The sequence below is a fragment of the Tachypleus tridentatus genome, chromosome 1, assembly GCF_004210375.1.
Source record: "Tachypleus tridentatus isolate NWPU-2018 chromosome 1, ASM421037v1, whole genome shotgun sequence".
Lineage (NCBI taxonomy): Eukaryota > Metazoa > Arthropoda > Merostomata > Xiphosura > Limulidae > Tachypleus > Tachypleus tridentatus.
Window position 1 is genome coordinate 125,647,655 of NC_134825.1, and position 72,089 is coordinate 125,719,743.

General features: G+C 33.0%; 1 protein-coding gene across 5 annotated transcripts; it reads right to left on the bottom strand.

The window, feature by feature from the left end:
* Positions 1-15,473: 15,473 nt before the first annotated feature.
* On the bottom strand, positions 15,474-51,549 carry LOC143222782 (protein yippee-like 2). Of its 5 annotated transcripts, none has more exons than XR_013012489.1 (6): positions 51,403-51,549; positions 35,927-36,193; positions 32,416-32,459; positions 28,621-28,729; positions 28,332-28,455; positions 15,474-24,889 (listed from the first exon to the last, which is right to left on the bottom strand). XR_013012489.1 is itself a non-coding variant. In XM_076449758.1 (6 exons), the coding sequence occupies exons 3-6, from the start codon at positions 36,026-36,028 to the stop codon at positions 24,800-24,802; spliced, it is 345 nt and encodes a 114-aa protein (XP_076305873.1). In that variant the 5' UTR covers positions 36,029-36,193; positions 50,041-50,169; positions 51,403-51,549; the 3' UTR covers positions 15,474-24,799. The 5 variants fall into 5 exon arrangements, 4 of the variants coding, with proteins under 4 accessions (XP_076305873.1, XP_076305881.1, XP_076305863.1 ...); XM_076449758.1 differs by lacking the exon at positions 28,332-28,455 and adding an exon at positions 50,041-50,169; XM_076449766.1 differs by lacking the exon at positions 28,332-28,455 and adding an exon at positions 50,041-50,169 and having other exon boundaries at positions 51,422-51,532.
* Between the last annotated feature and the right edge of the window lie 20,540 nt (positions 51,550-72,089).

The following is a 72,089-nucleotide window of genomic DNA, read 5'->3' on the forward strand; positions in this document are numbered from 1 at the left end:
TTTTAGTGTTTTCTAAGGATGGTATAAATCAGGATTCTAAATTATTGTGTTACGGATTTTGGGAAGTTTTTTAGCAATTTGTTGTTAAATGTAATCGTGGAAGTTTATTGGGTAATAGCTTTTTCTGTCTCAATTAACAACCTGGGACTAATAGTTGCTTGCCACACTGGAATTATGCTGACTTATTGTATTTGTTTTTCTTTCTTTAATGTCCTGGAATAGTTTTTTTTTATAGTATTTGTCATGTAGTGTGAAAATGTCGAAAGGTTGTTCGTCTATAGTAAACAATTTTTATAATTTAGCAATTTGAGATGTAATTATTGCTTTTGCGCCTGTTTTATTCTCTGTTAGTCGAAGAAGATTCTTCTGGTTTCTTCAAGTATTTTTAATCATTTTAATTTCAGGAAACTAAGATACAGTTTAAATCTCTGCAGTTGAGTAAAAAAAAAATGTTAGGCTGTTTTAACACTGTATAAGCTTAATTAAGCTCTTATTGTAGTTATGGTTTTGTTTGTTTTTAATTTCGCGCAAAGCTACTCGAGGACTATCTGTACTAGCCGTCCCTAATTTAGCAGTGCATGACTAGAGGGAAGACAACTAGTCATCCACACCCACTGCCAAATCTTGGGCTACTCTAATACCAAAGATGTGATTGACCGTCACATTATGACGCCCCAACGGCTGAAAGAGTGAGTATGTTTGGTGTAATGGGGATTCGAACCCGTAACCCTCAGATTACGAGTCGAGTGCCTTAACCACCTGGCTATGCCGGGCCTTTGTAGTTATGGTCTCAGGGATAACACTTGGTCCATAACATATTTTGATTTCTTAAGATATTGTTTTGAGAAATAGTAAACGTTTCCTGTTTTGAACACCGCTAGTTTTACATACCTTGTTCAACCTATTATTATTATATATAGCTAATATTAGCTATGTAACAGTTCTGTACATATTTTGATATTATTTTGATTTCTTAAGATATTGTTTTGAGAAATAGTAAACGTTTCCTGTTTTGAACACCGCTAGTTTTACATACCTTGTTCAAATTATTATTATTATATATAGCTAATATTAGCTATGTAACAGTTCTGTACATATTTTGATATTATTACGTTATTATTCTAGTTTTATAATAACATTCTTTGTCCTCTTAATTCCTTGTGTATCTTCAAATACTATGTATTATTATTAACATAGAACTTTCATCCTCTTTGTAGGATTATAGCGTTTTGTTTTTCGGGAAAATCGAATGTTATTTATCACTTCATGTTACCAGTTCTAAGTACGTGTTTGTTGTAGGAGACATTCAATAAGATTGATGTTTTGTTATTGTTGGGATTTAATATTATTATGTAATAATGGTTATGTCATGTATCGTTTTGTAACTATTATTTTTTATTTTCTTAGGCAGTGGCGGGATTAAAAAATTTTAACAACCGGTTCTATCTCGCTTTACAGACACCCATTTTTTGCATCGAAAAATAATAACAAAAATATTTAATGAAGTAATTTATTTAGCATGCTTTAAATATTTCCAATTCGTCACTTGATTATCATCAAAATATTTATTCTTTCCACGTTTGACCCTGTTGTCATCAGCTGTGTGTGTGTGTGTGTTTTTTTCTTAGCCACGTTTGAATTGAAGTGGGATCCCATGAATCCAACTGGAAGCCAGTCAAATTAATTGTTACAGGTTTGCCACATTTTCAACTGTAAGGCAGCTTCTTTTATCTGAATATATGATATTCATTATTGAAAACCCTTTTTCTGCCTCTGTGGAACTAAGGGCAACAGTATTGATGATATTTTTAGCCTTTTGTACAGTTCTTGGAGTTTCATGACAAGTACATTTTTCCACATAATCACGGAGATCGTTAACGCTGATTTCGTGATGAAAGAGCTTACTGAATTCATATAATATTTCATCAACGGCTTTCCAAGGGACAACAACTTCATCAATATTCCAAAAATCTAGTTCAAGTATGTTTACCAGTTCATGAATTTTATTGTCATTTTTTTTGTTGTTTCATTATTGTTTTTTATTTTAAATGATCACAATCCATCATTCTGGCTTTCTTTCGTTTTCTTTACTTCTTCTAATAATTTTTTGACGAGAAAAGCCTACATATCTTTGGTTTTCAACAAGTCCAATATTTCTAAAGGCGCCAGAAACAATGGTTTCATCAGCTGTCTTTTTAAAGGTTCCCCTACATTCTCTGATCATTTCAAATGCCTTAATTGCCCTTTTTATTAGTTTTTCAGCTTTTGCTAAATTTAAATTTCTGGCTTGAAGGGCATTAGAAAGTAAAGAAATTTCTTGTAGTATATCTATCATTACTGCTAAATCGTCCAGGAAGAATTTGTTGCAAGGACGGCTAGTCATTCCTGAATATTTTTTCTCAGTAGAAAAATATTTGTATAATGCCGCGTCCAACCCATTTTTTTTATTTTGTAGCTCAATCTCATCTTCAACATCAGAAAATGGCCTGCTTCGTGTTGCTACACTGTAGATTGCATAAAAACTTTACATGTAGAGTTGATATATTATTTATTTATTTTTTCTAGACATTTGGTAATTACATCATCTGCACGATCTTTCAATTGCATTGCACACATATTGTGTGCCTTCGATAAAAATGTTCATTCATTTTTTTTCTGAGAAATGCTTGCTGGACGGTTTTATTTCTTCCTGATGCTTCAACACTGTATCTTCTCCATTTCATCGATACGTGAATTCCCTTCATGTTTAGGGCATCAAACCTGGTGCAGTAATCACAACCAAGTTTCTTGCTGTGAAAAACCAAACCATCATATTTTTTCTTGAACTCCTCGGCCTGCTTCATACTCCAGCAATCCGGATCTTCCAGCAGTTGCTGGATCTTCATCATCTCTAGTTTGTGCAGTATTAGAATATGAAGTTTCATCGCATTTTGAAGTTGCTGGTGTTAGATGTTCAATTTAATCTTGCTTTGAAGTTTCAGTTCTTGGGGTGTTTCTTACAAATTCCAATATATCATGTTGCTGCTTCATTTTAGGGGTTGAAGCCTGAAATGCCAAAATTCCTTTATTCAAAAATAAATGTATTAACATAACTTCTTATTAAACTTTCACCACAAGGGCTAAAAATATACAATTATTTTTAATTGTTTTTTATAAATTTTATATGAAAACCAGCATATAAACAGAGAAAATTAATTTAACCTTTAACTGTTTGCAAATATTGTTTTCAGACGACTCTGTTCCGCTTACATAAGGATTTTTTTATATAAGTATATATCAACAAGCATAAATACAGTGAAATATATATGTAAAAATGGCTGGTATGGATAGAGAAAGTTCTATGTAGAGGAGCGAACAACGTTTCGACCTTCTTCGGTCATTGTCAGGTTCACAAAGAAAGAGGTAACTGAACGATAGCTGACCACATGTTTGAAGGCGGTTGTGTAATTGAATGTAGAAATGTAGAGGGCGTGCTTAGATGTTGAATTATATTTATTAACATAGGTATAAAGGTGTTCCTTTATATTGGTTTATTTTGGGCTTGAGTTGTTGTATAAGTGAAGCTTCTTTAATATTGTGTTTGTTTATGTTTGTTTCTTTATTTAGTAATTGGATGTTTTTGTGTTTATTTGATTTGCAGTGATCGAAAACTTGTGAAGGTGACTTTTTGTGTTCTGTGAATCTGGTTTCCATTTTTCTATTTGTTTCTCCAATATAGAAGTCATGGCAGTTATAACATTGTATTTTATAAATAATGTTGGTGTGGTGTTTGTGAGTGTAGTTTTTACATAGTATAGACCTCAGTTTTGTGCCTGGTTTTTGAATAAATTTGGTATTAACTGGAATGTCATATTTTGTTACCAGATTTTGCCAAATGTTGGTTATTTTTCTGCTGATGTCGGGAATATATGGTATGCAGCAGTATATGGTTTCGTGATTTTTTTATTCGTGGGATATATTTACTTTTGTTAGTTGATTTTGCTTTTTGTCTAAGTGTGTGCATATAATGTTTTCTACGGTTTGTGGAGGAAACTTATTGATGTTAATGAAGTATTGTTTGATTTTATCCAATTTGTCGTTAATATTATCTGGTGAGCATAGTTTTATGGTTGTGTTTATTTGGTTTCTTAGTATGTTGAGTTTTTGTTTTGTTTCATGTGATGAGTCCCAAGGAATGTATAATGTTTTAAATTGTGTATCTGTTATTGTAATTTTGAGGTTAAGAAATGATATTTGATTGCTTTCTTCCTGTTCACATGTGAAGTTGATGTTGGGATGTATATGGTATGTGATTGAAAAAATTAAGTATGTGTTCTGTAGATTTGTATCCCGCAATCGTGTCATCTACATATCTGTAACAGTATAGTGATGGATATAATGCTGTGTTAATTGCTTGCATTTCAACTTGGGACATAAAAATATTGGGTAGAACTGGTAATACTGGGTTGCCCATGCTTAGACCATTTGTTTGTATATAGTTGTGGTTGTTGAACATGAAGTCTGTATTCATCTTAGTTAATTCTATGAGGGTGGCTAATTGGTTGCTGGGAATGTCTATAGATGGGTTAGGGTCTCGGATATAGAGTTCTAAGGCTATCTTGCAGGCTTCAGGTTGGAACTTCTGTAAGGAGAGATATAACATCAAAACTGGCCATTAAGACTTTATGATTAAGTTGACTAAGATTAGACTTGAAATTAAAATAGTCTTTGAATGAGCTGGCTGATGTTACATATTTGGAGAATGCCCATGCTATGTATTTACCAAGATTGTAATTAAACGATTCATATGTGGGCATTATTGGTCGTAATGGGCAATCTAGTTTATGAGGTTTGGGGATTCCGAATATTTGTGGTGTGCGTAAGTCGGTTTTGCGCAGGTAGGAATAAAGTGTTTGTGAAATTGTGCTGGCTTTTTTCATTTTTAGTAGTATTTTGTTTAGTTGCGTTTCGTGTGTCTTTGTTAGATTTGTGTGTATTGGTTTACATTTGTTAGTGTCTGATAGGATGTTCTACATTTTTTGGATGTATTCATTCGTGTTCATTATGACTATAGTGTTTCCTTTATGTGCTTTTAGAATTTTAATATTTTTGTCTTGTTTTAGGTTTTTAATGGAATTAATGTCTCTTTTTCTAAGGTTGCTTTTAGTTTTCTGTTTTGTGAAATTATGTTGATGGTTTTGTGAGAAAATTCTTTGAAAAAATCGTTTAAGATGTTGTTTTCAGGTGTTTCTGGAAATATATAATTTTTTAACTTCTTCTGGGAAGTTTGGCTGTTGGATGTCAATGGAATTGTCCAAGTTGTCTTCTTTCTATTGGTTGTTTTCTTGTTATTTTTGTTTTCTGTGGAAAGTATCACAAGTCTCCCGGTTAGGTCTTTTAAACTTGTTTTAATTTCTAAGGTTGGAATGTACCTAGGTGCTATTGCGAAGTTGAGTCCTTTGTTAAGTAGATGTATCTTGTCTGTGTTTAATTGTCGATCGGATCTGTTGATTATGAGGTTAGTCAATGGTCTTTTCTATTGTTTGCATCTTAGTTTTTCTAGTTTTTTGTTATGGCAGATCTTTTTGTCCCTGTCCTTCCTAGTGTTGATTTGCTTTATGTTTTGTTGTATACGTCCGTAAATCTCTGGTTTGATGCAACGTGCCAGTTGATGGTCTAGGTTCATTTTTTTTTGTTTCTGTAAGTCATGTAGTTCTTGGTATTTCGTTTTAAATATGGTTTTAAGTAGTTTTTTTCTGTAAATTTTGGATAATCTTGAGCATTGATTAAAATTTTTTGATAGTTTTACTGTTACAAAATTATGGGGTTAGTTGCTCCTTTCTACATTGTTAAATAAAATAGATGTCATTTCTTCTGTTGATAATTTTTTGGTTTAAGTTTCTTTACAATCGTGTGAGCGTGTACTGTATGTTAGTTCAGACACAATGGTTACATTGATAAGTACAAACACATAAAGAAAACACAAAAACTTCTCGTACAATCGCCGTGATTAAATAATAATCATACAGCTTTCTCTACCCATACCAGCCCTTTTTACATATATATTTTTCTCTGCAAGTAGGTTTTTTCGTCATCATGGATTAAAAATACAGTAAAATATAGTTTTACCAAGGCATACAGTTATAACACAAATATAATACTATCGCATTATACTTCATGTTTATATCTATTACTGGAATAGTTTTTCTACTTAAGTGCTTGCCTACTAAGCTTAGTATCCAAATTTCTTATCCTGTCAGTATGAAAATACAAACAAAGAGAGGTTCAGTATCCAGAGCAAAAACATAAGATGTATTTTATTCCCTTGAACGGGATATTAAAATAACTTGTCCTGTGTCTGAATAAATTAAATGTTTAGCCGGCACAACTTGGCTTTAAAAAGTCGATGGGCAGCAATATTAACCAACCAGTACTGAAAAGATCGACAATGAAAACGTTAATTTTTCACTGCAATAGTAAAACCTACAAAATAACATTAAGTCTCGTAGTTTAACGTTAATAGTGTAGAAGTCTACATAAACTACATCATTTTTTTTCAAACTCACCTCCTTTTCTCTGTCTGCTCCAAGTATGATAGATGACCGATACCAAATGTTCACACAGGAAAATGTAGGCCTGCAATGCTTTTCTTCCTTCGCCTGAGATGGCTGATCTGTCACTTGTGGAGGCCCGTGCAAATCCGGCCTCAAACGTTATTGTACAAATTTACAGTGACTTTACTTAGCAATAATCCCCATAGTGACACTCGATACATTGTACATCGAGCATCAGAGGGCAAAGAGCTGGAAAGAACCGGTTCGGAGAACTCGTGAAATTATAAAAAAAACAGGTTCTAAGGAACCGGTGCGAACTGGCTGAATCCCACCACTGATATTAAGGAAGTTTAAATTACTGGCTCTACAAAGGTTAAACTGAAACAAATTGGAATAGTCGCTGACATTACTTTATAGGGGTGACTTATAGTGTTCTAAAGTGACGTTCTAGAGAAAGTAAAAATATAGTTTCCAAAAAAGTACAATTCTGTCACAATATGTTCAAGACTCCAAGTTATGTTTTGTGTGTTCCCGAAGTACGATATACTTCTTTTTTATCGGTAATTTCATCTATTGTAATGATAACTTAGTTTTTATTTGTCCTGAATATGTACGTACACCTTACTAACTAAATACGAATGCGCGCACATTACTTCAGCGAACGTAAAGAAGAGTGTATATGTGCTTTAGCAGACATTTTGTACAACGATACATTAAAGGCTTATCCACGTTTTAAAAAAGGCCTAATGTTAGGTTGTAGAATAACGTTATAGGTTTATTTACTTACAGTATTACTTACTGTAAACTTTAGCCTTAACTGAACTAAAGCAAGTAAAATACACAACTTGCAGTGCTAATTTATCACTTTATCGAATGTAAGCCTTACTTAATAAAGGCTTAACTAATGTTAGGCCTAAAACAAGTTAATTTGATTGTTTTGGAGCAAAGCCACATTTGGCTATCTGCTTTGTCCACCGTGTAGAATGGAATTCAGGATTTCTGCGTTGTAAGTTAATAAACGTACAGGTGCCCCACAAGTTAACTTGTATATTTCGGTGGCTACGAGTGGAATTGTTTTGTAACATCCCAGAAATTCTGTGTTCAGAGAGTTACTGTTGCAATAGAGATACCAATTTCACTGCAAATATTTTGCGGGTCAATGTGAGTTAACAATACTGGCTATATTATTTAGTTTATATTTTATTTTCATTCATTGTTTATTATTGTATTTGTATTAAAAATATTGTTATGCATTGTTAGTTCAGAAGTTGTACTTAGGATTAGCTTAAATCGAAGTTGACCGAACCTCGTGAGATGTTATTACGATTACAACCGAACATATCGTTAATAGCGAGGGTACGTAACTGATAAAACTATGTATTCTGATCTCTTCGAAGCGGAAGCGCAATAAAAATATATTTTATTGGCTATATGGATAACCAGGCCTGGCATGGCCAAGCGCATAAGGCGTGCGACTCGTAATCCGAGGGTCACGGGTTCGCGCCCGCCAAACATGCTCGCCCTCCCAGCCGTGGGGGCGTTCTAATGTGCGGTCAATCCTACTATTCGTTGGTAAAAGAGTAGCCCAAGAGTTGGCGGTGGGTTGTGATGACTAGCTGCCTTCCCTCTAGTCTTACACTGCTAAACTAGGGAGGGCTCGGTGCAGTGGGCTAACAACCTACTCACTTAAAATACCTGTTGAAGAATCCACAAGCGATTGCGGCCCTATGTTCCTTGATGGAATCTAATGGTGATAACAAACTACTGATAACCAGTATGATTTTGTCGAAAGTATTCAGCTTATCCTGATTGAAAGTTCTTTTTTGATTTCAAATATTCTTTCAAGTTTCAAGCAATATCAAATTAAGGTGAAAATGAATGTTATTAATGTAAGACAGTTATCGCCTTTTTCTTTCTTTCGTTATGAACACGGTGCCTAATTCATCGACTAAAGAGCGCTCAAAGATATTTCAAAGTTAAAACCTGTAATGTTGTTTGAGGACCAATAGAAGCAGAGACGTATATAGGCTGATATAAATATGTTATAAAATGCTGTATTTTTTCTGTTCTACAAACAAGAACAATGCCTTTTAACCTGTTCACGCTTGTATTCCTTCTGTTGGAAACCCCAAAGTAGTCTACGTAGGGCGTGGTGATTGATACACTTGTACTTTGCAATATGTGTTTGGAAAACGGAAACAGTCATTGTTCATATTTGTCATGCGAGACAACAAAATACACCTTTGATAATTAAATGCGTCTATTACACCAGTGTTTTGGTTTTCACTTGATAATCATACTAACAGCAACCAAATAGACTAATAATAATTAAATACACGAGGCTTTTATTTCTTAAAAAATACATTTCTTATCCTTAGGCTATCGATATTATAATTATACAGAGAGAGAGGGATGTTTGATTATAGTGCACAGGTGTGAATTGTTTATGTCAGTGCAAAGCTATCCATCCTGAATGAACAAGATCTACTCTGTCAACCACGGATAATTGGAACTAGATTTAGCTTGCAATTCCACGAACTTACCGCTAACTCTTGTGGTATCATAATGTTGGAAACTGGTAACTTTTTTGTTTTCGTTAATTATAATATTTCACGAGGTTTTTAATTATATACAAAATAACTGTAAGGCAAATGCTTATTTAATCCCGACTAAGATCCCGAAGAATTATGGTAGCTTTCTCTTGACAGGTTTTATTACAACAATAAGTTTCCTGCCCGTTTAGCCTGTAAAGGGAAGTTTAGCTTAAGCCATGTATATATATATTTTTTAAATTGACATTATCATTTAATATAACTTGGTTGTGTTGTAATTCGTACACAATGGTTATTTCCACTAGCCATTGATCTCGTAAAGTAGAGCAATGGTTCTCAAACATTTTCGTCAGCATCTCTTTTCACATAATGGCCCGGCATAGCTAGATGATTAAGGCATTCGACTCGCACTCTGAAGGTCGCGGGTCGAATCACCGTAACACCAATTATGCAAGACTTTCTGCCATGTTATCGTACTGTTAGTTGGTAAAAGAGAAACCCAAGAGTTGGTCATGGGTGATGATGACTAACTGCCTAACCTCTAGTCTTACACTGTTAAATTAGAGAGGGCTAGCGTAGACAATCCTCGTGTAGCTTTGCACAAAACTAAAAAAAAACAAAATAAACTATTCACGTACATATACTAGTAAGTAAAAAGTGCTATGATCTCTAAATACTTACCACAGGCTCAAACAAAGTTCATGTAACTAAATATGGTATTGTAAACTGTGTGAGAAATGTTCGTGAAATTTATCACACACACCCCAACCCCAGTTTGAGAACCAATAGACTAAAGAAAAGACAGTTATTTGGCCGCTTAAATTGAACAGTGGGATATGAACGTCATTCTTATAATGCACCCACGGCTCCAACGTGCAAATCGTGATTTTTCGGCAACAGGGCACGAACCATGGACCGTCAGATCCGCATTCTAACAAGCTCAGCATGACCCCCGTATTTGTACTTAATAAAACACTTCAAATCTTTCTGATTTGCTTTAAGATACTTGTCGGCAAACGCTAAATGGAAAGTATTTGTCGTTTGTCTGTGGTGCCTTATGAAGTACGTGTTATCTAAACCTAATTACTCCTAGATTCATATTGATCGAGGTCTGGCATGGCCAGGTGTTTAAGGTATTAAATTAGGGACGGCTAGTGCAGATAGCCCTCGAGTAGCTTTGCGCGAAATTCAAACCAAACCAATCATATTGATCGTCCAGAATTATATATGAATGGCACACTACTTCAGACTGCCCCATCGACAAAATTTTTAGGTCTAACCTATGATTCAAAATTAACTTGGATTAATCATGTCAACGAAATTAAAAATAAAGTCTGGCGAAGAACTAACTATGCTTGGAGTCTAACTGGCAAAAACAGTAGAACATCTACAGATAACATATTAAAAATCTATAAAACATATATTAGATCAGTAATAGATTATGCAGCTCCAGCATGGATAACTGTAAGCAATAAAATAATTAAAACCAAACTACAAACAATTCAAAACACACTCCTTACAACAGCATACAGAGTTCCAAGAACTATATCATCTCAATTCATACACAAATATTCGGACATACCAACCGTACCAGATAGACTCCTACATAGTACAATAATGTACTTTGATAAAAATTGGATGAAAAACGAATTACTATGCGAACTGGATAGGTACCTCATACATGATGAAGTTAGTCCGAAATATCTCTCCCCAGTCAATTTATATTTTAAACATAAAAATAAATAAATACATAAATAAAAATAATAAATATTAATTAATTTAAAAAGTGCTACCAACAAACTTGACATTCTGCTGATAGAGCAAAATAACGATTATATATGTGCCACAATATATGGACATTGCCCTGAAAAGGATCAGAATAATATTCAGTTCAATAATTACAAATTCCAATACAGCAAGACCATAAGTACGGGGAGGAGGAAGAGGTCATAGAGAACCTGATCCTCCAGGGTATGAACATTTCTTACCCAAACACCGAGAGAGCGTGTTCACAATGCATGAATGTATACGTAATTTGGTCGACCTGTAATGTCTGACGAAGCACCTGCAATTTGAGTCTAATTACATATAGAATCATGTTCTCAATGCCTGCATACAGTATTTAAATTACATTAAAAAAGTTAGTTTGTTACTCAAAATGTACAGTGATTATAGCTGAAATCAAACAGTTGTTGGTTGCAGAGGTTTTGAGTTCTATCTTCTATCTTGTTCTAAGGGGCGTTATTTTTCCACAATATCGTTAAACTTTTTAAATGAAATTCGCTTTCAATATTAGGTTTAAAGTTGCCTTTGTTTGATAGTTCATCGGAGAGGGTTAACACCCCCCTCTGGATCCGTCGCCAAGCACTTTATAAAAATAAACTAATATTTAAACTAATTTGTATTTCTTATGAACGTAGTGTTACATTGCTACTTCCTTCCATTTTCCTTCGTAGCTGATCTATAAATTCAAAATGGCCCGGCATGGCCAATTGTGTTAAGGCGTGCGACTCGTAATCTGAGGGTCGCGGGTTCGCATCCCCGTCGCGCCAAACATGCTCGCCCTTTCAGCTATGGGGGCGTTATAATGTGACGATCAATCCCACTATTCATTGGTAAAAGAGTAGCCTAAGAGTTGGCGGTGGGTGATGATGACTAGCTGCCTTCCCTCTAGTCTTACACTACTAAATTAGGGACGGCTGGTACAGATAGCCCTCGAGTAGCTTTGTGCGAAATTCCAAAAACAACAACATAAATTCAAAATTTGATATATTTTTATATTGTAAGCAAGGTTTATATTATATAGATATATATACACCATACGTATATAATTTTCTTTTTATTTCTTGAAATGTTGATATTTCAAAGTTTAACATAAAATACACCACATAAAGGATTATTCACTACTTAGCCGTATACTAAGTTTCGGAACATAAAGAGACAAAATGTCGGTAGAAAATGTATTAGCATTTGATAACTTTGTAATTATCTACTAAACGTGATTACAACCAACATGAAGATGACCTAGGAAGGTCGAAACGTTGTTCTATGTTTTATTAGTAAAAGTGGTAATGATGCTGTTATCTTGTTAAATATTGCTACAAATTATCAGTAATATGTGAATTTCTCGTTTTAGCAATGGTTAAGGCCAATTTGTCATAATATCCACCATAGTTGACTTCGTAGAAACTCCATCTCTTCCAACAATGTGACCAAAAAACTCTGCTACTTTGGGCACGAACGATCAGTTTCCAGATTTTAATTTCAAACTGGCTTTATGTATTCAGTGAAATACCACTTGCAGGTTCTCGGCCACGAACTCGGATATAACGCAACACCAAAACATCGTTAATGTAAAACGAGCATCTTTCCCACTGCAGTCTCATCTATATAAGTTCAATTACACGAGGGCTACCTGCGCTAGCCGTCCCTAATTTAGCAGTGTAAGACTTGAGGGAAGGTAGTCATCAACACCCACCGCCAATTCTTGGGCTACTCTTTTACCCACGAATAGTAGGATCGATTATCACATTATAACGCCCCACGGCTGAAAGGACGAACATGTTTGGTGCGACGGAGATTCGAACTCGCGACCCTCACATTGCGAATCGAACGCCTTAAACCACCTGACCATGCCGGGCTATTCGCGATAAAGGGAAGACATCAACGCAAGTTACAATGTTCAACCATCTATAATCAATACATAACATTGATGTATATTTCTGGAAGAGAGAACTCGAAATGAAGCATACGATCTTTTGGATTCATAATATTGCAAGTTTAAACTTCAGAAGTCTAACAAAGAATAGATATTACACATCAAGTCATTTTTACAGTCTGTTATTGTATAAGTTTAACACTAGCAGCTCTAGGGATTGACATTTAAATTATTATGATTTGTTTGGATAAGCATAAACCTTTAAAATATTTTTGGCTTAATCAGTTCCTAGCTTTTTATTTATGTTATATAACAATTACTTCCATCAGACCTTTTATTTCGTCTCAGATTTTGCAGCCTAAGATCAAATTTAGCAGATGTAAAGCTGAAACTGTATGTGTGTATTTTTCTTTGGCTATTTGCTTATAAACAGTTTATTTTTCGTTCAATTTACATAAAAATTAGGTAGATGTGTGTCAGTATAATATTTATAATATACTATACTTCTATTAGCCTACTCGTGATACTTTTTAAGTTATGAGCAAAAAAACACTCGGGACGCAGGGGTACGAACACTTTCTGTCGTAACTGTGCCGCTGTACTAGCGGGGTGCGAAAGCTGAAGCTAGTTATAGTTTTCATAAGTTATAAACATAATAATTTGATATTTTTCTAACATAATGCCCTTTGATAGTGCCTAGTTATTTGCAGATACTATTAAATGTGAACAGGAAATGAGTATATCTAGGAGTACCACACTAAAAAGAAAAACAACTATCATAAAATAACTTGCTTTATAAAGGGTACCCATAGGGTTGGCAAGTCTTCAACACTTGACAAAAATATACAAAACTAGCTTGATAATTCAGATAATTGATATGCGATTGTTCTCATGTATATAGAGGTAATTATAAAACAGTATTACTACACATTAAAGAAAGATATGTGAAATGTTACACAAATGCCAAGTTACATGCTACAATAGCCTATATATTATATTTCAGTATAAAACTTTTCTGTATTTTTCTCAAATCAAGTTAGTTTTTGTTTTGATTAGAAAAATATATTGGATACGGTTTATCTTTGGTTTAAACCTACCTTTCTCAATTTGGCAGTAATTAACGTTTTAAATCAAACAACTAAGGGCACTCAGAAACAGTTGTTCCTTTTCAGGCCCACACCCGAGACTAATGTTTAGTCCTAATTGGGTTTGCTTGTTTCGAGTTTCGAGCAAAGCTAATGCAGAGCTATCTGCATTAGCCTCCCTAACTTAGCAGTGCAGTACTAGAGGAAAAGCAACTACACATCACCATCCACTTTTAGGCTATCCTTTCACCAACTAATAGCGGGATTGATTTCACATTATAATACCCCACGGCTGAAAGGAGTGAGCATGTTTGTATAACGTGGATTCGAACCCGCAATTCTCAAAATGCGAGTCGAGAGCCCTAGCCACCTTGGCCACTTCTTCTGGGTTATGAAAGATACAAAGAAGTATATGGGGGTGGAAGCTTTTATAGCAACGTAGCAGTTGTTATCGTCTCCAACCCGTCCATTCTCTCAGTCAGTCAGGCCCGTCATAGCCAGCTGGTTGAGGCGTTCGACTCGTAATCCGAGGGTCGCAGGTTCGAAATACCGTCACATCAAACATGTTCACACTTTCAGCCGTGGGGGCTTTGTAATGTGACGGTTAAACCCACTATTCGTTGGTAAAAGAGTAACTTGAGAGTTGAAAGTGGGTGGTGATGACCAACTGCTTTCCTTCCCGTCTTACACTGCTAAATTAGGGACGGCTAGCGCAGATAGCCCTCGAGTAGCTTTGCGCGAAATTCAAACCAAACCAATCAGTCATTGAACTTGGACCCTCACTCCAAAAGCGTCCCCCTCCCGCCACCAGTAAGCACCATACAGTTTGGAAAATACTGTCTTAAACCATAATTTCAAAATAGCGTATGTTCACTCTTATCCACAGTATTTTGTTTGTTAATGATTTTAAAACAAATGTGCGTGTTTACATATAGCAAAGCCACATCGGGCTATCTGTTGTGTCCACCGAGGGGAATCGAACCTCTAATTTTAGCGTTGTAAATCCGTAGACTTACCGCTGTACCAGCGGATGACACAGAAAAATGTCGAAGTAATGAAGAAAAACTGCACTACCTGAGTTGTATAGCTACAAAACGTAAACCTATAGGCGGTCTTGTATGTTGGGCAATTGCCCAGAGCACCCAATATTTAGTTTTTTTTAAACCACTTCCAAGTTTTCCTATCATGTTCCCAGATTTACTGAATTTTGCTGGCACTCCAGAACGACTAAGATCACCCTTGCTCAATCCCTACCTATGAAATGAAGTTAAGCGTATATAATTCTCCTTGCATTACAAAATTAATAAACCTCCCAATTATCACATACAATGTTTTACACTAACTTGAAACATACGCTCAATGCACCTCATAAGCATGAAGACTTAGGGTAGAAGGGGGCAAGTTTTATACTATACGCATATCAACATTCAAGAATAAAACATAAAATTTGTATAAAGTAATTATTTATAAGGCATTAGAAACCTATTTCAGTTTTTGAGTTACTTTTAACGTTATTTCTATACAAGTTCTTTAAGTCACATAAAATGATAAATTAGGACAAAGTTTTGAACTGCTATAATATTTTTTTTTCAATTTTTAAAATGTAAACTGCTTTTGTAAAAGTGAAAATTCAAATATCCAAAAGTTATCAAAACACAGTTTATTGGCAATACATACTGATACAATTAAAGTTAATAAATAATCACTACCACGTTTTTCTACACATTGAATCAATTTTTGGTTTTATCCACGTTTCTTTCCATAACAATTCACTTGACTATTTCAAGGGTTTTAATAACAATTAAAAGGTACAATATAAAAACATTTACTTTGCAATGATTTGTCCAGTAACAATTTTACTGTAGCATTAATACCATTTGATTGTTTTGGCATAATGAGGAAAAATTACGATTCTTATAATTTTTAGCTTTGTAAGGTTTATAATGACAAAGGGTTTAAAAAACTGGGATTTCTTAATTACAACAAACTAGTAATTTTAAAATATTTAAAACTTCAACTTGACAGTTTTTGTTTTATTTTTCTTGATGTACATGAATATTTTTTGTGAAATATCTATTAGCATGAAAACTGACACTACATATTTAAAGTATGTATATGAAAATAATGATGTATTCGTACTTCCCCTACTATATTTTTACCTGATGAAATTTTGAGTAAAGAAATTATGTTCATATGCTACACACTCACAAGATAAAAAATATAATTGCAAAACTGATGTTTCATCACATGCCTTTTGCATGCAAGATAAGAGTTTGTGTGTTTATCCATTAAAAATATTGCTTTTCTAAAACTTATCCCATATTGCACCTACATCAGTTGCAACTAATAAGTTCAGATGTGTACAAAGTTCCAGTATTTACATACAGCAACTACTGTCAAAGTTCAGAGTATTTCAACAGAATATTAGCTGTTAATTCTGCAATTTCTAATATATTTAACTTCCACATACAGAACAAAGTTAACAAGGTAGGGGTATTGCCTAGAAAGTAGTGAATAACAGCTTGGAAGATTAGTTACTGGCAGCTATCTTCCAAGTGAGTTAAGTATGCAAACAACAAAAGAACAAATAATCATGCCATTTCATTTAATTATGGAAAAAAATTATTCTGGAAAGAAATGATCATTAAATGGCAATTTAGTAAATTTGATTAAACAATTTAGTGCTATTCTGACAGCAGTAAGTTGACTTGTCAAGAGAAACACCACTGTTGTTATAATATACAAGCTAAAAAAATGCTTTACAGTTCTGAGAAAGTTAAACCTGTTCAACACAGAGCTACACAATGAGCTATCTGCACTCTTATCACCAAGAAAAATCAAATCTCAGATTTTAGTACTACAAGTCCATACACTTAGTGCTGACCCTTCAGGGGGACAAGTTATTTAATAAATGCATCTGACAAATTAAGAACCACTTCTTGATAGTAATGTAGAGGCAGTAAACAATGTATCATGAACAGTTCATGTTCATTTTAACTACGAGAAGATATAAACTTAGTATTGTTTTTAAATTCAAAACTCTTATTATAACACAAGCTACTACCACAGTACAACTATATAAATTTGCTAAATCTTAGAAAATACAGAAAAGCTGGCAAAAGAAGTAAGCCCAATAAACACCAGCTCTACAAAATCAAATGTTAATTTTGATTTCAAGTTTTTACATTATCAAACTTTATTGTAGTGCAAGTTTTTTAGATATCAATGAAGTGTCACTTTATAATTTGTCATATTGTTTGTCAAATGCTCTACATGTATACACAACCCAACATAGACATAAAAAATAATTTACTTTCAACACATTTACAGGAAAACTTAAGGTATGCGATTATCTCTCTCTCTCTCTCTTATACAAAGTCCTATAGTTTAAGATACGTTTTGACTAATTTACTTAAATTCTTGTTCAAATAAAACAGTAAGTGCCAAGGACTCATCCACATATTTATTACCAAACCATTTTATCTTCTAATTAACAACACACAAGAGTAATAATGTGCATATGCACTTGTTAAATGTGAAAGCGTGTATTCAGTAGGTTTTAAAACTTGTTATAATGGAGGTGCTAATGAAAAAACTACTCAGTTTTAAAACTGTGTAGGAAATTACATGTATTGGATGTTGAAAGTGATTAATGAAAAAAGATTGAAAGTCAAACCATCAAGAAGTTAACTACAGAAATATATAGATTTCAGCCAACATCAATAAACATTTTTACCAAGTCCCCCAAAATTTCTTACCATCATGATACCAACATTGGAAACCATACAGTATACAGTTGCCTTCAAATACCCTCCTCTACAGACACAAATTTTATTGTAATAGAAAGCACTATAACCTGTGTGCTTAAGTTGACTCAAGAATGCCTGTGCAGGATCCTAAATAGAAATTTTACATTTATTATCAGTATAACTGCACAAAGTGCATCATATATTTTATTGTTTACTCATGTTTTGTGAAATTATACATAGGAGAAACCAATAGATTATTAGTAGAACATACTCAAAATATAATGAAGTTTAATGCTGATATACCAGTAGCCTAACATCATTTTACACAACCATACCCTTGATTATTTCAAACTGTGTGCATGCATGTGTGTGTGTACAACTTCCTATTGTTTAAAGTGTTAAGCATAACTGTACATGTTTATTTGTTAAATTGTCATGTGACCTTTGATTCAGAATACTTTTATTTACAGGTTTACTGTTCAGTTAGTAATACCTGAAGAAGGGCATTGCCCGAAATGTTGTATCAGTAGTAGTAGTATACGAATATATATCTGTAGTTAACTTGTTGGTAGTTTAACCCTCAACGTTTTACTTGTATTCTATTTTAGAATAAGTGAAATACTAACATTATGTCACAATGTTAGTGACTAATACATTTACACTCATTTTATATAGAAGTTCCTTCTCCTTTGTAATGAAAATTAATTCAACACGGTTGGGATTGTGACATTAAGTGCAATACATTTGTTTGGAATTGAGCACAAAGCTATATAATAGGCTGTGTGTGTTCTGCCCACTATGGGCACAGAAATCCAGTTTCTAGCAGTGAGAGTCTGCAAATATACCTCTGTGCCACGGGGGTGAGGGCTTAAGTGCAATGTGATCATCAAAGGTTATTCATTAGTTTACAATATACATAATAAAAAACTAAATTTCCTTAACCTCAAGTTTAATCATTACTTACCAGATTGCTGTTGAAATTTAGGCTTAATGCCAATTTTACTCAAATACTCATCATTAAATCAATATTTTAAAAAGTATAATCTATAGAACACAATTTTATCACAACCTGCAGTAAATTTAATTCTAAACGTTTTGATGAAAGGTGACAGAATTATGCAAAGTTCATAGGATTAAAAAAATTGAAAAATATTGTATTTGATCAATGGAAATGACAAATTTTTAAACTAACTTTAAGTCACAGTTCAAAACCCAGAAAAAAATATTCATTATTGTAAAACTACAGAGTATTTATGACTAACTTGAACTTGCTGTAACAAACATTTGTAAATAAAATCCATTTGATAAAAGGGTTAACCAACTTACACATCTTGTTATTCTGGTTGTGGCATAACATAAAAAATAGTAAAAAGAAAATTACATGTAGTGAAAGCTGAACTTCTTATTTTACAAAATTTTATGTACTTTATTGATAAAACAGCTGCCCTCCAGGTCAAACCATGTAGCTTTAAAGGATCACTAATAAAAATGAGCTTTGATAAAACTTGAAGTTATTGTTTTTGTTTTGCATTAAAAGAATTAAAGTACATTGATATGCAAATGAATAAAGCTCTGTAAAAATCAATTGCTACCAGGTTTTATGCACTTGTATATTAATATAGTTTAGAAGCAACAATAAAACTGGTATTACAACAAACTTACTCTATATCACCAAAAGCAATTTAAAACCTTTCACACAGTTCTTTGGATATAAGAATCAAAATCGTATTCTTATGACATTGGATAATATGAAGAAACCTTAAAAATTTGATCCAAGCATAGATTTAAATCATATTTTTAAATAATTCAATGCTAATAGGTTAAGTTTCCTTGAAGGATTTCACAGATAAACTAAATGTTTCACAGAAACCTACAAATCAGTTATGAATCCCCAAATATACTGCTGGTAACAAGCTTTAATTTCAAAGATATAAATTGTTTTAGTGACCTTCAACGAAATGTATAAAGTTACCCATGTTGCCCATATGAGTTAAATGCTTAACATAAAATATTAGATGCTAGACATCCAACACTTGTCATTTAAGCTCCAATTTGTAACTGTTCAATCAACTTAAAATTCTCGTGAATAAATTGCACAGCTTTGTCTGTGAAGAGTCCTGGAAAATAGTTGAATCCCTTCTAGAAACATTTATCCTTGAAATGCATGTTCATTCTGGGGTGAATAAAGCTGATGATAGTAACAAAAACAGCTTGAGCCACAGGAATGACTACTGAAGCTGCCTTGAGCAGCATAGTACCAACAATGCAGGTCCTGAGCTAGGAGAGTTCATTCCTTAATGTTTTTGTAGATGAGGATGAAGTTATTTTTATCTGAAGATAAACAGCTTCTACAAATTAACTTCTGCTTGATAAAGAGATAACTTTATACTTTTAACCACCTTTAAGATGGATTTGTCAGGGGTGGGTAGAGAGTAGGAAATTTAACTAGTGCATTAACTGTCAATTAACTGACAAAAGTCCAGGTTCAATTTCACATATGAACTGAACATGACAAAAAACTTTAATATTCAGTTATATGCTTAAGCTTTCTGAGTAACACTGAAAAGAACTGATTTCTAATAGTTCTGGGGTGTTTAAACATTTGATAATAATGTTCCACCTTCATATCTAGAAAATACCTGTCATGCTTAAATGTCACATATCATGGAGCATGTTAGACAGATCAGAGACTTTATCAAGCTTCCTACAATGTAGATAAGAATATTACAAAACAAATTTTTTGTTACAAAGAGTTGAGATCACAAACACTAAGACTTGCTGGAAAAGTACACTTGACAAATATTTTAGCAAACTCCCTCACTCAAATACAGTGTTTTACATAAAAATATGAATATCAGAAAGTAGCACTAGAGATTTTGTCATCTCTAAACACCATGAAGCTACACAAAAACCTATCCAAAAAAACTTGTATAGAAAATATTTAACATCTAAGTTCATTAACTTTCTAGTAATCACATAAGAAACTATGTATTGCACATTAACATATTACAGCACAATAGTTAGTGAAAACACAGACACACAAGATAATACTGTTAAATAAAAACAGTACCTTATCTTATCCATAAAACTTTTGTTGACTGCTTACTAATGGACATTTGTTTCATGATACAGTCCTTAAAAATGTTCATATCAAGCACATGAATTGTACAATTTGTTTTTAACACACGTATTATTGCTTATGTGTGGCAGCTATTTAAAGAACAAAACAATAACAAAAAACACATTTTGAGATCACTCATAAATATGAACCTACGTGTATCAATTCATTTATGAAATTTAACAAGCAATTTTTTGACTCAACAGTAGGAATATTATTAGGGCACTTTGTAGGAATAGGATCTAGCAATTAGTTGTTTGTTTTTTTTAAATCCACAGGAATACACATCATTAAGAAAAACCCAAGTGTATTCCAACTTGATTGGATAGCATACAAAGGATTTACAATTGGTTTATGCCAGTAGAGTTGGATGATTTTTGCCCTGATTCAGACAATAATCATGGCATTGTTATGATGTATTACCTATAAAATACTCAATTCCCAATATCTGAAAACTTTAAGGAACTGCCAAGATAGTGAGCCAGAAGCTCAGAGTGTTTGTTCTTCTCAAGGTGAAAACATGATTGGGTCCATAGCTTACATGAGAAAGTAAAAGTTGCAAAACATCCAAGGTATATTACAAGTGTAGCATATGTGAATGAGATTGTAATGGCACACCAGTTGTTAAAAATAGTTAGCTGTCAGAGAAGCTTTGATGGTGAAGACATTTTCAAACATGTAAAAAAGGAAGTACATCTGCATACAGGAGCAATAAACGTAAGATCTGTATTTGACGAGAAAGAGAGTGAAGACGATTCAGCATGGCAGGAAGCTCAGCAACGTAAAGGGTGAGAACAATTGAAAGTCAGACAAGGAATAGAGAATATGAAGACTTTTCTGAGTGAAGTGCAGAAAAATAAGAATAAGTAGAGATTAATATTAAAATAGTAGTGAAATGTCAATCATCGCATGCAAGTGGTCTAATATGTTTTGAGAGGAACACTAACAACTACATCAATCAAAGAAAACAGCAAGCAAAATGATACACCTTACACAGCCATGTACCTCATTCTTAAACTTCTTGATTTGAAGGGATAACCCACCAAAATAGACAAATTTTCTGCTGTAGGATCAGAGACTGCTTGTTAAAACATTTTATTTATTATTAAACATATTTGATTTTTAAAACTTGAAAAAGTCACCACTATAGGTAGACCTTTCTCTATTTGTGAAAGTAAACTGAAAGCATGACTAATTATTGGAAAATTGACAAAAAGTGTAGCAAAAACTCCAAACTTAAATTTATTGTTTCTCCATAAAATGTGATATATATCTGATTAAAATTAGTAAATACATCTTTTGTTTGTACATCAAGGTTCATTGAAATTGACAAACGTTAAATACTTTTACTAGCATTCTTTTTACACTTCTCATATAAATTTAGTTATTTAGGTATTCACCTCAACCTTGTAGGACTAGATATTCCTTTTCAAAATTTCTAAAAACAAACATGATTAACTATTAACTTTATGTTGACACAGAGTCACTTCCCCTCTTAGATTTCTAATTCTTACTTTTTAAAGGAATAAAATTGAACTGATAGCTAAAAGTATCAAGAAAAACGTTTTTTCATTTTCATTTTCTAATCCTTCAGACAATTTTTATTACCTGTTGCTTTCATTATTACTTTTAAATACCTTTATACAAGTACACCTTTGTTCTCATTATCTTTCATAAAAATGAAAGAGTTCAGCGATTAAAAAAGAATGGTTGTTATAATAGTTTAATGATATGCCACTTAAGCCACCTGATTTAGGCTATTCTTGCTAATAGAGTACAACTCTTCACAATGTTTTTTTAAAGAATGGATATACATCTTTAAACTGTGCAGACCTAATATAAACAACATGCAACAGCCACAGAATGGAAAGTATTCGAAGAAAATCATCTGATGATCTTCAAAAGTTCACCTGATATCATGGGATTAATTATCAGGAGAAAATTAGCTTTTATAAATCTGATACATTTAACCTGATCAGTTGATGTACAATACTTCAAGACTTAGAACTGATAATAAGAAAAAGAAAGGAGATCATATGAAAACTCATGTATGAATACTAAAACCATAAGTTTAAGTCTATTAAGAGTAATGCAGAAAATGACCTATCTGAAACACCATACGGGTTTTGACAGCTACAAAGAAAAACAGTAAACAAGTTATAAATACCATGCTTCACTTTCTGGTCTCATTAAGTCTTCAATCTGTAGATGTACAAATATTTTGCCACATGTTTTAAGCTTGAACGATAAATACCATGTCAGACCAGATCTAGCTAAAACTTACCTTTTCAGATTACAACATATATCAGTTATTTCATATCATCACAAGTTGTTCTGTGCCAAGATTTGTCAATATAAAGAAAATACGTCCTTCTTTGTAACATAATATTTCAAATAGAAAATACGCTTGATTGTTGTTAATATAGTATGCATTTTTTATACATATTTCTTAAAGATGTTATCAGGCATTTTAACAATAACAATGAGTTTATATAAATAAAAACAAATACTTGACAAAACCATTTACAAAAAAATTGGAAAACATCAGAAGATAAACTCAAATGTATTAGCTAGCCTTTTGATTATTCCCAGTATATTTTATCAGTATTTTAGCTGATAAAAAAACTTTTTTATTCAAGTTGAGTTTTATTTATAAGCAGAGAATAGCTTGCATTGAAGTTATTTTATATATAAAATAACTAATAAAAATATCAGGAGAGAATTTCAGATTAAAACACATATAATGAAAAGCATTAAACATAGAATGTTTAGTTATGTGACAAGTAAAGATTTAAATTATATACCAAGAATTAAAATGAAACATAGCAAAAACGTATACTTTGTAAGAGACTAATATAAAACATAGTACACAAGTACTTCCTAAACCAAAAATATATCTTTAACTTGAGCACACGGTTAGTAAGAAAAATAAACAAAGTTCATATATTTTATCAATTAAAAGAACTATAATAATTTTTGAAGCTTCTGATGCAAGCTTCTCTCTTCCAAACACAAGTCAACTGTATTATTTTTTAATAAAATCCTACAGACAATGCAAGTAACTGCAAATCTTTATACATTCCACCATAGCAACTGTTGAGAATATTCATGTTTTAAAGTTACACAGGCAAACTACCTGAACTGTAAATCTTTAAAGCTTTGGAAGATAGTGATATGTTGAACATAGTACAAGTTGAGGAAGAAATACACAGGCTGAGCTGAATTTCATGCAAGATATTCACACCAAGAGATTAATTTATAAACAGTAAAAAATATATACAAATGTAAATACATAGAGATTTCTTTACCAGCTATTTAATATTGTTAAATAATAATAACAATCTAAGTTCCTGTTCAAAAATACAAGTATCAACTTGAAGTTTTTCTTTTTTACTATTGTTACATACATTATGACCATAACACCAAAATCACTAAATAATTTCACCATTTTAAAATTTCTTTTTTTCAACTACCTACAATTTAAAGCCCTTCTACACAATTCACAATAAAGCTTATAAAAACAATAGTTTTATAAAATGTATTTACAACTGAAGACTATGAAAAACACTTTCATACCTCTTCAAATAAAGTTAAAAACAAGAAACTAATATTAAACTTCACAATTATAAGACAAACTTGTACAAAAAGTGATTTTCTTTGTTCTCCATCAAGAATTGACACCATCTACACATGATCAAAACACAATGAAAAAATGTTCCAAGCAAAGATAGCTTAATATTAAAACAAAAAACAATATTCACTTTGGTACTACAAAATATTTTTCAAAAGATGAAATAACATCACATATATACTGAGTGAGAAAAAAGGAGTACCATCTGCTGTGCATATCAACAGTACTCTTGATTGCTATAGATGCAAATAGAAGTTATTAACACTGTTCTTGTGGTTGACTTGTAACACACTAACTGATGACTTAAAAATAGATGGTCAAGCCCTATCGACAGATTGAAGTTCGCACAAATATGCATTAAAAAGTAATTACATATTCTTCTAAGTGCAAAACAATACTATCACCATACAATCACAGGTTCTAATAGTAACTATGCATTCAGTCAAGTTACCATGCAGCTCTTGTAACCACTGTCAGTCCCATCCATTTTCTTTGATCATGTGGGCCAGCTCAATGATGTACTTTCCTTCTTTGTATTTCTGACTGGACTCAAAAGCATGCTCCTATCAACAAAACGTTTTGCTTTTATTTCATAATCCTTCAACAACAGTTAGCTTTTTTTAATGTTTAAATATTTATCATCAATACTACAGTGTATATCATTAAATTGAAACCTAAACTAATAATTCTATTATATTTCAGGCTTACCAATCACATGTACAACATGCGATATTTAAATCTTATCAAATAAATATTTGTATTAATATACAACATTAAAATACAAAATTTTAACTTGGAACTCAGGCTGGTGTGGCATATAACTAGCATACATGATAAACATGTTTCAGCAGTTTAATGAAATGTTTAAGAATACTGCAATCATAATTAATCGTTATATTTGGAGGTGAATATAATCAAAGTGTAGGAAACAAATTTGTTTGGACTTCTAGTATTATACCTTATTAAATGTAACTGAAAGTTTAACTTGTATATAGACAAATATTAGACAATAACAGTTGATACTAAATTATTAGAGTAAGATATAATTAAAATAACTTTCCTGCATTCATATTCTACCTGTTAGTATAATTATGTACTATAATAGTTTCTTTATATGCCAGTTGTAACATATTAATCAAACTACCTACTAACAGAAAACTTAATTGAAAACAGGCATTATTAACTACCTATTTAATACAAAGGTTCCTATTTAATTTCTATAGATAATGTTTTGTTAAAATTAAATTCCAACCATTATACTTCCCTTTATCAGTTTGAAAACAAAATGGGCTATTTGATAAAATACCTTTTTTTTATTTTAGGACAAAGCACTACATTTTCTGCTCTGCCCAACATAATGAATCCATTCAAGATTTAGTATTACAAGTCTAAATTTAATACCGACTCACTGGCGAGCTTTGGTTGTTCGTGTGATGGAAATTATTAACCATGAACTTTGTATACAATCATTAAGAAAATAAAATTGCAGAGCTTTACTGCTGTGTAATGGAAAATTTTCAATAGTATTTTGCAATACACATCACAAGATAATCATTTCTGCATTATAACAAGTTTAAAATAATTCTATAATTTTACTCTTACCTCAAACATACTTCAGCAGTAAAACTACATAATGTAAAACAACAAATGCAAACATAAAAAACATTAAAAATAATGGTTTTCTTCAAAACAATGTTACTTTTAATTACATTTTGTGATAAGCAAAAAAAAATTTTAACTATACGAAATTCACAAATTTGTAAATATTGTTTACTTAGAACTTGGTTCTGGAAATTGAAAAAGTTTAGAATTGTAAATAGTGTAATGTTTAAAAATAAAATAAAAATACATTGGTACATAAAGTCTAAATGATCAATACATTCAGTGAAGCATACTGTTTCACTTGAAACCTTAAAATGCATTCAAAAACATGGTAACCAAATGAAATGGTAATTACATTTGTTTATTGTTTCCTAATACACACTAAACCTACATAAAATTGTTCTTAAAAAACTTTCAGACTACATAATTACCAAAATATGAGTATAAGAAAGTACATAATCTTAGCTGGGTTTGTACTACTTAAAATTATTACTGACTAAAGGATTATACAAGAAAATTTATATACTATCTAGTGAGAGAAAAAGAGTAAATGCACCTAATTTTATGCTCCCAAATCACTCATTTATGTGGGACAATATGATATGCCCATTTTTAAGTGCAAATAAATTAATTTTTAGTTATTTAAATACCATTAACAAAATATTTAACTTGAGAAACTTGTTTGGATTATATACTTTACATAGTAGCAACACAAGTCAGAAATAACCGTTTACTTAAGAGTAGGTCAAATAGCTGTTCACTGTTCTGCTAGCGACTAGAAAAACTAGTTTCGAAAAAAGTTTAACTGCAAATTTAAAAGGTGTTTCATTTATATTATATAGAGAAAATTATCCCAATTAATGCTAAATACCAAGATACTGTAGCTGTTTAAAAATTTTGTTAGATCATTTAATGTGAACATACAAATTATTAGTTAGATGAGAGGTCCTAAATGTTAATAATGCAATGTTTCACATAAATGGCTACAGCCTTCCAAATTAAGAAGATAGTTTGTTTTCACCCCAGCATTTCTTTGAAATGTACTTAAAGTACTTATGTAATGAACAAAATTATCATACCACATTGCAGTGATTTTAATCTTTTCATTTGAAATTTGGTTCTTGATATAACAAAACACTGTTAAGAATGTTGGCAATTTACAAGACTGCTGAAACAGAACACCATGGTCCCATCATTAAGAAGTCCTAAAAGTTTATAATGTATATAAAACACACACACACACTGCCAATTATGTATTTTTGTTCCCTTTTAAGTGTTTCTGCCACCCTATAAATACAAAGACCTTCCTTCAGTGGCCCTACTAACTTATAGTTCCAGTGTTAATTATGTGAACTAATCAAATTATGTTAAAACAAACACCAACAGACACACACACAAAACAAAATACAGCAAAAACTCATTTATCCATTTCTGTTTTATGATAAGAGTTGCTGTCGCAATAAAATTTTTCTAGTTGCCTGGGATTTTTCTGATGCATTTTACAAGTTTTTTTTTGTGATACATATATAAAACAACAACAAATCACACTTTACTGGTGATTGAGATTTCAGAAACATTGTTCAATTTCAAAGAAAGAGTTTAAACCACAGTTGAAATACAAAAAGACACTTATCTTTTGTTTCAATCACCATGAAATGAAGGTGTTTTGTGCAAAGAAAGCATCCTAAATTTGTTCCCAGTATACAGTATATGAAATCTTGCATTTATTATATACAAAAACAAAGACAAGGTCAATACAATTATCATAATCTGCCATTATTTTCAATCATGACTGAACAATAAATACATGGGAATAATAAGTGAAATGGTGAAGTAAAATAAAAATTCACTTGGAAGTGTTAAAGAGATTTTGAAAATGTGTAACTAATGTATGACTATAAATGGGGTGACTAAAAATCATACATCCTATAAAGAAGTGATAAAAATTAGCAATTATTACCCTACAAGTTATCTAGCACTTAAACAGATGTACTAGAACTCAAATTTTTAAAAAACAGATCCATAAAAGGGACTACCATTAACAAAACTTTCTTGCATATAGTAAACAAAACAATACACTAAGACCTTCAAATAGAACAGAAGTTGTTTTTTTTCCTGTAGGGGAAGGGAAGAGATGGACTATTTACTAATAGATACATAAGAGGTATTTGGAATGAAGCAAGCAACAAACAAGCAAATTGGATGAGGATTAATTACTAAAGAAAGTTATGATGAAAAAATTAAAAACCAGATAAAAAATAAGCAAAGAAACTCAGTTCTTTATTTATTTTAGTTTAAGTATTAGTAGGGCATAACTGAGGTGAAGCTCTACTCTGATAAGTTATAACCCTATTCATTAGAGCATAGTCAAGACAATAAAAATCATCAGATGTATTCCATTACCAGACACTTATTCCCCTTAAGTCTTTGATGCAGTGCCAATGGAGTTCAATGTAACACACAACTTATGATCAAATCATAACTTTTCAAGTGACCTATATCCACAGCACTGATGGACCACAATCAACTGCAAGAAGAAAACATTTTGTCAAAAAGAAATAACCACTTAAAAAGAAAAAAGCAAATAAAAAATCTGCTAACAAGATTACTTACACTATTTAATGTGGTCAACTTAGGAAGAAATAAACAAATAAAAGACAAAGTTATTACACTTATCATTAAATAAGCTTACATATTTCCAACCAAGGGTGGTCTTGCAGCATTCACAGTAGATATCAGCAACAGCATGGAGACCAGTCAATAGTACTCTCTCTTCAGCAGGGCCACAGCCAACATTAACACTATTAAGTGAAATAAAAGGTAATTACACTATAATTCACAGTAGACATGCATATTTAAACTACATTTATCTTACAAAAACTAGTTTCATGAAACTGTATTTATTTTAGTCCACCTACAGAAGTTTCTATGGAGAGAGGGATTTCATAATAACCCAAGCCAAAAAAAAGGTTCTAGGTTAAATCTACAAAAGCAATTAAAGGAACTGAAGTAATTATTTTCACTTAAACAGTATTTTTTAAACTCATATGGAACTGCTATGGACACTTTCATAATGCTCATAGAAATCTAGGGGTCCATTAACCATAGGTTTAGAGCCATGGCTGTAAATGCAGTAATGGATTCTTACATAAAATAATTTCTTTAATTTCTCTTGAAACAGTTAGGTTAAAAAAAGAAATTTAAATGTCAAATTTTACTATCATCATCATCACAGCTTTAAGAAATACATTACAATGAAACAGATTTTAGAAGTTTCTCATACTCAAAATGTTTTTAGCTAAATTTGCAAACTGTAGAATTCTTAGACTTTATTATTGTTTCTTCCAAGTTTCAGAAGGTACTTTCAACACCCAAATGTAAGAAACTTAAATTAATTTTGCTTTTTCTATAAAGTATTTATGGATATTGAATGGCCTTAGGGGAGGCCATTAATGAACATATCAGTTTTAATTTTTCTTTTTTAACTTTCATACTAGTTTTTTAAAATTGTATTACAAAATTCTTTGATTATTTCTTGCTTAAGATTTGTAATTATAAGACTAAATATTTTTCTCTAATGTAAATAAAAAAACAAAAACACACTAACATTTGGTTTATAAAATATTTTAAAAAATCCTAATTTCATAAAAGCCTAATAGTCACTAGTCAGTCTATTATACTGTTGTAACAGTATTCTTTCTCTTCATGTTATTTTGGATTACTTGTTGCAAATAAGATCCAATCCATATAACAATAATAAATCATTTCTTTAACACTAGCTACAGCTCTACTCCCCAAACATCTCTAACTTTAAATACAAAACATTTCAACAGTAACTCCAAAACTACAGTAGGCCTAGTTCATTGCTAATATTTATTTAGTTTATAACGAAGAGTGGCTAATTCACTGACTGGCTTACAGAATCACTACCTCCATTACTCAGTCAATCCCTACTTCATCATCAACTACTCACACATTTGATTATTGTGTTTACTAAACTCTCACTTCTATCAAATAAAGAAGTTAATAGGATCTAGGACAACTTTTACGAACTTCTAAATTTTAATATTGTACACTCAGAGCAAACATTCAAGTTGAACGTTAAAAATTATAGCTTACAGTAATGATACATAAACAAATTACACTGACTACTAACTATCATTCACTTATACAACATACTAGTTTTGATCATAGTAAATTAACTATGCAAGGTCTGATCAAAGAGTTCTAAGACTTCTATTACATGTGTAGTAGAAACAGTGAGCTTCACTGATGTGTGTATAAAGTACAAATAGTGATTTACCCTACAAACAAGCCATTTCTACAGACCTTACACCCATCTTGCAGAAAACATGTTCAAAAACAAACGTATCTCTTACCACTCATAATAAAAGTGGACAGAAAAGAGAAAAGTGTTTGCATCAAGTTGTGTGAAAAATGGTAAAGAAGAAACAGAAATCCTCAAAATATTAATAACTGCCTTTGGTGATGACTGCTTCAGTTAGGCTATCATTTATCAGTGGATAATTGCTTCTACAATGGCCTAGAATTGGTCAAAGATGACCTATGTTCTGGGCAACCATCGACACTGTCCACCAATGAAATGATCGCTAAGGTGAAAGAAAGTTTACCAGGCCTTTTATAAAGAGATCTTAATTCACTTAAGGGAAAAAGTTACAATAAACTGCCAAGAGTTGTGGGAGAATGGTAACTAGTTTCTTCATCATGACAATGAGCCTTCACACACTGCTGTGTCTGTTAAAGAATTTTTTGGCAGATTAAAACATTCCTGTGATACCACACCCTCCCACATTCTCCAGATCCTACCCCTGTGTGATTTTTTTTTTGTTTCCAAAAATCAAATTAAAGTTGAAAGGAACTATTTGATAGCATTCCAATCATCCATAATAATATGAAAGCAGAACTTAGTTGCATAATAGTTGAAGACTTCCAGCATTGCTTGGGAAAATGACATGAACATTAGAACAAGTGTGCATCAACTGGGGTGAGATTACTTTGCAGGGTATCACATATAATATTGGAGTATGTACATTATTCTTTGGAATAAAAGTGAAGTCTTAGAACTTTATCACACCTTGTACATTTTAGTTTTCTTGCTACATATTACACAGATTTGTGTGCAACAAATTAAAAGTGCTGTTTAGTAAAACGTGCTTTAAAACAGTTTGGTAACATTATAATGAAGCCTACACAAACAGGGCAAGATGAGCAAGCTTTCAAAATATAATCTATATGAAGAAGTGAACGTAAAGGATTTATCATCAACACAAGTATGAAATCATGTAACATAACAGTAAACAAGAAAAGAAGAACACAAAAAACAAACAAACCAATATGCAAATTAGATACATAATTTCTTTTAACCAAAAAAGGACATTATACAAATCATACCTATAACTTGTACTCAGATTACTTATTCAATCTTTAAGAACAATTATCCTTTTTGAAAATGCTACAATGAAAAGAATGATCAATGTATACCACTACTTAGTTCACATATTTCCCATAGTGAAAACTATAACAGTGGATGAAAGACTAAAAATCATGGACATCACTGCAATTTATCTCAATCATTGTTATTTAAAACTTATGGAACTGTGTTGCAAAGGTTTATCAACATTCCATTTCATTACAGTCAGAGTTCTTGTCAACATCATACATGATTACATTAGGTGTTGTAGTTTATTTAGGTTACATTTCTATAATTAAAAATGAAACAACCCATTATCAAAGTTAAAGTTACTGGATACTGTACATTTACAGCAGCTAGCCAGTTTGTAAGAAAAAGGTATAGGCACCAACAAAAATAGGTAATTTTTATGAAAGAATGATTCTCTGAAAATTTGGTCTGCAAAATGTTACAATTGATAAACTAAACAGTAAGTGGTCTCAGTAGAAATATAATATGCTACTAGGCAATATTTACACATGCATTACTTTATTCTTTCACTTACAGCACAGCAACTTGCATCTGATGCAAAATATACCTGTGGAAAACAGTGAAAGTTTGCCTTTACAATAATATTTCATGATACACACACACACACACACACACGCAAACTAAGAGACCAAGAACATTTACTCAAGTATGTATGAAAGCTTTAATATTTATTTTTTGTAAATGCTTCATGAAAAAAGATTTTTTCTGCTTTACTACTAAATAGTTACAGACAACCCATCATAAGTAATAAGTGAACAAGTTTTTCAGAGAAATCATTCTATTCATATACTTGGTTCATAAAAAGTCATAATTAAAGGATTACATCTTCTATGAGCAAACATTAAAATAGAATTACAAAAACATTATGGTCTTTGTTATATTAACCTGAAATATATCTTATAAATAAAAAAAAAAAAAACTTTTGCTAAAGTATGATAAAAATTAATATTGTCAAAAGCTGAAGTATAAATCATTTTTTGGAATGAGCTATTAAAATAAAATTAAATGTCCAATCATAATACTCACACAGAATTGAAGAGATAAGCTCGACCCTGACTTCCTTGGAATGACTAAAATGGATAAAATTATTTCACATATTCATAATTTTCTGTTAGAGAAACTGAAATTATTGATAAAACTTAGGTAAAAAAACAATTTATTGCATCATAAGAAATGACATTAACTTCTCTTAAAGCTATGACAGTTTATACATCTGATTATTTCAGCATTCCAAAACTAATTTAGAATATACCCATAGTAAACCTTATTTAAGTAACTAGTTTCCATGCAGGTGTTTTGCATGTAGTAATGATATTCTTGTAAATCACAAGTCCAAAAGTCATCAACATATACTAATACTTTTCCTTTGGTATAGAATGTATATACACACACATTATTAACTATCTCGCAGAAACTTGTAGCATTTGGTTCTGTATCTATATCCATACCCTGGGATGTGATAAGCGTATCTCAGTGTGCAGTGATACAAGTTAGTATATTATTTGCAATATACATTAACTATCTTTCACAAACATTTGATTTGTAATTAGCCCTATAATACAGATAATGTGCGAAAAATTACAATTTAAGCACAAGATCTACATTTTGATTTAATATTAAAATGAAGATTTTTTAAGTTTGATAAAGTTCAAAAACTGAAAGTACATTTTTATATGTTTAATACAGAATTAGTTACAATGAATTTAAACAAGTTTTAAAGTTAACAAATACATGTGCAGTAAAATGTATGTTATGAACAATAACATAAAATTAAAACAAGTTAAATTTTTAAATCATAAAAACTGGTCTAGCATGGCCAGGTGGTCAGGACCCTCAACTTGTAATCTGATGGCCATGGGTTCAAATCCTTGTTACACCAAACATGCTTGCCCTATCAGCCATGGGGGTGTTATAATGCAACAGTAAATCCCACTATTTATTGATACAAGAGTAGCCCAAGAGTTAGTGGTGGGTGGTGATGACTACCTGCCTTCCCTCAAATCTTACACTGCTAAATTAGGGACAACTAGTGCAGGTAGCCCTCGTGTAGTTTTGCATGAAAATTCAAAACAAACCATAAAAGAAGTAAAAGTTTTTGAGTTCCTGTTTTAAAGGTACAGCCAACAATTGTGTGAGAAATGCTTATATAATGTAGTAAATGATAGTTATAAATTCAAAAACTTGTATAAGCAAAATAAAAACCAATATCATTTTTCATAATGTGTTTGATTCACCTTAAAAGATTCCTATATTCCCTTTTGCTTCAAGCTCAGTATAATATACAGAAGTTTGTTGACACATTTGCACTACCACAAAATTGGGTAGACTAAGATTACAAGTATTTTGTATACAAAATATCAGATTTTTGAATTAAATATTTTTACTATAGATTTGTTTGTGAATAGTGTCTTTTTTCTTACTAGTCTGAGTGCAAAGTTATTTCATGTTAAGACTTAAAACTATTCTCCATCCCAAAAAATCAAATATTATTTGCATAATACCTAGAACCTCCTACATACATTTCAAACATTTGTTTTCAGCAACATGTTGTACTTTATTTTCTATACTTAACTATGTGAACCCTTTCACTTCACCAACCTTGCAACCATCATAATAAAATATATATGAATCAAATATAAATTACACTTTTTGTGCTAGAATAATTACATGTTATGACACAAAAATACAAATGTTTAGTCTACACAGACTAAGTTTCATAGATGTGTAAATGTATAGCATTATTTTTTATATTAACATTCAAATCATACCTAGCTTACATAACTTATATTGATGCTGTGCATTTGAGGTCATATTACATATCCAGTAATATAAAACTGACCTTTAGTCTTCCCTGTCTTGGTTGTGTTTTAATGGACTAGTATTTTGTAATATAAAGTCAGATTTTAATTATTATAAATCATATGTATATAAATTATTACTATTGAGATAAATTAAAATTATTGTTCTTAAAATGTAGAACAATAAATTCAAGAAGTAGAGCAAACAATTTCCTTTTCACTATGACCTTTGTACTCAGTTGCTAATAGACACAGGTTGATAAAATTTTAAAATTTTACACGTGGAGAATATCAAAATTGTTTATAGCTCATTTCCCCAGATACAGTTCAGTAATGGAAAAAAAAAATCATAAATAACTACACTGATACCATAGAATTCCACTACAGTTTATTAAGCTTAGTAACTATGATGTATTTAGATTAAAAAAATATAAAACTGCAAGCAGATTACAGACACCCTAGCACACTGAAATCTTGGATTGAAAGAACATGGTCGTGTTTTCAAAGATTAAAATGGTTGAAAAAAACCCACTCTGGAGACAGTCTAAGCTGTATTAAGAGTATATGAGAGGCCATTTCAAAAAAAAAAAAAAAAAAGGAAATAGCCATGTTTGAGTCAGTAAATAAGCCATATCTAAAAAAAAATTGAGATTTTTATTTTATATTCTAGATGTTAATATTAGTAATTTGAGTTCCCAATTTTTACAAAATTATAGACATCACAAACATCTAACTTTTAAACAGTGTGCATTCAACATATCATGTGACTCAGTAAAATCTTTATTAAAAGGTATGTTTTTTAATATTTACTTTTAAATTAACTCTTAAAGTTTGAATTATAATCTATAATTTGATTCCAAACTTAGAAAATTCATAAAATAGTTCAAGAAAATTATGCAAGTCAACAAACATGACGACATGGTCTTTTATCCATGAACTGTAACAAAAGGGTTAATCAAGTTTGAAAACATTTGTACAAACTAATGAATTTAATTTAAAAATCATTACAAATGTTTTGTTTGCAAGTTTGATGTCAAAACATTTAAAGCACAACTAAAAACAAGAATAAATGGTTATAGTTTTAACAGGATTGGATTAAAATTCCACTAAATTGCATCACTTGTAATAATTCATGCAAACAATGAAAGACCTGTAAATATTTGTCAATATACAAATTTTACAAAATCAATTCTATTGTGGCCTCATCATGAAATGTTAGCTCATGAACTTAAGATTTTATACATATCTTTATTACCAATGTGCAAGTTACATACATGTACAAACAAACAGCTAAACCTGTAGATAAAGTAGGGGCAGAGCAGGTCTAAGTTTTGAAAATGCTACAAAACACTGACAATCTTTGCTTTCTTAGCCAGCTGTTGATATTTTTGCACAAGTTTTAAGTCATCAGGTAGGATGTGTCTTTCATGAAGTAGTACATGTATATTTTACATGTATAAAAATAAACATTTTAATTATTAATACTATTATTAGTTTACAATGTCTTAAGTTCTACTCATGTTTATTGATCTCTTACGTAAATATAACTTCATTACTTTATTTTCAATTAAACCCAATATAAATTAACCAGCATGTATTTACAAAATCTTATCATAAACTTATAATTAAAAATAATAAATCTAACCATTTTATTTAGTTATTTGCCTTGGCATGTTTCCAGAGTAAAAACTACTTCTGTTACAGAACTAGAACTGAAAGAGTAGCAAGTAACTTCAAACCTTTGAAATCAACTCATCATGATTGGCTAAGTGGGCCCTGCAATGAATACAGCTGTACGTACGATGACAGTTGGATAAATAAGCTCGAAAAGTTTTCACCATGATATGCTTGTTCACCAGTAATACAGCTAAATCATTTGACTGATCACCAAACTTCCAACTTCCAGCTTATATTTTCATTGTTTTGCAGGAAGAATGTACAGTGTACTACAACATGTTCTTTCCAAAAGCATACACACATTTCACATGAATGTAGTATTGTTAGGCCTATAAATGCAACAAAGGAAAGTTATAAATACACTCTACATATTATATACAAAATCATAGTACATGCAATTCATCACAATTTCAGTTGCTGGGTTTTTAATTAGTCTTAACATTTGTGATACATGTATACATTTTAATGTTTTTTAGTTTTGAAGTTATGTACTGCAAGCTGTAGTCATTAAGTTTAAAATGTTGCAAATACATAAATGATATACATTTAGTCCCTGTATATTAATAACTGCATTTATATGTCTGGGTATGATCATGTCTCTCATGTTCTTTATGTTTAAGTTGTATCAGATGCTTCATTGTGCTCATTAAAACTTTATAGAAAAATTTAGTTATGAATAAAACAAATGTTGACACTTAGGTTATTATTTGTCAATGTCATACTATGAATCAAACCCCTTGTCATGTCCTTGTAAGCCAACTTTTTAACCAAAATATACATGCCAAAAGTTGTAATGGTATTGAAGACAGAATGAAATATATCTCCAACAAATTAATATTTTAGAATTCAAGTAAACATTTATAATGTACCAGCTAAAAATGTACTGAAATATTTTTAGTTATACTATGAAAAGTCAACTGGAGTAACTTGAGACACTGTGAAGAAACAATGAAATGCTAGAAGTTATATTTATTTCACTTAGTATAATGTATTAGTGGTTTTGTTGGACCCAAGTTAAAGATCTTCTGGCCTTGTTGATTAACAGGTACACATCATGCAAAATCTACTAATGTAACTAAAACAAAGTTCCTAAAACTTCTGTTATTTTCTACCCACTTTGAGCTTATAATTTGTGGCTAAATGTTTTTTGTTCCAATTACAAATATAACCAACCAATAAGGACAAAAATTTCAGTCAGCACATTTAAAAACTTGCTTGTTGTCCAGGAAATTAAAGCTGCAGAACCAGCTTGCTTTAAAACCTGTTGACAGAATACCATTCCTTTAGAGAGCAGTACAGTTCCATGACACAGATAAGGTTTTGGGTTCAAAATAGCCTCAGATGATAGTCTTAAACAATCTAAGTGTGAACTGTTTCAATTAAGGTACAAGAACTGTTTTAAAATACTAAACACTATAATCTCCTAACTAAAAGTTGGTAACGTCAGTATTGTGGTATGAAGCTCACGTGCAATTCTTTCAAAAGAAAAATAATTATTTAATATGAATAAACAGCACAAATGATGATACAATGAACAAAGAAAAAGAAAAAAAGAGCTAGTTTCAACTGACAAAGTTTTCATTCAAGGGATGTAATAAAATTATTTTACTCTGTCACTTGTGAATGATAGGCTAAGCATGTCAAAACTGCACAGGTTTTTCTTAATTCTCCAAATCATTTATGCATTCTTATACTGGTATGCTATTACCATTTTTTATGAAAGTACACAAAGTATTTCTTTAAATAATGAATGGATGAATCTGAAAATGCAAATTACAGTCATGTGACTTACCATTAAAATAAACATGCTATACTAAAGAATTGGTTTTTCTAGCTACAGCTAAAATGAACAAGATATGTCAGAAGGCTAAAGTTATGTAAAATTTTCAAACTACTCCTAATCACATAATGGACTTTGCCTTATTGAAAATGTGTAAAGTTTTAATTATGAAGCCATGAAAATAAAATGCCGAAATATAACTTCTACATACTAAATTGTAGTATAACTTGCACTTAATCAATGCACAAATGAAGCAGTTAACATTCAAAGAATCCTGGAAAAATAAGCACATCCATCTTCAAAATCTTAACACATTATTACAAATAAAGTCTAGCTCCTTAGATAGTGGCATGTTTATAGCATGAAAATAAAAAAGCTGGAATATAAAATTCTGGAGCAGCAGGGTTAAGTTGGTGTCAAAATTATTTTTCTATTGGTTATTCTCAAGTGATAAGTAAAACTAACCATACCATCACCCATGGGACTCACCAAAGAAAATTTCAATGCAAAAAAGCAAAACGAATAGTTGTCATCCACAAATTCATTGTTCCTTGTCAGCATAATCTTAGAGATCATGTATAACATCAGGTAAAAATATAAAAGTTGCAAAAATTTTCATCTTCTATAAAAATTTTTAAAAAATTAGGACACCCCACACCAATATATGCATGCACTTCCCTTAGAAAAATATTCCTAATATGCTCAGTAGCCACCAATTTCGAGGATACTGGAGTGTTGGTACAAGATATTTAATTATTTGTTCATCACCGAGAGCTGAAATGTTATAACTTTCTTTTCAGAAGGAGGTTTATGGAAGATATCCAAAGAATGTGATCAAACATCCCTAGAGATTATCAAAAATTAAAAAGACATTATTATACACAGATCACACCTCTCTGCAATCCTACTCACAAACATTTACATCTGCATTCAGATGTAAACCACTAAAGCCTTCACCTTAATACCATTGTTTTTCAGTCTGGTTGAAATATGACAAATATATTTAAATGAAAAAGTATTTCCAAGATTCAGTCTTTTGGTGTAGAATACTTAAACTGGAAAACTTAGGGCAAAATTTAAGCCAAAAATGTTTTGAAATTAACTTTTGATAAATTAACAAAGAAACTTGTGGAATTTATTTGTTTACTTTACACAGATAACATTAAAGCATCATTTACAACTAACAATGTCATTAACTAATTCACTTAAAATATATTAAATCTGCAAAAATATTCAGCATATTCTTGTAAGTTATACTTGATCTATGATAATGGCTGTGTATTATAATCTTTTAATAAAGCAAAATAAAACAATAAGGTTAATCCTTTATGAGTAGAGCCTTCTAATAATGAAAAATAATTCTTCACTTTTAAAATTTGTTAATTCATTATATGCGTATTTCATGGAATTGGAGTTCTGTTAACATAAAACAGTTATATCAACATCATGAATTAACTAGGAAAAGCTTGGAGAAATGCTCTAATACAAATAGAAAGATGCAATAATTTTGTTTATAACCAAACTTTACATCGTAATGTTAGAAACTGCACTTTGGAACAAAACCAATACAAGTTTACATAAGCTTTTATACAGATAAATGTAACAAACAATTTTATTCTGCTATTACAAATTATCTATATAAAAGATGATTTTGTTACAGTACATACATGTGTGGGAAGCAGACAAAAGGCAAGGATTAACTAAAAATGTGTAATTAACAGTGCTGTTTATCAGCAAATTGAACAGGTTACAAGAAGCTTTTAATTAAGACTAAATAATAATAAATAGAAAAAAATATTAAACACAAACTTTATAATGTGCACCCTTGTCAACAGATAGCCAAGGCAGGAGAAATAACAAATTGAACAAGGAAGGCTAAATGTGAAGATAATCTAGGATGCTTTGCAAGTGACCAGACAATCTATACATGAAGTTGGAGTGACAACACTGCTAGATGGGATAGGAAAAGTGGGGTCAAAGAAGTAGGGAGAGTGAAATATAGGGAGAGAAAAAGAGGACAAGAGTAGGTGTAATAGAGAAAACCATGGCTTAGCCATCCAGTACAGAGTTATCAGTAGAATTGAATATGGAATGAGGGAGAAGACGAGTAGGGGAGCAAGCATGAAAAGGTGAAATAGTCTTAGCTATAGCCAGTTGTAGAGAAATAGGGAACTAGAAACTGGGAAGTAGGATGTTGAGAAAAGCATTCAAATGAGAACACAGCAATTTGAACATCAGAGGAACAAGGAACCAATCCACAGTTAGTATATTCATAAGCTTAGAGAGATTATCTATGACAAGATCCAGGGCACTCTGAGCAGAACAAGCTACTGATATACTAATATAGAATGGGTACAGCAAAGGATAGTAATAGTGTGGAAATGGGGAGAGCAAGGAAAATGTTTCCCTGCCAATTGATAAAGGAGTCAACCATACAATTCACTGTATGCATCATAAAAAGACATCCACAAAAAATAAAACAAAAAAAAACTGCCACGGACAAATGCTAGCAAGAAATAAGATTCCTTAGAGGATATAAAACAGAAATGGGAGACAATGGAGGAGGAGAAAAATCATGAAGGTGAGAATTTCTGATCAAAATCTCAATATTGAACAATTGGCCAAAGAGATAGTAAAAGTCTATAGATGGACTGATTTATATGCAAAAAAGGCTCGTTTGGGTTGAGAAAATATTTTACATAGAAGAGCGAACAACGTTTCGACCTTCTTCGGTCATCGTCAGGTTCACAAAGAAAGAGGTAACTGACCGGAAGCTAACCACATGTTTGAAAGGGGTTGTGTAACTGTGTGTCGAAATGTAGATTCTTAATAGGGAATCACATTAAACAAGTTCTAATGTACAAATTAAAAACCTTAAATGGCATTAAAAATATTAATGGCCTTTAAAAAACTAAAAACTTCCCAAAGTGAACAATGTCACCATCACCAATAACACTGTCTAACATTATGGATAAACCTTAGGACAGAAAGTGTTTAAAAGAGTGCCGTCGTCAAGTCTCTTAATGAAGACAAGACAGTAAAATGTGGCTTATTGTGACCCGAGTGTTACATAGACAACACATTGGTGCACCAGTCCCAGATAAAGGAAAACAACGAGTTAAAAAACTGCAACCAATGCGTAGTCTAGTTAGAACAACTTCCTCTTTCTGATCCTAATAAAGCAAGACAGCCAAAATCCAATATAGGGTTTTATTTGGAAAAGCTTATTGTCATACTGCTCATTCCAAGTTGACTGCCAAGTGGCACAGAGCCGAGCCTTAAATACTATTAGCAGTGATAGCACCAAAGCAGATAGATTTTGCTGTGGCATCAGCGAGCTCATTCCCACAAATACCAACATGGACCAGTATCCAGAAACACTGGATAGAAGCAGATGTCAAAGAGAAATGGGCCAGTCAGTTTTTAATATCGGCAAAAACAGGGTGTGAACTAATGTGAAGCGATTCTAGGGCCAGTAGAGAACTAAGAGAGTCAGTATAAATAGTACAATTTGAATACTGCTTAGCTTCTATGCGATCCAAGGCAAGATAAAGCATACAGTTCAGCAGAGAATACATAAGTTGCAGAGAGGATTCTGTGTGCAGCTACTGAACCACAAACCATGGCTGAGCCCACACAGTCGCCTGATTTTGAACCACCTGTATAAATAGGAGTGGAAGGATGATTTGAAAGACATTCAGCAGATAACATACAGTATTTCCAATCAGGAATGTTGCTTTTCTCAGATGACTTAAAGATAGCTCACATATGGAGACTGAAAGAAGCCATGGTTGGATGGGCTGGCCAGGGGATACAGCAATGTTATCCAAGGACAGAACCAATTCATCCAACTGCACCTGGATACGAAGGCAAAAAGGAGTAATGGCAGATTTTCTGTTCTGAAAAGGTATGGCCTACAGAGAAAGTAAAACACAACCCCAGGTGATATTCTTTGGTAATAAACAAATTTTCAAAGCATATAGTAAAGACAGTTGTAAACGGCAGAGGTGCAAAGAAGGTTCATGAGACTCTACATATAAGCTCTGAACTGGAGAAGTGCGAAAAGCCCCAGTGCAGAGCCAAAGTCCTTGATGATGAATGGGGTCCAGCATCTTTAGGCCGAAGTCCTGGCAGAGCCTCAGACCAGTGATCCACAGTAGAGTTTTGAACAAAAAAAGAGCATGATATATTTTTAGCATAAAACATCAATCCAATCCCCAGGTGGTAAAAGAGAGGGCACAGAGGAAGTTCAGTGCTCTTGTACATTTGACCCCTAAGTGCTTGATGTGTGATATAAAAGTCAGCTTACAGTCAAAGATAAGCCCCAAGAACTTTGTCTCAGGGACCACAGGCAGCACAATTCCACCGATATGGAGTTCAGGATCAGGGTAAATACCCTGTTGGTGGCAAAAGTGCACAAAAATGAGTTTAGAGAGAGGGAAGTTAAAGCTGTTTACTGGGGTCCACTTCAGTAAACAACTGAGAGCAGTCTTTTGCTGTCGCTCAACATACCTCACGTCTGACGACTGACATGAGATGTGAGAGTTGTTAACATACAGCCTGTTTGCAACAGTAAGAGGGAGTTGTTCAGAGATGACATTAATCTTCATACTGAAAAGAGTGACAGCCAAAACACAGCCCTGAGGGACTCCAAGTTCCTGGAGAAAAGAACGGGAAAGTGTTGAACCTACACGAACTTGGAATCTCCTGTCCATTAAAAAAAAATTTAATAAAAATAGCAAATGGCCACATAACCCATCAATATGGAGGTCTTGCAAAATGCCATACCTTCATGTTGTATCATAAGCCTTTTCAATGTCAAAGAATATCGATACAAGATCGTTTGAGAAAGGCTTCTTTAATGGACATTTCAAGTTGAATCAGGCAGTCAACAGTGGAGCTTTGTTGTTGGAACCCACACTGGGTGGGCAACAAAAGGATTCGAGGAACCAAACAAGATGAGTATTAACCATCCTCTCCCAGGTCTTAGAGACAGCTCAAAGCAATTGGATAGTAGGTTGAAGGAATCTTGGGATCTTTCCCAAGCATAAAGAAAGGTAAGACATCAAACATCAGGAAAAACATTCTCCTGCCAGGTCTAGTTTAAAAAAAAAAAAATTCAAAAGAATAGCATGAGCAGTAGGAGATAGGTGGGGCACCATTTCATAGTGTACATCAGGTTCAACCAATGTACTGCCAGATCAATGAAGGACTGGTTCGAGTTCCACCAGTGTAAAGGGATGATTATAGTCATAGAGATGATAAGCTCAAAAGAAGAGAGGTATTTACTCTGCTCAAGTTTTGATGGCTAAGAAGGTGGAAGAAAAAGTAGAAGTGCTAGATACCCAGCAAAAGCTTTCACCTTGAATATCAGCAATGCTCATGGTATCAGCTACTTCCTGGCCATCAGAGAGCAAGATCGAGAAGGGAATGGAATTACACTGCCCACTGATCTTTCGAATCTTGTCCCACATACCTTTGGAACAGGTGGTAGAAGATATGCTGGTTGTAAACTTAATCCAAGATTCTTTCTGGCTTTGACATTTTACTCACCGAGCACATGCACGGGGCTACTGGACAGCGATGCAATTTGAGAATGTGGGATATCTACGGGAAGTATCCCATGCTCGTTTTTGAGCCTTCCGTGCCATGTGGCAGGTAGGATTCCACCATAAAGATATCATGGAAAATGTGTCTAGGTTTTAGGAATACATTGAGCAGCTGCTTGTATAATACAGTTGGTTACTGCTGCCAAGAGTCATCTATTGATGGCTTACAGATGATGGCAAGATCAAGTTCCGAGAGTGCAGTGAAAGAGTGCCAGTTTGTGTGATCCAGCTTCCACCAGGGTACACAGGTCGAGTGGCATCAACCATGACCAGTCTCTCTCAAAATTAGAGGAAAATTATCACTGCCTCATGGATTATTGTCAACCCTACATAAAAAACTGGAGAATAGTGAAGGGGAACAAACTGAGAGATCAATAGCAGTAAAGGACTGACTATGTGCATAAAAATAATTAGAAGAACCAGTGTTGAAGAGAGAAAGGCTATGATCAGAGAGCATTTCGAACCATCCTATCAATATTAGCACTCCCCAGAGGGGATGATGTCCATTAAAATCCCCCACGATTAAAAAGTGAGACAGCAACTTTTCAACAAGAGCATCAAGGGCTGATTGATCATATGTCTCTCCAGGCAGCAGGTAGAGAGAACAAACAGTGATGGTATGACCCAAGGAAACACGGATGGCCACGGCCTCCAAGGGCATGTCAAGTGGTAAAGACAGGGTGGGCACATTCTGTCAACCAACAGCACTACCCCTCCATGCACTCGTCCATCACACAGCCCATAATTTCTGTACAAAGAAAACTGCCAAAAGGTGATTGTATTGGCAGGTTTCAGTAATGTTTCCTGTAACGAAAGACATATACGATGGTAGAAAGCAATCAGTGTTTTGATGTCATCCAGATTAAAACGTAAACCTCAACAGTTCCATTGTATCAAGATGACCATTTTTATTTCATGTGTAGGCAAATTGGATGGAGAACCCTTTTGTTTATGACCAAATTTTGTTTTTTTACTGTCTTTATTCAAGAGAGGTCTATCGACCTCCATGGATCCTGCCCTCACTCAATTGTGCAGGTCTTTGCTGTTGGAAGAGGGCATGAACGAATGATCATTTTGAATCTTGGGGTGGGAGAAGATGTATCTGAAGAAATTCCTATACCTGGAACCAAAAGAAGTGGATCTTGGGGATTTGTTTTAATGTGTGCAAGAGACAGATGGGTGTTGAAGTTGATTCAACTTTTTTAACCATGAAGGCCAAAAGATTTTTCATTTGAATTGAGAACAATTCTTTTGGAGGCACAAAAGAGGCACTACTGCACTCCCACTGTAGTAGTAGAACAAGGTGCAGCAGCATAAGTCTGAGATGAAGTGGTGGACAGCAACTTGCGAGCCTCAGGGTAAGTAATGTTATGTATCATTTTCAAACTCTGCACTTCTTTTTCTTCCAACCATTTAGGGCAAGAATGAAAGTAGGACAGGTGAGAGCCATTGCAATTGATGCAACAAAGGTCTGTCTCACACTCGTAGGCATCGTGATCCTTGCCACCATAATGAGCACACATCAAGGAAACACGACATTATGTCTTCAAGTGACCGAACCGCTGACACTGGAAACATATGAGAGGGTTTGGAATGTATGGCCGTACCCTGCAATTAAGATAACCTGCCTTAATGGTGGCAGGTCGACGTGGTGATGTAAATGTCAGAATGAGGGCATTGGTAGGCATTGTAATTTAATCTTTGCGAGTGGAGATAAACCTCACTGCAAAAACTCCTTGGGTGAAGAAAAAAGCGATAATCTCCAACTTGGGGATATTCATCAGATCCCTCTCAACAATAAAACTTGTGATGAATTCAAAGTAGCTTGAGGTGTAACCTCAATAAGTATATTCCCAATCGCCTTTCAACACAAGAGGGATTCACTGTGTTGAGATGGGGATGTTTCCACTAATATGTCACCAGATTGAAGCTTCTTCACTGACACTGGTCAACATCGTAATTCCATCTTTGCGAGTGGAGAGAAGCCTCACTGTAAAAACTCCTTGGGTGGAGAAACCAGCAAGAATCTCTGACTTGAGGATATTCTTCAGATACCTCTCAACAATAACTCCTCATGATGAATTCAAAGTAGCATGAAGTGTAACCTCAATAGTTATATCCCCAATTGCCTTTGAATGCAAGAGGAGTTCACCGTGTTGAGACGTGGTTGTTTCCACCAGATTGAAGGTTCTTTACTAACTTTGGAAAGCCAGCAAGTCCCTCTAGTCCCTTCTGAATGAAAAAGGGAGACATTTGCCTTAAATGTTTGTCTGAAAGAGAATATATAGTATAAGAAACTGAGATACAACAGGTGTTATAGATGTTGAATATTGCTGCTCAAAATCTTCATGATGTGGTCATTTACCTATGGACTGTTTTTCATTATATTAACTAAGTTTTTATTTGGAGGATCGATAATGAAAAAAAAAGGAATATTTCAGTGCTCACTGACCCCATCCACCATGGAGCCCTACGAGTGAGTGAATGCACTAGCAATGCCAGGGGTTTCGTGAGCACCATACCCAAACACCAGCATCAAATACAATGTCTACAACACCTATTGAGAACATCCAATACAGATACTTAGTTGATCCTAGCCCAAGTGTACCAACCAAATGACCCAAAGGGGGCCACCCGTCTACAGGAAGTTAAGGACAAAGTGGCATGTTAGAGTTGGACCCCTCAAACACCAGGATCCTCTCCTCCACTTTATGGATCACCATGCACAGCAAACATGTGGGTGGATGTTTAGATCCAAAGGAGGTAAACTGACAGAACAGAACCTTCCTTGGGAGGTCCCCTCATCACATACAGGAATCCACACTGAGGGGAACACCTGGGGAAAAGTAATCATTTCTCATACAGGCATTGAATTTTCATGCAATGCTACTCAAGAGCTATTTGTACTAAACATTCCTAATTTTGCAAAGATAAGAGTAATAGTTGAATTGACTGTCAATATATCTATCTCCTTCAGGCTGAAAGATCAAGCAATTCGACAATTTAATTCCATCACCCAAAGAATGTTAGCGGTTTTAATCACAAAATCATTACATAATTAGTTTTGATGATGTTTTGTTATGCTGAGAAAAAATTAAAAATAAATTAAACTAAAATTTCAAAAAAGCCAATTTTGAGACAGTGTTTGTGTGTTTTGCGTTTTTCTTACAGCAAAGCCACAAAGGGCTATCTGCTCAGCCCACCGAGGGGAATCGAACACCTGATTTTAGCGTTGTAAATCCGAAGACATACCGTTGTACTAGCGGGGGGCTTGAGACAGTGAAACAAATTTATGATTAATGAATTAGAATAAAAAGTTAAGAGTTGACATCACGTTGTTTTGAGAAATGTTTTAATAATGAATTGTGTTTAATTCAAGATAGGGATTTTCCTAAAGAGGGCAATGATGACAGGAAACATTAGCCTATAAATGACTAAAGACGTACAGGAAAGGAAAAAAAAAAAAAAAAAGATTAAAAGTGACAGTTAGGATGGAAGATTGAGTAATATAGAAAAGGTAGAATTGGTCAAAAATGGCTTTTGGTAAATAGCTGGCAAATAATTTTTTTGCACCACCAGCAAAAGTTTTAAGCACTTTAAAGGTAACCAAGAAATTATTAAAATGGGACCATAAAGAATACTTAGAATATTTTTGTTGAAAATCATAGATGAATAATCTCAAACTTTTTCACTATTACAAAAGATATTAGCAATACTCCTGACCCATAACATTATACAGAAATCACTGGTATGAACCTGAATCATGTAGACATTAATCCCATGATGGATGTAGAAAGACAGAATAAAACTAATAATGCACCATGACCACAAGTCTTTCCCAAGATTTTATTTAAAGGAATTCAGAGAAACGTATTTTTTATTTGTGTTTTTTAGGTTATTAGATAATGGGTATGTGCTGGAGGATTGGACAATTGCTAATGGTGCTTCTATCTTGAAACAGGGTGATAAGAGTTGACCCAAGAATTACTGGTTTATTCACCTTGTTTAGGTGAAAAAATTCTAAAACATCTGAAAGTATGCTTTACAAAATTATTCAGTGAAAATATGACATCATAAAAGAAAGCCAGTATGGATTCACCGAGTGGAAATCTTGCTTTTCTGAACTTTCTGAGGATATTGCACATATCCTGGATGATGGAAAGAGTGTAAACTTGGTGTCTGGATTTTTCAAAAGCCTTTTAGAAGTGCCATACAGATTAGTTAAGAATATTATTTCAGTAATGGATGTGAAACAAAAAGCACATTTAAGTTTAAGAGTGTTTGGACCAAAGTTGTTTTTTGTTGTTTTGGTGTTTTTTTTTTTACTGAAGATGTTCAGTCAAATTTTAGTACTGATTGGATACCACAGGAGCAAGTGTTTGAGCCTTAATTTACTTTTGTTTATCTTGCTTAAAAGAAACTGATAGGAGCAGAATTAGTAAATATATATAACTGCTGGTGACATTTTACTGTTGGCATTTTTATTATTTTGGCTGCACTAATGATGTCGAATTAAATACTACAAAGTGATTTAGATCAATTGGCTAGTTTAACACATGGCTCCCACATGACCGACTGGAGAGTTGTGCTCTAATTTCTTTTTAAAGGACCACTTAGTGGATGGGACACACACAACAGCTACATATACACTCTTCCTAAAAAAGTAATTGTAAAATGACTAGGGGACTCTAGAAAGTATCAGCAAAATAGTCTTGGGAGCCAATGTGTAAACATAGCAAACGTAAAGTAATGCATTTGAGTTATAACAACTTTGACCACACATTTAATATGAGAATTCAAAGAATAATGTGGCTTAAGAGAAGGATCACAAATAAATCAAGCCATTATGGCAATGAACTGTTTATAGGAAAAAACTAATATTTGAAGATATGGTGATATTTAAAAGATATTTTGATTGAAAGTATAAAGAAAAAGTATTCATTATTTATCCTAGTAGGATGATTCCAATGATGGAAGAATAACCATACAGGAATAGATTAAAATCTCTATTTTCTCTTGAGAAAAGAATGTTTAGAAGTGATCTCCATGAATCCTACAAGATTATTCAGGAAATCAACAGATTAAAGGCCTCTAATTTCTTTGTGATATATTCTGAAGACAACAGGACATGAAGAAACAAGTTCATAAACTGGAAAAAAGACAGGTTGAACTCTGGTTAAAATATTTGTTTTTTGAACAAACAACTAAATGAGTTGTTGCTCTTATGACAGGGCAAGAATGGAATTAATTTATTCCTGAAAATGTAAGGATAGGTTTGAATTTTTAGTTTTTTCAATGATGGGTGTGCAAGGATAGCTTTGAATGACCAAACGATTCCTTGTTGTCTGTATGCAATTTTAACAACTGTATTATAATTTCACTACCTTTCAAGTAGCAAGTTCACTTACCTGTTACAACATAATCACAATTCTATATTAGATTTGTCCAACTTATATCCAAATGGAAATAGTCAAGTCTTATTTTGTAGAAGTTACTAGAGATATTTAAATGTATCATATTAACTTAATGAAATCTCCGAAAACCTGATTTATTTTTATTGAAGCCTGTTTACAAACTTTTGTACGCTAGCAAAATGTTGTACATTTTCTACATAATCTAGAAAACAAAAGTTATTCAAAATCAAAGAAAGATGAACAAAACAAATCATAACTATGCAACTGCACTTAAAATTATCTTCAAACTTGCAACATGCAATTAAAACATTTATATTTTCATTGCAAAATGCTATTATAAGCACCTTTTACTCATCACAAAACAAAAGTCATTATTTGACAAGTTAATGTTTATGCTTTTCTCAAAATATTGTATTATATTTATTTGTTACATACAGCTACTATGCTTGACTTTTATTTGAGTTTTGGGAATTATTATAACTGAGCATCCCCCCCCCTCAAGTATATGTTTAGTTAAATAACACCTTTACTGTATGATGATGCAAGTGTACAGCACTCCGTGCTGCCCTGATAGAGGGTTGTACAATATTATTCAATCTGGTTGAACTAAAATAAAAACAAACATGCAGCAAGTCACCCTGCAACAAGTATTTCAGAATTATATGTGGATCTTCTGCTGATTCACATTTTTAGAAATTAATCAACATGATGCAATATGATGGTGTAAGTGTAAACTACCATGTTCTGTCTTGAAAAAAGTTTTACCATAGTGTTTAATATCCCAGAAGAAAGATAAAAAAAATTAAATGGATAACAGTAGGTTATCTGAATAAGAGCAGCATGGGGAAACTTCATTTAGATGGAAGTTGTGCTGGCTTATGTGAATGGAAATCCCTGTGTTAAAAAAGAAATTGTTTATATGATATAGGTAACAAACATGGAAACTAAATTCATATCATGTTACAAACAACCTCCATGAAGCACCAGTTATATTAATGTCTACTTTTTAATCCCCTTATTCTTATTACAAGCAAGCTCTTGTAATACTTGGAAGAGTGACTTGTGATTATTTTATGAAATTTGTGCTTAGAATAAAGACTTTATTATTTTATATATTAATAAAGAGGGTACTTGTTTCAGATGCTTAAAAACTACTAAGTTGATTCAGCAGTAATATCAAAAATAGAAAATTCTACACTGAAAGATAATTACAAGCCATTAAAATTCAAGACCACAGTTGTTTTCACCTGGAATTACTTCCTAAAGTTTAAAACATACTTTCATTTAACTTATGAAATTACTTGCCTAATAACATGATGGATTATACCTGAATTCATTCTAAACCTTTATTTGAAAAATATGCAAATATCTACCATTTATCTGATTTTGATGCTTTGAAGGATTGTCTTAGAAGATGGATGGGTGACAAATATAAGGTCATTTTGGCTTCTGTTTCCAAACTTGTGTTTTTAATTCAGGAGGAAGTAGACAATTTGCCAGTCCTGAAATATGTCCAAGGAATGGCATCTCTTCACTCAACAGTTCAATGAAGCAATAAAGATTTTAAATTAGGGTATATTAGAAGTAAAGATAAGTTTTTGAGCACTGAGGTATTTTAACTTTATTTGCAAAAGACTTGTATTTATTGATTGGAAGGGTAGAATAAGGGCTCACAAAATATTTTATTATCTTAAGCTTAAGCAGTTTTACTTTTCTAAAAAAGTAAAGGGTTACATTCAGATGTAGTGTATACAAGAAAGTTAAGGGAGTTTAAAAAGGTATTTAACTAATAAAAAGTTGGATTCAGATTGAACAACCTCAATAGAACAACAAGTCTCTTTAAATGTTATAGTGACTACTTGTTATTTCTTATTTTTCTACATTATTACTACATTAGATTTATAAAAGTTAAACTATGGTCACTAAAGTCCAAGTTCTAAGGTACGATCGAATATTTTGTGCACTAACCAGTCATCTGAAAGGGCTACTTAAACCCGATTTCAACTTTGTGCTGTTTACTGTAATCGTTTTAGGTTGTGTTGATTAAATTCACAAATGTAAAATGTTGCAACAGAATTACAAAATGTTACCTGTAGAAAAAGTAATTAGACTATGAGAGACCTTAGATAATTCTTGACAAGACCTAAGATAAGGAGTTCAATTTTTCATCACTTGTATAACTTTTATTGCATAGCAGTTACAGCTTCAACTACGAAATCTAACTTCAATTAATTAAATTTATACGGGTCCAATACCATGCAAGTTAAAAATACTGAATATAACAATCTAGGCAGTGAAAATATTCATTAAAGATGTGAATGTCATTATACTTGCATTATTGTATGTCAGTTTATAACATAACCAAAATTACTAGTGTTGTTGTTTTTTAAAAACTATCTTAAAATATCATTACGTTAAAATTTCTTAAATTTATTTTTTCCCTGACTATCTTGCATCTTCTTTAAAGTTTTTTCAATCACAACGAGAAATTACAATAACGTAAAAGTTAAATTTACTAAAACGATTAAAACTCGCAATCTCTATTAATTTGGAATTGTTAGGCCTACCTAAGTTTTACCTAATAAACAGTTCGAATATGCATTTTCTTAATCCATCCGTATTTGTTACAAATGTGTTTAAAATAATGCCACTTGAGTAGTCTCAAACTTACAAGTGCGTTCATTAACTACAAAGAATAACAGCATTTACAATCATATAAAACTTAAAATCTTTACCTGCAAAAAGTTTTTATACCTATTTTCTTTGTTTCGCTTTCTTCACCTTACAAGCGTACTCCACTTACTTCTACAACAGAACAAAGCAACTTACACTAGCAATACACGAACAGCTGTTTATAGGACAAACCAAAACACTGCGCTCTTATCAACAACTGCGCAAGTTGTCAAGCGCGGGTCTTAGCTCAGCGTATTAACCAATCAAAGTATACATTACATTCACCTACGGTACAGAGGTTTTCAAGGTCATTGAACTCAGGACCCATTTATCAAACATTTTCAGGTACAACAGGCCTGAATGGTTTTGAAACAATATAAATGCCTATTCATAGGAGCAACCCAAGTTTTGTTGACGGCGACATGTAAAACTATACGTAAAATGCCTGTAAGATTTCAGAAAGTACGTTGTTCAGTCGGAATTTGAAACATAAGATCATGTTATGTACATAAAGATATCAACATATTTAAAGAACATGTCCAGCAAAGAATTTATTTACCAGTGGCCAGGTGGGTTAAAGCGTTCGACTCATAATCTCGGGTTCGAATCCCAGTCACACCAAACATGCTCGCCCTTTCAGCCGTAGGTGGGTTATAATGTGACTATTCGTTGGTAAAAGAGTAGCCCAAGAGTTGGCGGTGGGTGGTGATGACTAGCTGCATTCCTGCGAATTATGAAGTGACACCAAATGTTTTGACTATAGCTGAGCCAAAAAGGAATCGGACTAGAAACAAATGTGCAAAAATACGACCAAACAATATTTTTTCAAACTCACTAATACAACTGAAATAATGTGTGTAGGACGAAAAATGATCATTATACGATCTAGTTAGGCCCGGCATGGCCAGGTGGTTAGGGTACTCGACTCGCAAACATAGGATCGCTGGATCGAATCCCTGTCGCATCAAATAAGCTTGCCATTTCAGCCGTGGGGTCGTTATAATGTAACGGTTAATCCCACTATTCGTTGATAAAATAGTAGTCCAAGAGCTGGCAGTAGGTGGTGATGACTGACTGCCTTCTCTTTAATCTTACACTGCTAAATTAAGGACGGCTAGCGCAGATAGCCCTTCAGTAGCTTTGCGCGAAATTCAAAAACAAACAAACGATCTATAGCTACTTCTTTAAATAATTTAGAGAGATGTTTAATAATAGTTACAGTTTAAAGTTAAGGAGAGTACTGCCATTTACAAAGAGCGGACTTCACTTCAAAGTGAGTGTTTGAGCTTAGGAGAGAAAGCTAGCCAAGGTATCATAGTATTACATTTCGAATTATATTATATTCCTAGGACATATGCAACACCTATATCACTGTTGTTCAATCCCGTTGAAAAATAAGGGAAGATGCAACCTTGAGATATCATTTGACGAATCATTGGAAGACACTGTATACGACGTTTTTACACAACATGCAACACTACTGCCATAAACCCATGAACAGAACAAGTGAAATGTTTAGTGAATGACAACGGAACAAAAGCAGCTGAAACGACACGTACTTAAGAATTGTCCCGTCCACGTGTTATGCGAGACATGTACACATACAGAATAAATGATAAATCCAGTATAATACTATAGATAGTAATGTATAAATAAATGGTATATTTATGTACAACACGTATATTCGAGATAGATAAATCCCCAATTCAAACCAATTGTATATATCTTTGTACAACCCACCAAAATAAATATGACCTGAGGAAGGCACATCGCATGAACATGCTCAATGAAGTATAAGTCTTATAGAACAATCATTATGCGACATAACCTTTAACTAACTTAGAGGATTAACCAGAGTTTATGACCTTTCTGCATTCGGTTTATAAGGCCATTAGCTACGTGCAAATAACTTTTATAAAAATTGTAAAATAAACTAAATATTGATACATAAAGATATCGTTGTATTCTATGTTTTCTTAACGTGGTTGTTTCTCAACATTTATATTGTTTTTTGATAGCTTGGTTTGTTTGTTAGTTTAAGAGTACAGCTACAAAATATCTTGGCTATCTTCTGTGTCCACAGTAGGGAATCGAATCCCGGATTTTATAGTTGTAAGCTCATAAACTTACCGCTGTGTCATCGGGGAACTTGAGCACGTGGTCTAATATCTGCACAATTTTTACAAAGTTTTAGAAAAGTCTGAGTAATACGAATTGCAAATTAGGTTTGTGTAGATGAATTTTTACTGTTAAGTCTGTTAGTTTGCTTAGTTAATGAATTATTGAGATAGCTTTTGTTAGCTAGTGAATAAGTTTGTAACCTGTGTAAGTTATGTGAGACTGTGCGCGATGCAGTAACAATGCTAATAAAATTATTACATTTACGAGAACATTAGCAAGTGGAATTATTTAGTTACGTGTTTTACGCCATGATCTGTGCTGTTCATTACAAAGGTTGAGTATTTTATAATAAAAGGATTTTGGAGTTTCACCAGAATGTTACAGCCAATGTCACCACATCTTATTACATTCTAGCTGATGACCATGCAACTTGATAATAGCCCTGTAGTATAATGTTCATTTCAAAAAGTTTTGTTGCAAGGTTTTCAAGTCCAAAGTATGCTGTACCTCCCTGCTTACTTTCCATAATCCATCTAGTATACAAGTATAACAATTTCCTAGTGCTCATTTTGAAAGTCCGATAGCACAGAAATTCGTAGGAGTACTGTGTCTGACAACTTGATCAGTAGATCTTTGTATGGAATAATATGAATGCCATTTAATTCCTCAGCTGCTTGAGATATGCGATAGTTGAATAACATTTCATGCAAGCAGCTTTTGTGTGACTCTTATAGATTAAGGTTATCCTTCTTTATTAAGTTATGTACTGTTACCTGGGCCAAGTGAATGACGTTCTTCCACTGACCTTTGTGTTCATTGATTTTCACCTATTATCAAATGATGCACTTTGCTTAACATAGCTGGAATACGTCTTATTTCAAATATATTTTCCTCCCAATGCCCTAATTCCATCCATATTTCATTGTTTTCCAATGCAATTACGTAAAAAAAAAAGGATATCTTACCTTAGAAAATCTAAACCCATAATCTCAATACATATTTATGTTCTGAGTGTACGAATATTTTATATTGAAAATGACTTCTCCTACCCTTCACAAAAGATATGTTTATGGTGGCATTATACTTCCTGCAAAATATCAAAGAAAGTAACAATATCATTTTGAGACGTGCCATCAATTCAACTGTAGCTTTGTATTAGTTGTGTTTGTCAGATGACTTGTTAATGTCTTTATTCAAAATTGGTTTAATATATGGTGCTGCCCAACAATGTAAACCTATAACACTTATGTAAAGAGTGAAATTATTTTGGTATTAAAAAATATGTAGAATCAAAGTCAAAATGACAACTTCTACTCAGGATGAAATTGAAAAATTTAAAGGAAGTCAGAAAGTTCAACAACAAATAAGAAGATAATAAAAAGAAACTGACAAAAATTGAAGAAAGGGAAATGAATTCAAGGGAGAAATTATAAGTATCAGACCTACAAAAGAATTATAACAAAAATCAACAAAATTAGAACTATATTAAAAAATTTATAGAAAATACACAAAAATATATTAATGTCGTAAAAATAAATTAAATAAAACATCAATAAAAGATAAAGGGAGTACATGAGGATATTAAATAATATTCAGAAGAATTATAAAACAAAGTTAATAAATAACAGAAGATTTATAACACAATCAATTAAGTAAACAAATACGTCGATTGAATATAAAACACCTGGAAAATCCTAATTTACAAATACATCGAAGAAATCAGCCACATTTCTAGCTGCAGCTGCACAAAAGTTCCAAGCTGAAATACCATTTATTAATTCTACAACCTGTAACAGGAGAACTAGTCTTGTTTCTACTATTGTTATGCCATCTATAAATTTAAGACCCCTGGGACTACTTCGTCTACACCATCATCTTGCTAAGTTACATAACTTAGCAGTCCAGATTAAATATCTTGCCCAACTGAGAAACCAATGCAGCATAATTGAGAGATACCATGGGAGGTATATTAAGTGCAGATTGAAATAATTTTGAAATTGAATGAATGAAAACTGAACACCAAGTTATTCATGTTACTGAAAATTTGAAATGACCAGTTTTAATAACCTTAAGCAATCTTCCAACAGAGAGCCATAATAATAATTACCAGGTTGCCTTATCAAATACATTTGGAGTGCAAAAGTAGCAGAAAAATTTTTAAAGAAAATTTCTGAAGCAGAATTAGCCAAACTTGCTGAAAATATGAAAAGACTTGTTAAATTATCTTTAAAAGTTGCTCCATGTGAAATTATGAATTTGTTGACATACATTGAATTCACAGATTGGTTTGGTTTGGTTTGAATTTCATGCAAAGCTACTCGTGTGCTATCTGCAATAAATTAACAGATGCCATTATGGATAAAAATATTTTACTTAGACTGCAGCAAGCTAAGTGTACGAAGCTTTAAAGAAAACTGTTAAGCTTGATAAAATAACTCGAATAAATTAAAGTCACCGATAGACAACTAAGAAGTGTCATCCAGGAATAATGGGATTGTCAAATCTAGCTAGCAATGGTCTAGAACTCAAAGGATGTAATGGATAATTGTTTCTAGTGAATGTAAAATGTAAACTACAGGACAGAAGGTATTTCACTTGCAACTATAAATGCTTATTGCTGGAAACTGCAGATAAAAGTTTTTAGAAAATAAAAATGGCTTCCAATATATAAAAAGGAAAGAAACTAGTATAAGTATAGAAAAAATGGACACTACATTTAAGATTGTAGTTAATCAACCATCGGTAATAAACCAAGGATATTATACCCTATGGATAACGAGTGATTATTAAAAAATAAGGCATGAATCAGTGCATTCATTGCTGAGAACCCTTGTAGAATGTTGATTGTAAATGCTTTCATGGCAACTATATTTCAACCTGATTTGATAATGAAAAATTAGAAACTCCTTCAGGAAATAAAGCATAAGGATTGACTGATGCAAACAGAAATGGTTAAAAAGTAAGTTAATGTAAGTTTCTATGCAACATGATGTGTGGCTAGTTGACACTGTATGACTTGGCATGGCCTGGTGGTTATTGTGCTTGACTCAAAATCTGCGGGCCATGGGTTAGAATCCCATCATCAAACATGTTCGCCTGTTCGCCCTTTAAGCCTTGGGAGCGTTATAAAGTGATTGCAAAACCGACTTTTCGTTGGTAAAGATTAGCTCAAAAGATAGTGATGAGTGTTGCTGCTTAGTTGCCCTCTCTCTAGTTTAAAGAAAGCAAGCATAGGTAGTCCTCGAGTAAATTTGCGAAAAAGTTAAAAACCAAAACAAGGATATTCTGCTAGTGAATTACCGATTATAATGTTTAGATTTGTGATTATTAATATTGTTAATTGTTAGTTTATTGCTACTTACGATATGTGTGTGCTTTCTTATAGCAAAGCCACATCGGATTATCTACTGTGTTCACCGAGAGGAATCGAACCCCTGATTTTTAGTGTTATAAGTCCGTAGACTTACCGCTGTCCAAACGGAGAACAGCTATACACAGAAGTTTAAATTTACTGCATCATTGTTTTCCTGGATATTTTTAGTGGATTTATGAGCTTTTACAACGCTAAAATCCGAGGATAGATTCACCATCATGAATAGAGCGCAAAACAAAAGACATTTGGTGGCTTTGCGCTAAAAAGTACAAACAAAAAAATCTCAAAAGGTACAGAAAGAATACCCACTCACTGATTATTTGGAACTAAGCACAAAGCTTAGGGGCTATCTGTTCTCTGGCTACTACGGGTATCGAAACCTGGTTTGTAGCAGTGTGAGTCCGTAGACATACCGCTGTGTCACTGGGGGGTAAGAATAGCTACCAGAACCAAACCAATTGCAAAAGAAATAATAAAGATATAACTCGAAATTAAGGTATTTTATTACATTAGTAGCACCCATAAAACATGGAGACATTTTACTTTATTATATCCACTAATAGCAGGTGGGTAGATTTACAACATAACATCATTCCACAGACAGCTATGGATATGATAATAGTCATCTTTGGTATTAAATAATTGTAAGATATTGCAGTAAAAATTAATATAATTAATACTATTCAAATTAGAACATCCAACTATTAAGATATTAAAAATTACAGTACGTTTTAAAATGCAAGCTAAGATTGCTAGGAAGATTGGGACTAACGCAGTTTCTGGTAATTATTCTTGCCTAGCCTAGACATTATATCCTACAACGAAACTGATTGTATCGCCCGCTTACAGTTATGCTATTTTTTCTTATGTGTGTGTATATATATATATACATATATAAAATTTTCCACATTCACAATGATAGCTATAAACCATTTAATGAATCAGATTTTTTCTAAGAATTTTTTTCAACCGCACAATTGTGTTTTAACTTCATCATTTTTTTAATACATGACACCTGTATATATATATAGGCTTGTTAACAAATGAAACAAAAATGAAGAATATTCTAGTAAATAAATTTATCAATGGAATTTAATAATCTTAAATAAGTTTGTTGTAAATATTTATCCACTTTAAATTACTCATATAGGTGAATTTTCCACTGCATAATTTTTGTAACAAGTGTACAATTTCTGATCAACTGCACACTAGGAAAATTCCCGCAATAAACATTTTTGGTTTGAAGCTGTATGACTTTTCAAACCCCCCGCTAGTACAGCGGTATGTCTCCGGATTTACAACGCTAAAATCAGGGGTTCGATTCCCCTCGGTGGGCTGAGCAGATAGTCCTATGTGGCTTTGCTATAAGAAAAACAAACAAGATTTTTCAAAAATAATCGTTTATTGGAAATATTGACCACTCATAAAACAAAAAAGTAATTTAAAATCACAGAAAACAACATTTCACTTTTTAAAAATTAAAGTGTAAAACTCTCAGATTTTATTCTTAAGAGGCCCGGTATGGCCAGATGGTTAAGGCTCTCAAAGCGTAATCCGAAGGTCGCCGGTTCAAGTCCCCGTCGCACCAAACCTGCTGGTCATTTCAGCCGTGGGGGCATTATATGACTGTTAATCCCACTATTCATTGGTAAAAGAGTAGCCCAAGAGTTGGCAGTGGGTGTTGATGACTACCTGCCTTCTCTTTAGTCTTACACTGCTAAATTAGAGATGGCTAGTGCAGATAGCCCTCGTGTAGCTTTGTGCGAAATTAAAAAAAAAACACAAATAACCTTATTCTTTAGCATACACCTTCTTCTGATACATCACATCGTCATTAAAAATGTCTTAATTTATTTTTACACGCTCAATACAAGAGTATACAAATAATAATGTTAAAGCCGTAACTCTCTTAGTGTTGAGTATGGCCTAAGAGTTAGCGTGCCGGACGATAGATCAAAGGCTCTCTTATTTCAGTTCTGTTAATGCAAAAAAAAAAAAGAGGCGTGATCAAAAGTTTGGGGCCATTGGTGTGTGATTAAAATGACAGTCAAATCTCACTATGCAGTTTGATATGAGCAGTCCAAGAGTTAGTGGTGTCGACTAGCTTCTTGTCTATCAGTTAAAATGTAGGGACGATTAACGCAGATAACCCTTTAGTACCTTTGCGGGAATTTCCAAAAATAAACAAAGTAGCCTTTTCATAACTTAGAATATAAATGTATCTGTATTTAGGTGTAAATATTCAGGTGAAGTTTTCCAAAATGCCAATTTAGGTGGATAGTTTTAGAAGTTCTACCTGAACAGGGTGCGAACAACCTTGACTTATGATAATCTTATTACTAAACTTGCTGCGTAGAGTAGGAGATTAGTCTAAGGAACATACTATAATCTTTCCTGGCACCTGCAATGGCCAACTTATCAAGCTGGTCTTGAGTAACTTGGAAAATATAAAGGCTCGTGAGAGGATAAGAATGTTGTAGAACTTTAGTTTCTATTTCTTATTAATGAGATTTCTCCTCCCACAATTTTTAATAAATTTAAATTTTGCACGAAAACTCTCGATTGCAACTCAATGAAAACAAAGAAATTAAATCCATAAAGAATCTGGAGGGAGTTTCAAACCCGAGAAAGTAGGGGGATTTAGGAGTGAGTGTCTCAGGATTGATTGATACAATTTAGTTCAAAGATCAGCATGAACACATAAAGAGCCATTCAAAATAATATCCTAGGCTCAAACCTTAAAACTTAATCTGAGCTTCATAAGGTGGTCAAATGGTTCTGGGAGCTCTCAGGATACGTTCTACAGATTTGCATGAAAATTCGCATGGACAAGTAGGGGATCATTTAAACAAATCTATGTTCAGGTTTCTGATTTTTTCGTATTGTTGTCCTCAAATATGTTATCAAGGGGTTTAATGAGCTCTCAGGATTAATTGCACTGGTTTTCATGAAAATTAGCATGGACACCCAAGGAATCATTAAAAGTAAGATCTAAACAAAGATTTTCTAAATTTTTATGCCAGACCCATATTGATGGATCAAAGAGGTTTGGGGGCTCTTATTATTGGATTCATGAAATCACTTACAATATATTGGTAATTTTGTAATTAAATACAATTCTAAAACATTACTTTAGTACTAATATCCTTAATGTTTACTGAATAAAATTTTCACAAAAAAATTGAAGATTCTCTAGTAATATTGAATGAATGACTTGTCAAGCAGAAATTTGTGAGAGACAAAAATTCAGGTATAAAATGCTATTTTTGCATATTTTTGATTTGAAATTCCAAATGGATGGACGTAAAAGAATGTTAAATAAACCAGCAAACAAACGAAAAATACACACGAAATTTACTTTTATCACATGTGTTAACCCTATTGGATCCTCATACTTTATTAGTTTTTGACGTTCAAACAGTAACTTTTATGATAAATTCTTATATTGTACATGTGTATAGCGGTTTAGGTAAACTTTTGTATACCATCTAACGATTTCTGACATACTGAAAAGTCCTACTTGGCAGTGAGTGAATTGTGGAGAAAGTCTAGGTCTGTAATGAAATTGTTCACACCTGTGAATATAAATAACAAAATTTTTGTAATTAAAAGAATAGCATGTGTCACTCAGTCCGTGCGTGTATGTATGCTAACTCACATGGAATCCAAGTATTCTTATTGGCTAACTATGCAGTGGAACTATTACGTTTATATGAGTGCAAAAGTGAACGACATCTCTTGTGCATTGTTCAAAAAGATTGCAAAGCTACGACTTTCAGAAAATTAGCCCTAAAGACAATTATTTCACTAACATAAACAAACACGCAAGAAACGCATTAGGCTAATTCTTTACTCTTCAGTGGCTCATAAATAACGCAATACCATTACATCTCAATACAAATTCCAAACATGCGTCTGAAAACCGACAATCACGCCTAATTTAAATATGCTTCCTACGCAAAGCATGAGTTTACTCACTATATAATCTACGATAATTAGCCTTAATAATCACCGCCACTATTTCATTTATTTTCGATTCTCTACAGCTAACACATTGCGCGAAGGGAAAAAAATGAGGGGTTTCAGGAAAGGGGGTTCGCAATCGGGTCTGTGTGTTTGTCTGTCTGAATTTTCCACGCGCGCATCTCGAAAACCAATAAAACGATGTACACGAAAATTTTACACAAGATAAGAAGTCAGTATGGAATTGTCCTTTTCAAATTTGATCTGGATTCAATTACGGATCTGGATTCTGGACCACTTTGAAGCATGTTTTATAATGGGTTTTGGGTTAATAACTCTGTAAAGTGTAATCGAATTTGTACCACATTACAAAAAAAAACTGATCCGGATCATTGATCATTCTGGATATGAGGAGGATATTTTGATATTTCGAAGGTGAAATTTGTTTAAATTTTGGTTCTCCTTACAGTCTTTGCGTTTGTGAGGTGTGTATGATAAGACATTACTCGAGTTTCCTGACATAAAAAAGTTAATCTCACACATGGTCTCGAGAGTTAACTCGGGAATATACCATGTTTACAAGAAGAAGACTAGCACACTGATGCTGGAAAAGGAAGACACGATAAGCACCAAGGACAAAACCAAATTTTAATACGAAATTCACATATATATTGTTTTCTACGAGAAATTATGACAATGCATTAATAAAAATTAATGTTTGTTTGTTTTTTGAATTTCGCTCAAAGTTATTCGAGGGCTATCTGCGCTAGCCGTCCCTAATTTTGCAGTGTAAGACTAGAGGGAAGGCAGCTAATCATCACCACCCACCTTCAACTCTTGGGCTACTCTGTTACCAACAAATAGTGGGATTGACCGTCACATTATAACGCCCCCATGGCTGAAAAGGCGAGCATGTTTGGTACGACGGGGATGCGAACCCGTGATCCTCAGATTACGAGTCAAGTGCCTTAACCACCTTGCCATGCCGGGCCTTAACATTTAATAAAAGGATAATTATATTGTCAACTTCATAAAACTCTTATCCACTTTGAGGTCTTTTGTTGAAGATATTATCAATTTTAAATGTTAATAGAATCTAAAATGTTGATTATTTTTTTCTACTTTTCTTTATCAGTAGTAAGTCTGATGGCTTATAACGCTAAAATTTCGTTTTAGATGATATGAGATGTGTTAATATAAATATAAACTTCAAGGGATCAGTTCTCGGATTTTTTCTTTTCTATCGTCTGGTTCAATTTTAGTTTTCAAAAAGATAAAGTTACCGACTTATTCAAATATATTCTGTTTTTGAAGAATAACTGATGGCTTATAACGCTAAAATTTCGTGATCCTCAGATTACGAATCGCACACGCCTGAACTCACCTGGCCATGTCGGGCCAAAATTAATGTTTCAATAACATACGCTACAAGTAAAATATTTAAAATTAATTCCGCTAACTGCAAAAGAAAATTACTTACGTAAAATGTTAATAAGAGGATAAATTGAAAGTAGACAGCATGAGGGGGGTAGTCACAAGTAAAAGAATAAAAATTAAATTGTTATTCTTATAAATACATGATGCTTCTGAAGTAACTAGAACGTACAAGAAAACTAGATCTATTCCTGAGAATATCACATTGAAAATATAGACAAGTCCTAACGCAGTATCCCATCTTCCTAGAATACATTCGTCAATGATCCTTCTCATACATATTCGAGGAAAATAAACTTACAGTTCATACTAACTCGAATGAGCCTTTGTACCAAGTTTTATATTGAGTAATACCTCTCTTTAAGAGTGTATGACACAGAAAGAAAGTGTCAAGCATTTATAAACTTTACTGTAATCGTTTTGGTGAGTAAGTAACCTTTGTCTAAATAAGAGTATAAACACAAAGTTCTTTCACGTCTTGTATACAAGGACACCAACTATCTACAAGAGGGAAAACCTGTAAGAAAGTTCAGGGAACTGTACATTTGAATACATTTATATAAAGACGTATATTCTCTTGTCATGTTTTAACTCATTGCTTCATGGTAAGAGATAGTTTTTTTCAAGTATTTGTTATTGATTTTCCAAGCTTCAAGCTATGAAAATGACTTGTCGAATAACACACTATCAATGTTTTGTTTTAATATTTAATATTACTGATTTGCTTGAGTTAGCCTTAAAGTGTTGAAAGCCTGCTTAATGTTAAACTTTAAAGTGAAAATGAAAGCTAGCATTTCGGCAGGTGTTTCAGTTAGTTTTCTCTGATTATTTTTACTGTGGTTTAATGTGAAAATATTAGGGTAAATATTAAAAGTGAAGAGCTTCTACAGATTTAAGTATTATATCTGGTTCACGAGTGACCTCAACATTGGATGCTATAATACAATAATTAAAGATCTATCCTAAATTAGGTCTATTCACTAGATACGAGAATGAGTTGAACGTACTTGAAATCCAGTAACTAAAAGAGTTAATTTGCCCTAGAGTCTGTGGAATTTGGCGGATATTTGATATTTTTAAATAGAAAAGCATTATACCTGAACAGTGTTCCCTTCCCTTACAGTCTAATTGCCAACCATTAAATTATCCAACATCTTGTGGAATAACCAGGATGCATCCAAATGTATAAACATAAATTAATATTTTAAGTTTCTTTTATCTGTATATATCTATGAAACCTAAACAAAGATGATGGAACTTATCTCATCAGTACAACCTTTCTTATATATGTCGCATAGTTAAATAAAATAAAATGAAATAAAGCTATTAGTAATCTATTTGCATTGTTATCTTCTATCCCTTCTTTACATCAATTCCACTTCTTCCAAAAATTTGCTTGAATCTGTGACGGATTTAATATTATGTATTTATTTTATTGTCGATGTTTGTTTAAGTTAGATATATATTTAGAAACGCATGTAACTTATATTGTTAAATGTGTATTGGGGAATTCACGCATATTAAACAAAATGGTAGAAGATTTTCGAGTGTAAGAATCAAGAATGTATATGTGTATGCCAGTACTGTTGTTTTAGCTGACATTTTAGAATCACACCTAACGCTTATAAACCAATGCGACGCCCCAGGAGATAATATATATTGTCGGTTGGTTACAGTTGGCACATCATAAACCTAGGAAGCTATAACTGTGATTAACGCTCATTAATCAGGAACTTCATATATCGACCAGGAAGATTTATAGATTTCGAGCATTACAAAATGTTTGACTTCAGCGGATTAACTCAGAAGTTAGTATTTTTTTACGAAAACATTATATACCTCCATCAGTGAAAATCTCGATCTGTAACTGACGAGTGATTTGCAAAGAACTAGGTAGTTGTCCCTTAAGTAAATTGTACCTACATCAAGTCGAAATTAATTTGCTCATCGTGAGCTCTCGACAGGATATCAAGGAAACTCCAGATCAGTTAGAAGACTCACTATTGTTTGTAAGGTTGTAAAGATTGTGTATATACACCCTTGTGCAAATTAATTGAAACAAGACGGAAAATTACGATTTTTTTCAATTTTTTGCATTTTAATTTTGAAAATCCAAAAATTACTCACAAATTAATACACGATATGAATGCCTTTATTTTTCAGAAGATCATTAATCAGCTTTGGCATCGAGTCCACGAGTTGACTGCAATCTTCACTAATTTTTGGATCGCGGTACCACACCTCAATTATGGCCTCAATTAGCTTATCTTTCGTAGTACAGTCTTTTCCCTCGAAGTCTTTCTTTACAAATCGCCCAAAGATTTTCAATAGGATTTAAGTCCAGAGAGTTTCCAGGCCAGTCCAGCACCTTTATTCGCGTTGTAGTCATAAAATGTGTGGCACGGAGCCAGATCTTGCTGGAAAATGCCAGATCCATCTGGAAATCTCTTTTTCAATTCTGGAACGACTCTTCTCTGCAAAACTTCGATGTACTGTGGTCCTCCCATCATACCTTCTACGATATGTAAGCCTCCGACGCCATAGCAGCTGAAAAAGCCCCAACACATCTTCTTCAAGGGATGTTTTACAAACTGATTGATGTGAGATTCTCGAAGTTTCTCACCTGGAGCTCTGCAAACATGCAGACTTTTTTGACTCTGTACGAAGAAATAAGTCCCGTCATTGAATAACACCTTCCTTCATTGTTCTTGCGTCCAGTTCTTGTATTTCAGACCCCATTGATACCGTTTTTTTCTTCATTGAGTTGGTAAGAAGTTGGTTTTTGACTGGTCTCCTTGTCCTTCTAACACAATTTCGAATGACGTAATATTCCTCAAAATTTCGTCATATATCCCAAAAATAGATCGACCGTACTGCAAAACACAGCTAATGACTATTAAAGGAAATCAGTGGGTCCAGCGAGCCTACACCGGCCGCCATGCTGAAAATATTGTAAAATGACCACTTGTTTCAATTAACTTGCACAAGGGTGTATATCATTATTTGTAATACGCGTTATTAAATATTGTATTATTGTTTGTACTGAGAAAGAAAACCGTGACTATCAAACTTGTTGGTAAATATCATAAATTAGATACATATCGACATCTATTTAACTTCTAAATTTAAATTATCATTTAACTCAGTTTCGGGCTATTTCAAATTGTAATAGGTAACAAATCACAGTAGCATAAGGGTAGGTCTGCGGATATCGCTAGGAACCGAATTTCTATACCCGTGGTGGGCAGAGCACAGATAGCCTATTGTGTAACTTTCTGCTTGATTAAAAACAAATCCTTGTAATAATTGATTGCTCTTTTTAACCTGCATGTCGCCAGTTTAAACACATAGTGATACATAGGTATTTATGTCAAGTAATAAAATTTTTGCTAATTTTACGAATTAAAATTAGCTTGAGATGTACTGCCTTGGAAGGAATATATATATATTGGGTTGAGGAATAATTCGTGAGCGTTTCTTCAAGTTAACAAAATATATTCAGAAATGAAACGCTTTCGCAAAATATTTCATGTCATTTGGTAGATAATTTTTTGCTCCAATAGATGGTGTGTTTGATTTTCATATGTCTTTAATTTTTGCTTTCATTTTCAGCTCATTAAATGGAATGTCAAGTGGACAAAATCGAGCATTTTCGACACCATCTGCTTTTCGCATTTAATTTCTTGCAATTTCGTTTAAAACAATGCATGCTATATACCTAGGTATTACATGAAATAAAGTATCATAATAAATGTTTTGGGTGTAATGTGTTCATGCATTGAAGTATTGTATAGTCTTGCATGTAATGCTTGAATGAAATTATTTAAAAACGCTCACGAATTATTCCTCAACCTAATACATATATTAGCATAGAAAAAAATTCTCATTGCTTATTCTCAGAAATAGGTATAAATATTCCACTGTTAGGATACGCGAATGATCTTAAATATAACAAAAAGAAAATACTTTAATTCTATTGTTGTTTTTAACTAAACACAAAGCTACATAATGGGATATCTGTGCTCTGCCCACCACGGGTATCGAAACACGGTTTTTAGCGTTGTAAGTCCGCAGACATACCGCTGAGCTACTTTAATTTTACCGTATCTGATAGATTTTTATATCCAACCGTACACAGGCCACTTGCACTAATTATTCAACACTCTACCAGTTATTAATTTTAATCAAATAATACCCTTATTTCTTTCTGATTCAGCTGGCTTACGGACACATAGATGTCAACATATCGCGAGAGTGTTTTACTATATATCTCATTGTCTAGATATAGACTAGTTGTGTAGTATCCAAAATAATGTTACAGACTATATTTGTAGTTGTTTACTTTACGCATTTATTTGATTAGAGGAAGTTATTGAAGTCAAGTGATGAATGAGTGGCTTAACAATTAGAATTTTCTTCAAAGCTCAGAAACATTTTTTGAACTACATGGATAAAAAGAGCGAGCGAGGCGAGGGTTGGTTGATTAATTTAGTGAGTTTGTTACAATGGTGAACTGATTATTGAGTTAGCTAGTTTGTTGGTCAGCCAGTTGTTATTTCAGTTTTGTGAATATTGATTTTGCGTTACAACGAGGTACTAGATATAAGAGAAAGTGCTGTATACATGAGAGATGTTAGTAAGTAATTGAAATTGTTGTAATTTAGCGTCTACTGTGAACTTTGATCTATAAGTGAACGAAGTTAATTAAACCAATCTGTAAACCTTTGGTCGAAGAAATAAAATGCTTTCGTTATAAATAATTGGACTAGTCTTTGCTCTCTCCTTTTGAAGAAATAATCCAAAATCACCCTCTAACAATACAGAACGGTAGAAGAATAATTTTAACACTTGTAAAACCTATTTAATGAAGAACAGTCGCAACATTTAGCCTGACCACAGTATTTTTATGACATGTCAATGACACATATAAAAAACTCACACTAATGGTATAGGATGACCTCCATATAATATGTAAACCACTGAACATCAAAAAGAATGAATGAAACACATATAATTTGAATATTATTTCCCCATTACCATTATTACACATTTTCACATCATATATTTAGAAATACGATAGGGTTCAAAGCCCCTTCGCACCAAACATGCTCGCTCTTTCAGCCGTGGGGGCGTTATAATGTGACGGTCAATCCCACTATTCTTTGGTAAAAGAGTAGCCCAAGAGTTGACAGTGGGTGGTGATGACTAGCTGCCTTCCCCCTAGTCTTACACTGCTAGATTAGGGGCGGCTAGCGCAGATAGCTCTCGAGTAGCTTTACGCGAAACTCAAAACAAACAAACAAGAAATAGGATAAAGCCGCAGTTCCGCATGAACACATTTTTTACTTCCAAGCAGAACAGCTTGTTTGTAATATGGCTTTTACGTGTATGTTTTTAAAGATATTATTATTGCGATTTTTTTTTGTGCTGTAACATTTCACGACCCAACATAAATTGTTCGATAACGTGTGATTAAAAAAAAAAGGAATTTATAAAATCATTACCATAAGTCTAGTGTAAACTTTGGAGTTTTGTGTTTAGCGTTACCTTTTATGGCTATTAACAACAACTGAATGGTTTTGTTAATTAGTTCACTTCGTGCCTGAAAGAATACGTTGACTACAAACTCCAATCCACTAGAAAACATTAACACGTATTACGTTGAGTAGCACAGAGACACAGAGTACAAAGCTTGGACAGTTTATTTCAAACCTACAAAATAAAAGGCCTATTTGTACTCTGTCTGTTACAAGGAATCGCACCCGAGATTTTAACATTGAAAGCTCGTAAAATTACTGCTAACCCAGTGGGAACAACTCTGATGGATCATACATTTATTTTAGTTTGCGTGTGATCCGTTTCGAAATGAACAATTCAACTATATAATATGAAGCACAATGACTTTTCAAAATTAACACAAACTTATAAAGACGTACATAACAGCCCCCGCTAGTACAGCGGTAGGTCTCCAGATTTACAACGCTACAATCAGGGGTGCTGTTCCCCTCGGTGAACTCAGCAGATAACTCGATGTGGCTTTGCTATAAGAGAAAACGCAAATATAAGCGTACATAATTAAATATTCTAAAATTTTGATCTTTTTTTCGTAAATAATTAAAGTTTTTCATTCTAAAAATAAATAATGTATTAAGTGCATTTTTCTAGTATTTTTCAGTGCAAAAATGGTTGAAGTACGTTTATAAATACTTTTGTTTAAAATGAAACATTTCAATGAGGCAGCACAAAGAAACGGCTTGATCGAGTGGTATATGATACCAATATCTATAACGTTAACAAAAAAAAGACAACCAGAGTGATATCTACAAAGTAAAACGTTTTACATACATCCTTATTGTATTCATCATAATGTATCTGTGTCGCCTTGCTACAGTCAAATGATTTATGCATATAAATTTTCTTATTTTTTCCAGAAATGTAATGTTTATGATCTATTATAACATTACACCACTTTTTAAAAGTAACAATTAATTAATTAAGGTCACAAAAGTGAAAAACTTTGGATATTTTTTGTTCTTCAAATATTTTCAGGCTATCTTCGACAAATGACGTTCCTGGGAATCAAATACGTAAGCCAACTGTTAAAAAAAGCATTGATTTGGGTATGAGTAAACGTAGTAGTCATTTAACAATTCAGTGACAAGTTTGTTTGTTTGAAGTTAAGCACAAAGCTACACAAAAGGTTATCTGTGCTCTTCCCTCCACGGGTATCAAAACCCGGTTTCTAGCGTTGTAAGTTTGCAGACATGCCGCTATGCTACCGGGGGCTCCGTGACAAGGCTCTGTATATTGTAAGACTTATGCGTGGATTAACAGAAACGAAAAAGGTTCTGGGATTAGTTGCTTGGCGGTTTGATTTGATTTGAATTTCCCAAAAAGCTACACGAAGACTATCTGGACTAGCCGTTCCTAATTTAGCAGTGATAGACTAGAGGGAAGGCAGCTAGCCAACACCATTCACTGCAAACTCTTGAGATGTTTTTTTATCAACAAATAGTGGGATTGATCGTAACAATATAACGCCCCACAGTTTAAACGACGAGCACGTTTGATTTCACGGGAATTCTATCCCACGACCCCCAGATTTCGGGTTGAATGCTCTAACCACCAGGCCATGCCAGAGCTTTTCCTGGCGAATCCTAGAAGAAAGGTATGGTCACATAAGATTAAACTTGTTATGTTCATTCCAACCAATTTAACCAAGACCAGTATGAACATGGCTGTTACAAAAACACGTCAACGGTTTTGCTCTAAATTTCTACCAGGATATAATAAATTATAACCAGATTTTATACGTACAATATTCTGTGGAAAAGGTAAATATCAAAATCTACAAGTACAGGAGCAAATGGAGACAAAAACACTGAAGTGTCAGTGCAGTCAGCACTGTTATTCCATTGGTAGAGTTCTCTCAAATTGTTCAGCACACACACTATCTGTCTCTTCCTCAAGAGCTGGCGTCAGACATCCTGCAGTCGCCCCAGCTCAAGAAGTGGTGTCACAGCGTTAAAATGGTGAAATACATGTCATGCTTCACGAAGTTAGTGAGATATACGAATATAGTTATTAAAACAATCAATAAAATATATTTTGCTGTTTACGGTGTGCTTAAAACGTACACATATTTAAACAATTTGTTACTTACATAATATAGAACAGAACGGGACAGTAGGTATGCAAAAAATCAAAAAAGCCAAAGTTGTTAACATTGTAGTACAGTTTGAAATAGCGTAAATTAATAAAATATTCGTTTTTTTAAACTTGATGCCATGTTGTTGTTGTTTTGCTACTTAATTTAAAGAAAACTGAGTTACGTGTTTGCTCTCGGTAATATTTGCGTATTTAATTTCGATTAATGTCAGTAGTCTCGAATAATTAGTGCTGCTTAGATGTTACTCATTTCAAATGGACAGACAGAAATGAAAATTAGGCTCTGAATATGAAGTCTTTACTCATATGGTGACGTTACATATCTGATAAATCTTGGCAAGACTCCGGCACAGAACAATATAGCATTACACCACTGTCTAACTGTAGTAAAAAAAAATCTGAAAGGTCATTATGTACTGTATTGCTGTAGATGGTGAATCATTTTACGGTCATGTAGATGTTACAGGATGTATACAAAATACTAAATTAATGCGAAATTAGAACACATGTAAAGCGTTCACACACAATTATTAAGCCATAATTGACCAAACAAAGTAATAATATATATATATACTTTCCAAATTGGTTGAATGGTTTTATTTGTTATTAAGCATGAAGCTGTATAAAAGGCTATCTGTGTTGTGCTTAAAGCGAGTATCGAGACCTGAGTTTTAGTTTTATAAGCCTTCAGACTTACCAATCATCCAGCAGGAGTGAGAGTATGTACTTAAATAAGTTTCTTTCATCCCAAAGCTTTTCTACACACTAATAATGTAGTAAACTATTAACTTATTTCAGCGAAACTGTAATATTCTCATAGCTAGTAATATGAGTTTTAAGTGTTGACTGTTAAAACATTAAAAAATGCAAGAAATATCTAATTGACTGTTTTTGTTGTTTTTGAATTAAGCGCAAAGCTACACAATGGGCTATCAGTGCTCTGCCCACCACGAGTATCGAAACCCGATTTTTAGCGTTGTAAGTCTGCAGTCGTACCGTTGTGCCACTGCGGGGCATAACTAACTGTACTTTAACATTTTACAATTTGATGCGAATTCTATGTTATAAAAATAACATTGGTTTAGTATTATTAAAACAAAATGACTAAATATAAATGTCACAAATGACATTAATAATATGTTAATATATTTTGCAGCTACTTTTTAAAAATATTTTATTGGTATTTTTTATTAATATTTTGTTTAATTTTTACTTATAATAATAATAATAGTATTAATTAGCCTACCTTATGTTTTCCTAAAAATTTGTCGATAATTAATTTCACAAAATTGCTTAATTCCTCACAATTTGTTTTCTAGAGAAGAACAAGTGTATGTACGTTTTACATTTAAAATATTTTTACATTTTGCATACCTTACAGACAGTTACAAAACATCATGGAAAATCTTAATACAAAATAATTTTAAGTGTACAATTTTCCAGTTTCTTTCTATTTGTTCAAGTGTTTGTTACAAAATAATTGGGAGCATCCTAATCTAATGTACATACTCTCCCACCCTCGCCCACTGGCACATTGGTATACCTAGGGACTTACAACGCTGAAACTGGGTTTTGATACACGTTTTGGTCAGAGCACAGATAGCCCATTGTGTAGTTTTGTGCTTAACTACAAACAGATAAGGCCCAGCATGGCCAAGTGTGTTAAGGCGTTCGTCTCGTCATCCGAGGGTAACGGGTCGAATCCCGGTTGCACCAAACATGCTCGCCATTTCAGCTGTGGGGGCGTTATAATGTGACGGTCAATCCCACTATTCGTTGGTTAAAACGTAGCCCAAGGGTTGGCGGTGGTTGATGAGGACTAGCTGCCTTCCCTCTAGTCTAACACTGCTAAATTATGGACGGCTAGCGCAGATAGCCCTCGTGTTGCTTTGGCAAAATTCAAAACAAACAAACAAACAGATAAAATTATACCTAATGTACACTTCAAAGATGCAAAACAAATTAAATTAAGACGTTGTATAAAATTAATACCAAAAATACATTAAAAAGTAGGTAACATCTCTTCCAGTATTAACTTAAATATGTTTGTTTGTATCTCAGAAAGGTTGGTATGAAGTAAATAACATTCAATTTTATTCAAGTGTAGTGGGACTATGACGAAGATGCAGTCTTTCTTGTAAACTGATGTATATCATCTGTGCATCACTAGATCATGCATGCTCACATATT

Excerpts from the sequence above, each read along its gene's own strand:
- LOC143222782 (XM_076449748.1), bottom strand. The coding sequence starts at position 36,028 with ATGGTGAAAACTTTTCGAGCTTATTTATCCAACTGTCATCGTACGTAC. Across the intron at positions 32,460-35,926 it reads ATGATGAGTTGATTTCAAAG|TCATTCCAAGGAAGTCAGGG; the intron begins GTTTGAAGTTAC and ends TATCCATTTTAG. Across the intron at positions 28,730-32,415 it reads GCTTATCTCTTCAATTCTGT|TGTTAATGTTGGCTGTGGCC; the intron begins GTGAGTATTATG and ends TTCACTTAATAG.